The sequence below is a fragment of the Quercus lobata genome, chromosome 4 (genome assembly GCF_001633185.2).
Source record: "Quercus lobata isolate SW786 chromosome 4, ValleyOak3.0 Primary Assembly, whole genome shotgun sequence".
In the NCBI taxonomy this organism is placed as follows: Eukaryota; Viridiplantae; Streptophyta; class Magnoliopsida; order Fagales; family Fagaceae; genus Quercus; species Quercus lobata.
In genome coordinates this window covers 6,498,864-6,570,952 of record NC_044907.1, presented here as the reverse complement: position 1 = coordinate 6,570,952, position 72,089 = coordinate 6,498,864, and the positions used below count along the sequence as shown (strand labels likewise).

The following is a 72,089-nucleotide window of genomic DNA, read 5'->3' as shown; positions in this document are numbered from 1 at the left end:
AGTAGGCGATTGCAAGCTCCACGAATTTTTATAGTCGAGCTACATATATATTTATGTCAATGTTTTTCTATTTTTCTTTTATTCTACTCATGTTATGTAATTTATTCCCAGACAGAATTATTTCTTGCTTTTTTTTCTCTTCTTCTTTGTATCAGCCTTGGACCTACTTGTAATGTTATTAGAATCTTATAATATTGGTACAATATTTTTTGGCTTCTCATCATGAGTAATATAGATTATATTCGTCATTTAATATATCTAAGTTTTTTTTTTTTTTTTTGGGCGGCGTGTGGGGGGGGGGGGGGGGGAGGTTGAAGGGATTTCTCTTTAATCTACATATTAACCAGCCGTTCACCTAAGTGATGCATGTTGGAAGAAGGAATTTTCATATTTCAAAATAGAAAGTAATTATTCAAGGGTTGTTGGTATTCTCAATAACTAGCTATGTATTTAGAATTCTCTCTTACCAAGTGTAAATGTAATTGTTGACAATCTCTTTGAACTTTGTATCAAAAGATTCAAAACAAAAGGCAAAAGGTTTTTTACTTTGTACATGAGCAATATCTCTGCATCAAACAAAATAGAGGCTAGCATTTATTGCTGTTATGTAATTGTGTGTGATAATTGATTGATAAGCGTAAGCATAAAAGAGAGAGCACACAAGCAAGGACAGAGTCAGGACTTGTAGCTAGGGGAGGCGACTTTGGTACTAGTTGTGTATGGTGGCTTAGCCACTAAAGTGTTTTTTTTTTTTTTTTTCCTAACTTTGATGCGTGTTGTTGGGTAAGGACAATTATTTTGTTTGAAATTTTTTAAAAGGTCGCGTTGTTTGTTTTGGATAAAATTGGTTGATTAAAATGCTAGAGCTAAAATTTTTTTTTTTTTTTTTACAAATTGGTGATGAGGTGAGTGGTTATTGGTAAGTAAAAAAGTGATGTAAGTGGTGGACCTAAATGCAAACCAATAAGAATCTGCTACCTCAAGAGTTTGCAAAAATATTGTAGAAAACTTTGTGGCTATAATATAACTTTTAAAAGAACTAGTCGCCAACCCGTGCTATGCACGGGAACCTACCTATTTATGTGGTAAATTAAATTGATTTTATAAAATTTTAAATTGATTAAGAAACTACATTATTGCATGAATTGCTCTTGTATAACTTCAATTTGTGTTACGATTTGATAAAGAAGTCATTGTTTGAATGTGCAATGACTTACGAAAAATATTAAAGAATAGTTCATGACTATAAACTTATAACTATTGAAAAGAATCAAAAGATTAAGAGCTTAAAAATTATAAAAATATATATGTGTGTGTGACTACACAACAGAGAAATATAAAAGAAAAATTTGTTACACTCAAAATAATAATTCATGGTTATAATTATTGAAATTTTGCAGATAGTTTTGGATATTACAAAAATATAACTCAAAAAGTCAGATGTTAAAACTTCCAAAAGGCCAAAAAATATTAAGGAATCATAAGATTTACATCCTATAAATTATTGAAACAATACTATATATATATATATATATATGATTTTATAATAGAGAAATACAAAAGAAAAATTGATTACCTTCAAAAGAATAATACATGGTATAGTTGTTGAAATCTGCTAAACATGTTCAAATATTGCAAAAACTAACACAAAATATATGACTATTCAAAAGAGAAAAATAAGAAGAAGAAAAAAGTACATGAACCTATAAAGTAATAAGTTTTAAATTTTAATGGGTCTAAACTTTAAACAATGAAAAAAAATCACATGTTAGGTTGTGTTCCTAGCAACCTTGAAAGTAAAAGTAAAGGGAAAAAAAAAAACCATGAAATACCATCAGCCAATAAGTTTTAATGGGTTTAAACTACAAACAATGAACAAAAATAATCATAAACAATCATAGGTGCAGGGTTTGGTTACCAAGATCAGATGGTTGTAAAACACAACATTTCAACATTGATTTAGGGTTATGCAGAAGGCAACATAAATGACAGAAAATTGTTTTTACGTTGTCTGCTATGCCAACCATCTAAATATATTAATTCCAAAAAAAAGTTAAATAAAATAATTCCTAGAATTATATGAGATAATTAAGAAGAACATCAAGCCCTTGCGTGGATGTTATTTGTGGACGGCTGTCCATCACTGCAATTCATAGACTTTGTTGTTAATAAGACAATCGAGTTCAAAACTAAAAGCAATTAGGTGGCCTTTGTACTACAGGATTTGTTCTCGTTGAAGAATCAACTTGCTTCCTACTATGGCTTCAATTTGATATGTGTGTTTTCTTTGTGAAAATTTGAGTGAGTATGAAGGGTTTCGACCTTGGCAGAAGTTTATATTTGTGAAAATTTTTGTTATAGAATTTTAGTTGAAATAGAATTTTCAAGCTTTTGAAACATATATCTAATAGAATTTTATTTAAACTAAACTATTGTAATACTTGATAAGATATAAAACCAAAAATAAAAAGAATCTAAAAGAAAAAGAAAAAGAAAAAGAAAATAGTGATGACGTGGAAAATTGTGGGAGCTCCAAAGGCTATTTTCAAGCTTTTGAAACATATATCTAATAGAATTTTATTTAAACTAAACTATTGTAATACTTGATAAGATATAAAACCAAAAATAAAAAGAATCTAAAATAAAAAGAAAAAGAAAAAGAAAATAGTGATGACGTGGAAAATTGAACCAAAAATAAAAAGAATCTAAAATAAAAAGAAAAAGAAAATAGTGATGACGTGGAAAATTGTGGGAGCTCCAAAGGTTTCGGTTTTATATATATATATATATAGATTAGCCACAAACCTGCGCGTTGCGCATGATAATTATTTTTATGGTAGTTTTATTAAATTTTTTTTATACAATTTAAACTAATTTAATAAAGAGTAATGTATTTTGTAATTATATTTTTATTCATTATAAGAATAATCATAAATGTAATATAGAAACAATCATAAATCATAAATTTAATAATTTTTGTCGTACTAAAATGAAAAAAAATACAATTTTTCTCAAAAATTCAAAAGGCAATTTAACGAAAATATTTATTTTTTAATAAAAGTTATTTATAACATTTTGTGAATCATTAAAAAGAAAATAAAATTTAGAAATTATTCTTTTAGTTTTAAACAAACTTTCTCAAACTTATTTTTTCTGCCTACAATCCAAAACACTGAAAAAAGTAACTAAAAAAATTAATAAAACTTAACTATGATTAATTGGACCAATTAGGAAAAAAAATTGTTATTTATAATCTACTAAGGTTATTTTCTTTGCGGAAATTGTAATTTCGTCCACCCAAAACATATTATCAAATAATCAATTATTAGCAAAATCTAAGAATTAAATTTCTATATATGCATTGTTATAAAATAATAATAATAATTATTATCTAAGAATTAAAATATATGCATAAAGCGAAAGATAAAATTTGTCTCTCATCCAATAACTTTTGTTTAGCCAACCTTTGCTTTTCTCTAAATAAATTGCATTATAGAGTACTTTGTCTACCACAAAGGATTAAAAAATAAACAAAAATGATTAAAGTCTCATAGTTTAACATCTAAATTGAGCACTATAAAAATCATGCTATCAAATTACAGTAGCTACCAAATTAAATTATCCAAATCATGCTATGTATTAGAATAATATTATATTTTTATATTTAATCCTTTATAATGCAATAGGATAACATTTAACAATCAGAGAGAGAGAGAGAGAGAGAGAGAGAGAACTGAATCGCATTAACCTAAAGTAGATTAAAGAATATAAAAAATTATCAACCTAAAGCGAAGATGCAAGAAAAATAAAAAATAAAAATCCACTCAAAAATTGTGTGTGTGTGTGTGAGAGAGAGAGAGAGAGAACCTTTTTTTTTGTAAGGGAAAACTATGCATGGAATGAATGAGATAGTGACAAATTTATAGTAAGAAAGTGTGAATAAGAAGAGACAAAAATAGAGGAAGATGAAGGGAAAGATGAAGAATGATATTAATGCAGAGAGTAGTGGGGAGATGAGAAGGTGAGAGAATGAGAGAAGGAGAAAGGTTAAAGAAGTAGTGGGGAGATGAAAAGGTAAGGGAGGAAGAAAGGTTGGAGAAGTGTAAATATGAAATAAAAAAAATTATAAATAATTATAAGAAAATGGAAAAAAAAAAGAAAAAAAAAAAAGATGATGACGTGGACGTTGACGTGGCTCAACGTGAGCGCAGCAGCATTAAACGCTACGCTTCAGCTTTTAGTAATATATTGATTGATTAATGATATTATTAAGAAGGCAAAGTGTAATTTTATAGAAAAAATTGCTAAAATTAATATCTAATATATATTCAAATATTTTTTGAAAAACATTTAAGGGGGCCATTGCCCCCCCCCCCCCCCGCGGTGCAAGCCAAAGGCTACCTCCGTCCCTACACACAAAGGTTTATGTGTTTAGACCTAACAGAGTACATCCATGGTGAAAAAGCCCTCAACAACTATATTAAGCACTTCAATTTATAATGCACCCAATGTAAGGTTCATATACTAGAAAACTCTAGACTAATCAAAGATTAATATACCTTTTCTACAAGAACATGTGCTTACAATTGGTTTGGGTCACTATGGTCATAATATGCCCAACATTAACCATGGAGATTGGTGATAGTTTCAATTGTAGTCCATTGACGTACTCTTCTGTTTACTTCTTATGTGAAATTCCAAAAAAAAAGTCATTGCATGTGTTCTTTCATCCTTATAAATTTTATATTTATTTTCCCACCTTGCTTCTTGCAATTGGCAATTTCTTTTTTGGCGTTAGAGCTTCCTTATCAAATCTTGAAGCCTTTATTATTAAAATATTATATTATTATTTTAATGCTAACGTCAGCCTTTAGTGTGCCAGCGATGCACTCTGTTTGCCACATAAACTATTTCCGTTCGTGAGATGACGGTAGGGACAAAAATGAGATTGCTTTTTAAATTTTAGGGACTAAAACCGGTGCAAAAAAAATTTAGGGACCAAAGTGAAATCGCCTGAAAATGTGGAGACGAAAATGTGGTTTTCGTCTTAACTAGTCAATATTGAAAGCTCCATTCAATATTGAGTGTCATTTTCTCTCCATATATATATATATATATATATATATCGTTACTCAACTATTGAGCCACATCATCCACTTTTTTTCTACCTCTTCTTTTTTCTTTTAAACTTTTCTTCTCACTACTCTCAACAAAAACAAAAAAACAACAACAACAACAAAAACAAAAATCTCTTCTCTCCCTATTAGTCCATACATATGGTTACATTTCCTCCAACATTTCTCTTCCCTATTGCCTCTTTATCTCCCCCCCACTACTCTCTACTTCACCATTACACTTCCTTCATCCTTTTCTATTTCTTATAATTTAACTTTTCTTCTTCCCATTTTATTTTATATAAATTTGAAATCATTTATCCTATTCAATCCATATTTTTCCCACACAAAAACTGTGAGCATTCTCTCTCTCTCTCTCTCTACTTTTTTTTTTTTATATATGTGTTTTGGTTTTTTTTTTTTAACATTTTTTTTTTTATTTCCCATAAACAAGTCTTATCTCTCCCTTTTATAGCTTTGGTTGAATTTTGGTTTGGGTTAATACTTAGTTTTTTTTTTTTTTTGGGGGGGGGGGGGGGGGAATAGAAATTTAAGTTTATATCAAAACACAATCTACATGGCTATAAATTTGAATATGCCCACTAATTGTTTGAATAATAAATATTTGTAGAGATAAAAAGATAAAACAAACTTTCATCCAAGCTACCCAAGATACAAAGTTATGAAATTTTGTTTCAATGGCCATTCAAGGTACACAAGTACTAGTATACATAAACATATTGATTATGTATTTTTCAATTTTAAAAAAATTTTGTTTTTGTTTTTTGTTTTCTTGAAAGCAATAAACAAACAAACAAATAAACAACCAACCAACCTAATGCAATAAAAAGCTAGACTGACTCACTATGTAAAAATAAACACCCAAACATATGCAAGAAAACATTAAGTTTTCTTATTCTAAGGGCGACGTTTGGAAGATGGTAAGTAAGGAGTGAATCCTTGGAAATTAGAGAGAAGAAAAACAGCTTTGAGAAGTTTTCCAAGATGAACAAAGAGTTTTGAAGCTGATTCTACTATAAGATGACACACAATTGTTTTGTTGGCTAGCTAGCCATTTGTAACAACTAGGACAAGTGTGGCTACACCACAATGATAACAAAAGTGAATCTTCTTTGGTTGATTCTTCTTGTTAGTGGAATGATGAGAATCTTTCTTTCCTTCTTTTCTTAACAGGTTTAGGGGGTGCACCTAAGATGGATTTCTGTTTATCATTTTTAACCTTAATTTCAACTTCCATTTAGAAGCATTATTATCAATTTTAGTATCATCACAAGAAGGTACAAAAATAATATCATGGCAAGCAGAATTAGAATTTGCACAAGTAGAGAAAGAACTGACAATCCCTAGTCATGTCTTGCCAAATGAATACTTTTGAATGCTCAACATCTCATCCAGTTTTGCACTTGATGTACGTTCCTGTTGTTCTCACACTTGGAAGAGTTCAACATCTAACTTCTTAGTCTTCTCAGCCAAGAAGTTGTTCTCAAACCGTAAGGCTCCAATGGTTTGATTTCTTTCATCAACTTTGGTAGAAAAATTATCTCTCTCTATCTCCACCTTGCTTAACTTCTTCATAGCCAATCTGTAAAGCTTCTCATATTTTTAAAAAAATTTGTAAATCTTAGAATAGGCTATTTGGATGTCATCATTTTCATCCAACTTCTCAAACTTAGATTCATCTAATTCTTCACCCTCACTTACTGCCTCTCTAGTGTCATTAGCAAGTTCAACAGTGGCAGTGAAAGCCATGATTTTCTCTTCTTGGTCGTTATCATTTGAATCACTCTTGGGTTTAGTATCACTCAAAGTTGCAGTTAGGGCTTTGCTCTTCCCAATTGACATGAGATATGTTGGACATTCTTGCTTCATGTGACCATAGCCTTGACAACCAAAACACTTAGGGCTAGATGGAATATTGGTTTTTTGACCACACTCCTTGTTCTCCTTATTTGGCTTGTCTAGAGATTTCTTTAAAGTGAACCCAAATTTTCTGGGCTCTTTTTTAATTATCTTCACATTGGCATTCTTAATGAATTTTTTGAAATACCTTGTGATGTATGCCTTGAACTTAGTCTATTCATCATCAAAAAAATCTTCATCCTCATTATCTTGACTTTTGCTTTTTCTACCTTTCCCAATTTCAGCTAGACCTAACTCATAAGTTTGAAGGTCCCTAACCAATTCAATCAAAGGAATCTTGTCAATGTCTTTAGACTCTTCAATGGTAGTAGTCTTGGTATGAAACCTTTCCAAAAGAAATCGAAGTATTTTCCTTACAATCTTAGGCTCAGGGATTTCTCTCCTAGATTGAATGAAGAATTCACAATATCCTTAAGTTTTGCGTAAAACTCATCAAAGGTTTCATCTTCTTCCATCCTAATTTCCTTAAAACTACTAGTCAATCTTTGAAGCTTTGAGCCTTTACCTGCTTTGGTTTCCTCATAGGTGGTCTGAAGGATAGTCCATGTTTCCTTTGCATTGTTAGTCAACAAGGCTCTACTGTTGAAGTTTACAGCCTTGATCCATCATCCCAATATGCAGGAGCTTCTATAGGTTTGGTCCATCCAACTTCAAATACAAACTAGACTTTCTCATCAAGGGACTACAAAAAAGCTCACATATGTACTTTCCAATATGCATAGTTATTCCATCAAATAAGTAATAATCAACGATTGACCACGATCCATTACAACAGGGGGTCAATGGACCACACAACAACTTTTTTTGTGATGAGGGAGGGTTCTACTACTTTAGTAATAAGAATCTCTTAGAAGAAAAAAAAAATGGGTTACTTCTAGAATTATTATATTATTACTTGATTAAAGGGACTACAGGAGGGTTTATCTATTACTTAATGTAAAGAAATAGGTTTAGATTCACTCCAATTTCATGGTACATAAATTGTGTATTTCATTTCACATGCCTATTGATAATGTCTAAGGCCACCCTTTGCTTTTTGATCTATAACACTGGCTATCATAGCTGCATTGTGATAGTCTAGACAAACAAGGTTGGGATTACTACTTCGAGTTTGTTTCTTGATAATTAAGTTTACATTTCAATTAATGTCCATTCTTTTTAAGGCATGCACTGTGCTTGGAATGAGATCATTTGGTTTTAAAAACATAATAGTGCACATGGTTGTGTCTTTTGTAATCAATTAACAGGTTCAAATTGTGTTACACCTTGCAGATTATATAGCTGAGTGAGTGGGAAGTGAATTATCAGAGTGACATTGTGTATGCTTAGGAACTGAAACCACTGCTTATCACAGAAACAACAACTTGGAGTTATTATGCATTGTTTGGCATTTGAGATCATGGCTAAGAGTGAAAATTCATGTGCACTGGCAGAGAAAGTGAGAGATTGTCACTACAGAACAAGTCCAATTGGGTATTAGGGTAAGGGTTCAATTGTAAGTTGGTATAAGGTACTGGGGTTTCTTTACTTGTAACCGTTTGTTGTGATAATAGTGGAGATTTTCCTCATTCGTAAACAAATCACCGTGTCAACTTTATTTTCCACTGCATATTAACTTAGTTGGTGATTTGTTTGTGCTACCACGCGTATTGCATGGTAATTGAATTAATTAATTAACTTGACTAATTAATTGGTTAATTCATCACAAAGGGTCAATATATTATTGGCCTATCAAGTGGTATCAGAGTAGGCACACTCTAATTAGGGTTAATCTTTGTTGTGTGATCCATTGAACCCTATTGTCATGGATAGAGGACAATCATTGATTATACCTCCTTTATTTTATGGTACAAAATATACATATTGAAAAGTACGCATGAGAGCTTTCTTGTAGTCATTAAATGAAAAAGTGTGACAAGTTGTGGAGATAGGCTAGACCAAGCCAAGGAAGTACGAGCCAATTGGGATGATGCTAAGATCAAGGCGGCTAACTTCAACAATAGGGCATTGAATGTTTTATTCAGTGCAATCGTAAATGAGGAATTCGAGAAGATATCCTCTACCAAAACTACGAAGGAAGCATGGACCATCCTCCGGATAACCTATGAAAGAACCAAGGCTATCAAGGATTCGAAGCTTTAGAGGCTTACTACAAGCTTTGAAGAGATCAAGATGGAGGAGGATGAGTCGTTTGATGAGTTCTACGCCAAGCTTAAGGACATAGTGAACCTAACCTTTAATCTTGGGGAAACCATTTCTGAACCCAAGATTGTTAGAAAGGTGCTTAGATCTCTACCCGAGAGATTTCATGTCAAGATCATCGCAATTGAGGAATCAAAGGATATTGACAAAATTCCTTTAACAAAAATGGTTGGCAATCTGCAGACCTACGATTTGGGTTTGACAAGGATTGGGAAATCAAGTAAGGGAAAGAGCATGGCACTGAAGGCCAAGAGCAGTGACACAGATAAGTCTTCAAAAGATGAATATTCTAAAATGAAATCCTACATTATAAAGCAATTCAAAAAGTTTGTGAAGAATGTCAATGCTAAAGGATTTGACAAAGATCACAAGCAGTCTAGTTCGTCTTAGTTCAAGAGCCAAGACAAAGGGAAGAAAGATGCTAGGGATGGCGGTCAATACACTGTTTTCTCAGGACCTATGTTGTCTCAATTATAGGATTCTTATTATAGCTATCCAAATTAAACTACATAGAGGACAACTAATTTCAAGAATACATACAAAAACCACATAAAAGATATTTGTTGGGGTAGGAAAAAAAACCAAAACTTTTGAAAAAGTTAAATTGTAGAGTTTTATCAATACCAATCACTGTACTGCCCCATGAAAACTAAAAGATGATGGCACTAAATCAAAGTTACATTTGTGAAATCTCACAAAGAAATCTACAGCCAACTACTCCTTTCCTAAGCCATATACATTTGGTTGATGCTTTTCAGCACAATCCTTTTCCATAAATTTCTTGAAGCATAAGGATATTGACAATTTTTGCATTCTTCTAAACTTCACTAACGCCTTTTCTTATTTGTCTATGGCTCTTTCTTGACTACTCTCCTACTCCTAATGAGGATAGAGAAGATGAAGGGGAAAAAAAGACAACAAACACAAATGTACATGAGGCATTCTAAGGTAGAAGCCACACAATCATATAGCCACGCCATCATCCTAGCAAATTAGTTCTTATTACCTTTCAATTGGGCAGCTTACCCCTATAAACACTACCAAGCATACCTCCTCCAGTAAAATTTTCATGAGAAAAGCTAATTGTATACTACTGAAGCAACACAATAGTGAACTTTTGCAAAACTTGCATTTGGAATTGAAGGATGTATACTTATAGTTACTTTGAAAGGTACCATCGGTTCCACAAAGACCTTCTCGAAAGGATAAAATGGAGGAAGTCATGGTGGCATGAACTCCATATCAATGCGGCTCATCACTGAATCACGATTCTTTTTGGGCAGCGAAACTGCTGGTGTGTTTTTCACATCTACCTCCTGTTCATTCTGAAACTTTGGAAATGCACATGTTCTTCCATTGTCTTCAACATAACTATCTCTTTATTTCAAAACTCCCCCTCTTGGCACAACTAAAGATATTCAAAAAGACAATTTTCATTTAGAACAAAATAAAAGAGATAAGGAAATTTCAACAATTTAGAAAATAAGAATGGACCTTACATTATATTACATCCCTATTATTCTATACATAGCATCTTATAGAAATTTACCAACTTAAAAGCTCTGCAAAGATAATTATGGTTTTGATACAACCAATTAATGGTAACCACCCTTCACACACTATATACATCATTCATAGTAGGTTGACAAATTTCCTTGAGCATTAGAGTGTGTACATGACTAAATCTAAGAAAAGTGCAACAAATATAATGCACCTTAAAGAATATCAGACAATCAGACATATTGTTGTCTTATAAATGTAAATGAGGTTAAAATTCAATTCAATAAACATAAATGATAATAATATAAAGTACGAGTGGAGCCAAGATTTTCTGGACCAAAACAACTAATCCATTCTCTGCCATAGTTTGTAATTCAACCTTTTCTTTGCAACAATTTGCAATTCAAACTTTGTGATACATATTTGTGTTGTAAATGTTATTGATAGATTATTATGATTCTTTATTGTTATCTTTTTGCTAAACTTTCAAGTGTATCGGTAAGAAACGTTGCTTATCATAGGGGGAAATCCAATTCAAAAGTGAAATCCAATTCAGAGATAAAAGGGTCTTGTTTATCATAGGGGGAAGCCAAAGTTGTGCAATATATATATACACCAAGAAACTATCAAATGGTGTTAAGATTGTGAAACAATATCGTTTTTTAATTGTGAACTAACTTGGGTGCAAGTCCCAATTAACTTGGCTGGGATTTCAAATGGTGTTATTTGGTAAGTTTCAATAGTAAGTTTCAATTTTGAATGAGACTTTTTGTCAAACAAGTAGAGTACATATTCTAAATGGGAATGAAAAGAATGTTTACAGCATGTATACACCCAAAAAATGCACCTAAATTAAGCACACTACAATTGAACATCGACAAAAGCAAAGGAAAAAACTTCAAAATAATCCATAATGAAATTTAAGAAACATTAGTTAAAGGCAATCCCTTGTATATTTTCTCTGTATCAACTTTAAAGAAATCAAGAAAGTGGACACATATTTTGTATTGGATTGTAACCCATGACTTAAATGAAAGAAATTTTATGTAACAATGATCATAGAGTTAGGTATGACTGAAGCTAAATTCTTTACAACTTTGATCTTACACAACAATTCACAATAGGGTATCTAATAGTTATAAAAGATGTTGTCTCTATAGAGAATCATCTGGAATGTCATTGTTATACACACACAAACTGCTATTTAGCAATCCCTTTGCTAAAGTTTAAAGGATCAAATCTAGGCAAAGTAGAAAACACACATTGAATCTTTTGCTTGAGAGAAAAACAAAATGGAGAAGATTCTAGGAAGTATGGTAACTTGACAAATTAGTGCCAATTACTAATGCTACAGTCAAAGATTATAAAGATCACAACTCTTGCAACATTAAAAGACTTGTCTTTGTCTCTCTCTCACTCGTTGGTAGTTTTTTTTTTTTTTTTTAACAAACTGTAAGGATTTATTAACTAAGAGCCAGCATCAAACACCTATCAAGCACTATAATTGAAATTTCGAAAACCCTAGCTTTAAACTAAATGGATTTAATTTGGAATGAAAAGAATTTGGAGAATGACCAGAAAGTACCAAATTTCTCAAAACTAATTCATATTTCATACCTATAAATCTAAGAAAGAAAGGAAAAAAAAATTACCAGTGGTAGTTCTCACTCTATCTCTATATGGTCTTACGATGTTAATGGTCCTTAGATTTTTCTTCTATGGCGAGGCTATTGATGGTGTAGGAAGCCAGACTGACGCTGGTGGCAGCAACATTCACGAACACTATCTCTGTATCCCTCTCAATCATTCTGTGTTTTAAAAACCCAAAACAAAAACAAATCAAATCTAAACCTATCCAACAGGAAAACTCAATCAAAAGTAACATTTCATACCCAAATCAATATTTTTAGTGATATTTGTAATCTAAAAAAACAAACATAAAACAAAACAAAGGCAAATATCTAAAATTGAGAAAAAAGTCATTTTGATAGAGATTTCAAAAACCCAAAACAAAAACGAATCAAATCTAAGCCTACCCAACAAAAAAAAAACTCAATTAAAAGTAACATTATATACCCAAACCTACATAATTGAGAAAAAATGTACCGTTATCAATGTTAGTTCCGGCGATCTGGTGGTCTAAATTTGGCAAAGGAACGGGCGGTGCATGGTTCAGACGAACTCTGCTCTCTTTCCTTTTTGATTGTAACGCACAATGGATAGCCTTAGAAACTCTGCCTCTTTCTTTGTTTCTTTCTCCGTGTCCCAAGCCTCATCCTCTCTCTATTTCATCACCTCTCTCTTTCTTTGTGTCCTCATTGCCTCTGTCTATTTCATTACTTCTCTCTATTTTTGTTTCCGTGTACATTCGTTTGTCACATTTCATCTCCTCTCCCTTTCTCTGCTGCTTTCTCCCTGTCCTCGTCGCCTCTCTTTATTTCTATTTCCATGAACACTTAATTTTAAACAGTTTTTTTTTTTTTTTTTTTTTTTTTTTTGTTATTTATAATGGGAGAGTTTTAAACGATGTTGTAGCATTCCCAAAAAACATAATTTATCGCTTTTTAACTCCTAAGCGGTAGAATTTTAAGTGGGCGTTTTCCCTACATGGCAGCACAGCCTTAATCACAGGAAAAGGCTTCTGCTTTTATATATAGTATTAGATTAGCATGCATGCATGCACTCCCACCTGTTAAGTGAGAATCATCCAATGGCACGCGAAATGTAGTTCGGATGACACTTGTTATTGCACATTAATTTCTTATGAGTATACTATGATAGTCTTTTATATATATATATATATATATATATATGTCTCCTTTTTATGTCAAATGCAACAATTAGTTGAAATTATATGTGGAAAAAAATTATTCCCTACTCTAATATATATATATATATATATAACATTGCACCTCCATATTATCAAAAGGTCAAATAACATATAAATATATATATATATATATATATATAAAGAAAATGAAAGGGAAATGAATACCATACATATATATATAGGCCGAAATGGGCATTTGCCCCTTTCGCCAAAACTTTCCAATAAAATGCCCATGTTCTGAAACTGTCTAGCAAAATGCCCATGTTTTAAACTCAATTTTCTAAAAATCGAATTTCAATGAAAAACTCAATTTTTAGAAAATTGAGTTATGTGAAATCAAACTTAAAAAAAAAAAAAAAAAAAAAAAACATGGAACTTGAGTTCCATGTAAAATTTCACACATTACTCGATTTTTATCAAATCGAGATTTTCATTGAAACTCGATTTTCTAAAAATCGAGTTTCAAAACAAGAGCATTTTGCTAGATAGTTTCAAAATATGGGCATTTTGCTACATCTTTTGATTGAAAGGGGCTAATGCCCATTTTAGCCTATATATATATATATAGCAATATTTCTACAATGATCTTTGAAAATCGAATTTCAATAAATTGCAAGTTAACAACCATATGTCATTACATTTACCTTTGGGCATAGGAATATAAATATCCTTAGCATGTACATAAGTAAAAATTTGTTTTACAACTTGGGTCTCAAGTTGACTCTTAAGAAACATAAATTTCATCTCTCTTTCTCTCAAGTGTGACATCTCTGCAATTGAGTAATAACTGATAATTTTTTTTTTTTTTTTTTTTTTTGCTTGTACTTGAACTGTACGTCTCTAAGTTTCTTATTATGTTATGGTTCATGTTCATGGGTATTCTTATAGTAACTGTTAATAAATTATTTTAAGAAAGTTAAGACATCATTTTCATGAGAAATATAAAAATTATTTTTTTCCCTAAAAAAAATCTAAAAATATTTCCTAATAAGCCAATTTTGTTAGGATATTCTATTCGTTAACTTTTCCCTTATGTTAATTATAGTAATCTTAAGTCTTACCGAACGTTATATATGCAACATTTTTGCATGGGTCACGTATCAAAGAAATAGTTAATAGCCAATTATAATCTTTATGATAGTAATTATATCTGACCAACATAGACTTCTACTACTTCTACTCTTCTAGTACCTAATTTTTTCTTAATGTTAAATGATGGTTGACCTTGTATTAATTGGCCAGAGTCCCATAGTCTAGGTGACTTAAATGGTGGCCTTTTTCATGAGTTAGCCTAGACCGATTGCCAAATATAATATCATGTAATTTTTTTTTCTCTGGATTTTAGCCAATAATCTTACTTTCTTCTACTTTCCCATTTCAGCAGCCACACAACTCTTCAGCGTGATTGTGTTTAATAAGCAATATTGGTTTGTTATGGCCTGATCTTCTCTTGAGGTCACTTGATCAGTGGAGAATCTAAATACTCAACATGAATCTACATGAAGATCAGCAAAAAAAAAAAAAAAAAGACCTACATGAAGATAAGTGACACTCAATGTGCATAGATAATTGATGGAAGCTGAAATATTCTTTAGATTATTGGTGATAGAATTTGTGAATAAAACTTCTAGTTTTAAGGAAGGAGTAGAGAACTAGGGATGTCATCAATTTGTTTACAATTTCGAATTTTTACATGATGGTTGAACTTTGTTGTTAGACTTGGTTAATTGGCTTAGTGATGAAGTTTTCGTTTCCTATTGGAGAAACCCTATAAACACATAAAAATTTGACACCTGCAGATATGGCAAATTGTCAATTGTAAATGATAATGCCAAGAATCGTCAGTGAGCTGTATAGTCCTCACGTGCTCTAGACAAAACCTGCGAAGTAGAAATAAAAAAGACCTTGCAAAAAGTACCGGTGTGGTACCGGCCAAATACCATCTGAAGGTTAAGTTAGAAAGAATTTCTACAACTCTAGAATACCAGAGCTGGGAAAATTATGTGTACCTTGATTTGTGAGGGTTTTGGGTTTTTTATAGTAGTGTAGAGCCGACCTTAATTTCTTGGTGGAGAGGGTATTTCTTTGTAAGGAAGATCTTTATCAAAATTCGCTATTTACGGGACTATTTCCTTACAGGGATACCTATAATTATGGTGGGGCATGGAGCACAAGATATTTCCATACTAGAATTCTTGGAGACTACCCATGCCACATGGGTGCCATGTAGATGTCATAAGGGTGACACGTGGCTTCAACAAACCATCTCCTTATTATCCGTTCACTTAAAGTTGCCTATCCGTCTCCTTATCTCTCTGTTCGTGTCGTGGATCCATCTACCAACTTTGTTATATCAACTGTACTGTCTCCTCTGGTTAACTTGTCTCTAAAGTTTGACCTCATCAATTCAACCCGTCTACCCTAGGATTTACCCCTATCAGTAAAAAAAATAAATAAATAAAGAAAAAAGAAAAGATGTTAAATACACTAGCCAACTAATTACTAGAAGTAACAAGAGGAAGAGGAAGAGAAAGATGGAGCATTCCCTATTGCAAATGATGACACACACAAAATGACAATTAATCTTAATATGTTTAGTGTAAATGGATCTTTGGTTGTGACTTTGAAAAAAGAAGGCACAGTACCTTTTAGATCTTAAAATAGCACCTCCAAAAGTCTCTTCAAAATGTATCTTAGAATTTCCTTTAAATACTAGGAGAATTAGATCTAAAACCTTAGTCACTTAATGAGCTTAATCAGTTGTTGGGCTGAAATTAAAATCTGCAGAAAGCATCTCAATCGGTCAAACCTGGCATGTTTCGAATTTCTGAACCTGCAGCTTCCTTTTTCTTGTATTCTCACTTGCAGCACATTGAGCATTGTCTAATCAAACCTATAGGATTAGGAATATATATCTAGATAAATTTGTGTTCACGGTTTGCCAATTGTTCTAAATTTTTAGAACCTAACAAAAAATTATAAATATTTTTTTCTAAAAAATGTGCTAATTTAATATAGTGTATAAATTACAAATAATAATTTAATATATTAGAACTTATTTACAAACTAAAACAATTCAATTTGACATCTACATAAGTATATTATTATACATATAAACATGTAATATTATATATATATATATATATATATATACACACAAACACACACATAAATGGAACATCACACTCACAAACTTGTTTACAAACATATTATTATATTTGAGTTTAGTTAGTTTAATCGAACTACAACTTGGACTTGAGTTTGACTCATTTACTAAATAAACAAATACAAACAAGTTTTTTTCTCAAGACGAACCCAAGTTGTTAATAATCAAACTAGTTTCTTTATAGGAGTAACACATTATCTCTAACGAATAGAATATTGATAAGACTCATTCGGTGATGTTTTTTACATGAACAATTAAAATACACCAAATAAATTAATTAGAAAAAGTATAAAATTTTAAATAATTTAAATTCTTTATCTTTCTATCGTTCTCTTGGCACCAAAAGAAAGAGTTACGCTCTGTTTGTTTTGATGTAAAATATTTTCAGGTGTAAAATATTTTACATTAAAAATATTTTCCGTGTTTGGTAGCATTTGTGAGAATGTTCAGGAAATCATTTTGTAAAAATTTTCTAATCACACAACCCATTGGATCATTGCAAAGTCCAACTAGAATAGAGCAAATCAAAGAAAAATTTTGTCTAGTTGGAGCTATCGAAGCATCACCAGCAAATCCAAAGTCACAACCCAGTACAAAAACTGCGACAATCATTAGATCCTACCAAGCTACATAGTATACATGAAACCCATCAAACAACCTAAGTCATCTGTGAAGCCACCGTCAACCCAACCGTGACAAATGAAACCCATACCTGAAACCCATCAAACAACCCATGCTGTCCGTCAAGGCACCATCATTCCACCTCCTCCACTGCCGATAAACACAAACCATACCCAAAATCCATCAACACAAAAACCATCCACTCACCAAATCCACCGTAATCCGACCCACCAAAAGCAGCTCCACCACAATTTGACCTCCAAAAACTCAACTTAACAATCTTAGATGAATGGTTTTAATCTCTTCAATCTGGGTCTTGAAGGGTGATTTTCGAAGCTAAAGAACTGGGTCGGATTTAGTAGGGAATGGCGCCACTAGTGGTTTGTCATTGGTGGGTGTTGTCGCTGGTCTCACTAGTTTGGCTGTGGAGAGAGTTTGAGAGAAGGAGAGAAGAACTGAGAAGAAGAGGGAGATAGGATCGTGTGAGAGGGAGTGAGCGTTTTGTAAAATATTTTACCATTGATTTTTTGGTAAAATATTTTACAAGTTTTTATGCACAAACTTTGGTCAAACTGAAAATATTTTACAACTTTGACTGTGTTTTACATGTAAACAAACACTTGAAAATAAGAAAATATATTACGGAAAATATTTTACTTCGAAACAAACGGAGCATTAATAACCTACCATCACCTTACCACCCTCCACCACTGTGTTAGAACATATGTGAATCATGTTAGGAACATATGTCAATGTAGAATTGGCTAATCCTTTGACAAAACACACTTTACTTGTAATTTGGTAGATCTAGGATGTGTTTAATACTTCAAGGAACAAGAGTTCAAGTCCAAATGTTAAAGCCATGCAAGTCTGTCCAAGAAACATGTGAAGAAGTGCTGGATTTTAAAACTCGACGGATAACATCTATCGAGGTTTAAAAGACAGCTTTTGCCTAATGCTCGACAGTTGCTCAATAGATACCCTATCTATCGAGATTTAAGAAAATCAGATTTTCAATTCTGATTTCACACCAATCCGTGTATACATGTTTAGGCTTTCTTTTCTCACAACCCTAAATATATATAAGGATTATTTAAGGACCGTCACAGCTGGTGCAAGTAAGTGCAACTTGATGCAAAGGTTTTTCACAAGCATATTGTGACCGGAGACAATTTGCCCTAGTTCATCTTTCTCTTCAAGAACCTGCTGCGTTTGTACGTCGTAGGGTTTTGTAGCCAAGGTGCTTTATGATCTTCATTGCGTTGATGAACTGAAGAACTTTACAGCCAACATCTTTCTCAAGTTGGTAGTTAGTTACGTACTTGGATCCATGCATCGATTGGTTAGTCACATACTGAAAACCGTGCATTAAAAGGAGAGATTGTCACTATAAAACAAGTCCAATTAGGTATTGGGGTAAGGATTCAACTGTAGGTTAGTAGAAGGTACTGGAATTCCTTTACTTGTAACCGCTTGTTGTGATAATAGTGGATTTTCGGGAGTGGTGACCTTAAAATCATCCGGTGGGGTTTTTGCCTTGGAGGTTTTTCCCATTGTAAACAAATCACCGTGTCAACTTCATTTTCTGCTGCGTGTTAATTTAGTTGGTGATTTGTTTGTACTACCACGCGTATTGCATGTTAATCGAATTAATTAATTAGTTAATTCATCACAAGGGGTCAATATATTCTTGGCCTATCACACTACAACACGTCCTTACTAACGTGAAAATCAAAACACATTCAACTAATACGAAACAAAATACTTAAGCACAACACCAAGCAGAGACCCAACCCCCATAACTAGGCAAACATATAACTATTGAAGATCTTTAAGGATGTGGAGCTATAAAAATAAGAGCTGGTCCTCTTAAACAAAAATTTTTGGTTCCGCCCCTGACACTCAACCAAACCCATCCTTCTACACCTGTAGAAACGCAAGACTTTCGCGTGTAAGATGAAGCGATTTAGAAAGATGTATATAAGAATATAAGCAACTATATATATTGTGCCAGATGCAGAGTTTCAATTATTGTTTCATCCTTATTAACTTTTTTCACAATGTTATTCGGGAATTATGGAACTAAGGATAACTCCATGCAAAACATGTACGTGTCATGCATGTTTTTTTATCGTGTATTTTCATATTAGTTGGTTAATTCCTCCCCAAAGTTTTAGTAAATTCATATTTATTCTTACAATCTTTCAAGTCATTTTCCTTTCACACCATTGCTTATAGCATGCCACATTTAATTTCTCATTAGAGACAAATTGTTTGCAGTGATCAATTGCATGCTACATTTCTTCTCAAAAATAAAAAAATAAAATTGCATGCTACATAGGTTGGTATAGACAAGTCATTTTCTGGTACAAATTGCTCTTTGGTTTTATTCATTTGTTTATTTATTAAAATATACATGGTTCCCAATTCCCCAGATTTTCTTGTTTTTTTTAATCCTGGTGACAACATGGGACTAGTTGTGTTAATTGAATATTTTGCTTAGGCAATTCGATCCCAACTTGATATGACTTTAAATTGAAGAAAATTGACTCTTTCCAATGTACAAGTATAGATGACTTCACCTTCTTTTTGTTATAATCACATTTGCTTAATTTTTTAGTTAGTTAGTCTTATAGGATCTGCATGCTATGGAACTCTATATATGTGCCAAGTCATGCATCTTTGACGACATGATGATTACCACCTTAAGTTGTCTTATTAACAAAAATTTCATTGCAAATTCTCTAGTATATTCCAAGGATGTTGAGACATAATATATATAAACTTTATGCTAAAATGGAGATTGCATGCACATCGCTAAGTTTGACTGAAATTAATTTTAATTCTCTAACCTTATTTTCATTCAGTTGAATTCATAAAATTTCAAATTTATTCAATTCAAGTCTTTGGACGATAGACCTTAACTTTATTGAACGAAAATAAAATTAGAAAACTGAAGAATTTTAGTTAAATTTAGAGAGTACAATTTACATTTGAATCTAAACTTTACTAACCAATTTGGTTTTTTTATCATATACATCTTAAATGGGGGAGGGCGATTCGAAACTTAGACTCTCAATTGAAAATATCATAAACTACTGAATACAATGTGCATTATTTATCAATTACACATTTCACACATCACATTTATAGACTAGAGTCCATGTCACGCGCATATAATTTAAAATTTCAATAACAGTCAAGTTAAGACATTTTTATAATACAATTTTTTATACTTCTTTAAGTATTTTTTTTCAATCATAATAGTCATTCGTTTATAGAATATGATGGGTAGCAATAATTATTATCGTAGCTACTAAAGAAATGTATCATTGAATTTTTTTTTTTTTTTTGTCTCTTTTTTTAATATTTATAGCTATAAAGGAGATGAGTAAGATGAGACTTCTTATACAATTAAAATTGTACTATTTTAAGTGTTTTTCGATTTTAATATTCATTAGTATGTATAACATGACAAGTTCAAGTTGTTACGTGTTAAACGATGGGTATCAATGATAATAATTCTACAAAATAAATGTATCATGAAAATTTTTATCCTTTTTGCACTATTGGTGCATGTTATATAACAAGGTGTTTATATGGTACACCATATGGTTATCAATGAAAAAAAAAATTCTTTGAGATAGTTACAATATAAATACTGCTACTTTGTGTATGAGAAAGTGTCAATTAAGATATAAAACTCTTGGTAGATTTCAATGATAATAATCCTACAAACATATATGAGAGGTTGGTTATATAGTACACCGTGAGCATCAAATATCAATGATAATTGTTATTTGTTAGTTGTTACTAATTAATTAAGTGAATAAAATGTCTTTTTTTTTTTTTTTTTTTACAAGATAGAATTTCTACTCTAACCTAATCTAAGCATATATGTGTATGAAACTCTCTTCTGGAGACTTGAACTCCGGCCCTTGTCTCCCACACCCCACAAGCACTTATACAAAGAGATATTTAACTTTTGATGTTTTAACTTTTACGAAGAGATCAACCACGTTGCTGTCAGGGATCTAACGGTGAAATTATAACTTACAACCTAGAATTAATGGAGATATTTTAAGAATGAACATTTATCTTGACGCCCCCAAATATGTTCCATTAAGCAAAATTGATCAGAGACTTATAAAATTCAGACATATTGTCCTTTTTTTATTTTTATATATAAAAAGAATTTGAGTTCAAACTTACCGCTTCCTCACTTGGTAGCAAAAATAATTAATTAATTAATATTACTCCACTAGGCAAAATGATAAACCCATCTCTCATCTCTTTCTCTGTGATACACTAATACTTCACTAGCTTGGAAATTGGGAGGGAGATGGGGCTAGGGGAGCAATGACCTCAAAAATCCCTCCACCCTTTTATATAATTGGTTAAAAATGCAATTTTAAATATAAATTTAAATAATAATCCTCCTAAATTTTTATTAAAAACATGTAATACGTTTATTTAGATGATTGATGTATCGTTATTGTTTCCTCTAATTACTTTTATACCATAAATAGCTCATTAATTCAAAATGTATTTAATGTAGGAAAATGCTAAAAGTACTATAAATTTTACAAAGTTAAGCTTAATTACAAACTGATATGGTAATGAATGTGATTGAAGGCCTTTAATTACCTCATAAATGAATATTTGAATTATCTCTTTATAATTTATGACATATCATACATTTCATAAATATAGAAAAGTATATGGAAAATGTTCTGAGAGCTACAAACTTTTTTACAAACTACTAATGCAGTGAGTAGTTATTGGAGGAAAATTTTGAAGTACTTTTGAAGTATAGTGAAATAGTGCTCCCTCTTCTCACATTTATGGTGGACCCTACCATGAATTTGATGAGTGAATCCCACCATGAATATGAGAGGATAGAGCATCATTCACCGTACTTTAATAGTACATATATAAGAATTACTCTTTTTTATATAAATGAAAAAATTACCATACTCTATAAGTATCTAAAAATATGAGAGGAGAGAGCATCATTACCATACTCTAGAAGTATCTAAAAATAACTCATTTTTTATAAATGAAAAATGATGTCAATGGTAAGCTCAAATAAAAACCAATAAAAATTTGTCACAATTTATAATAATTTGTAACTCTAGTCTCTGGTGGGCCCAGATAGCATTAATCAAAGTATATATATTATTAATGCACTATTTCTTTCATATAATTAGTCTTATAGCATAATAGTATATCCTGGAAATATACTATAAGTAAATCTTTTTAATAAAAGCATTCTTTTAAATAAAATGAAAAAACTCATTTAGAAAATTAAAGATATGAACATTTTTATTTTCCTTTTAGAAGAAACAATAAATGTTGATTTTATAGTTAGGAGTTAAAATTCTTTTAGTTTTTATTAATGCAATATATATATATATATATATACTTTTATTATATGTACAAAAATTAGCATTTTTAAATCATGTTACAAACATATTTTGTGTGTATGTGTATAGGTTATTCATTAGATTAATTTATGCATATATTTAACTTGGTCCCTTGAAGAAATTTTCTAACTTTGCTATTGGGTGTGTATATATTTATTTTATTTCATATATATAAAAAAATCACATTTATTTGTTTGAGCAAGAAGTTGCGTACCTACTTTCTTCTCCATATCATTGCTTATGCATTAGGGGAATATGAAACTAAGGCAATGTTCAAGCCTAATACGTGCATGGGATACGTACCTTTCATGAAAAGGTTGAATCATGACTGCATCTTCCCAGCAAAAACATCTAATATTTAAAATTTTCTTATATTTCATGCTGTTTATTGACTATGGCACTACTTTTTTCAAAATTCAGGTTACTTCTGTTAATACTTAATTTTTTTTCCTTGATCTTACATGATCAAGAATTTGACCATGGCATTATTTTATTTCATAATTTGGCCTATAAATTCATGACTTCACTTCATTATTCTGCAATCAGCTTCCACTTTCCTATTTCTGCAGCCATTGATATCTTCACTTTGATAATCTTAATAAAGAAGGTTGGTTTATACAATGATTTGAACATTAATTGTTCTTAAAGTACAGCCAGTACACTAGCTGGTTGATTATGTTTTCATTTGCTTAGCCATTTTTGTAACTTCCTTAATGGATACATATATATATACTCAAACTTTCATCTTAGTTTTTCAATTGTTAAGAAGCACAGTTAGCTTCATTGGATTTATTGCATTGTTTCAAAAGACTTCAACCATGGAGTAAATAATTTTAGTTTTGTTTGAAACTTTTTCCACTAGATATCATGGCTCAGAATGGTGATGCACAGCCAAATGAAAACCAGAATGGTGGTGATTCACAACCAAATGAAAATCAGAAAGCCGCTTCACTGGAACAAGAGACTGAAGTTGATGAATTGCTACGATACCGGAGGACATCAAAGACACCGTTTGTCATTTTCTTGAAAGACGGTGCAATTTAATTCAATTCCTGGCCTGTAGTTAAATTACTTTGTTGTGAATTCTTACTTCAAAAATAAAATTAGAGAAATATTTAATTAACAGATAGTGTTGCATGCATTTGTGAATGTAATTGCAGCCTTGTTTGCAAGCTAGATTCAGTTCGCAAGGAGATTTTAGGACTTGCTGTTCCTGCAGTCCTTGCTTTAGCTGCTGACCCTGTGGCTTCTCTTGTGGACACAATGTTCATTGGTCGTCTTGGTATGCTTCTTTATTCTACGTTAATTTCTTATAGAGAGTCTATGGCAGTGACTCAAAGATGAGAAGATATCTTATGCATCAAATATATATATATAGTATGTGAATTTCATGCAGTTGTGAAGTTCACATACTATAACAAGAGAGATGCTACATATGCTCAATGTATAAGATAATTATTACCATAAAACATGGAGGTGTTTAATTGATGAAAAAAACAGTTCTTGATACATTTACATACCCCAAAGTGCACAAACTATCAAGTGTTTTTTTTTTTTTTTTTTTCGCTTTGAAAAAAAAAGATTAAAAGAATATAGAACTTAATGCAATAATATCTAACTGCTTCTGGTTCTAAATCTAATCAAGAATATGGCTTATGAATATTCAACATCACTAAAATTATGAATAATTTTCTGATCATGTGGAATACACTTGGTAATACAGAGGATTATGCAAATTAAATTGCCTTTATTTCCATTTTTGTGTAGGTGCAAATGATATTGGTGCTGTTGGAGTTGCAATTGCCATATTTAACCAACTTTCAAGGATTACCATGTACCCCATTGTGAGCATTACCACTTCCTATGTTTCTGAGGAAGACACTATGGAAAGATTGGGTATTGAAGCAAAAGAGGCAGAGGCCTTCAAGCTTCAGAACTTGGAAGAAGGTGCTGCAAGAAACGCTGAAACAAAAGTGGCTACGCCAGAAAATGGTGAAACAAAAGTGGCTACACCAAGTAATGGTGAAACAAAAGTGGCTACGCCAAAAAATGGTGCTCTCTCTCTCTCTCTCTCTCTCTCTCTCTCTCTCTCTCTCTCTCTCTCTCTCTCTCTCTCTCTCTCTCTCTCTCTCTCTCGTGTAATAAGTGTTGAAAACAACAACCAAGTCTTAGTTCCAAAACTTTGAGATCGATTATAAATTCTCAACAAATTAAATCATGGTTAGCCGAATGTATTCAATAATTGTCCAAAAAAATAAGAACTAAAACAAAAGGCTAGATAAACCTTAACTTATGATCTTGAATTTACTAGTGCATATATGCACACTTGTTTTAGAAAACTGTCATTGTCAGAGCTATTAATGTTCAATAGTCATTCTAATCTTAATTATTTTAATTTTATCATTTGTACCAAAAAAGGTTCAGAATTTTTTTTTTTTTTTTAATTTCTACAAAACTTTGGGATAATGCATGCAACTTCTATAGTAATAACAACTTCCATTTTATTATTCTTCTTTTTTCTTAAAACAAATGAGGAAAGAGGACTAGAACTCAAATTCTTTCCATTAGGAAATTAGATAATACCACTAAACTACAAAACTATTAACAACTTCCATTTCATTCCTGTTACATATCCTTCTTGAAATTTTAATTCAAAGCGAACATTTTTTTTATAAAAAGAAAGAGCTGTAAATTGTCATTGTTGTAACATATTTCTTGTTGATTGTTATCAGATTCTATTGCAGTATCAATCAAGTCTCCCTCTGTCACTAGTCCCAAGGCTGCACCTCGCAAAAGGGGGAAGCGAAACGTTCCTTCAGCAACAACAGCACTTACCATGGGCACACTTCTTGGTGTGGCACAAGCTTTGCTACTTATGTTTCGGTCAAAAGTTCTCTTGAGGATCATGGGTGTGAAGACTGTAAGTATATATCTTCTATACAAAAAATAGATGTAAAATTAAGGGACATGTTAACACCCCCAAATGCTTCAAGCCCAAAAGGCTTGTCTAAAGGAAAAAAGGTTGTTCATGGTTATGCTAGCCTTTGGGTTTGAAGGACTTGGGGTGTTACAAGAAATTTACTTACTTATAAATTTCATGTCCTTTATTATATAATTTTTTTTCTAATTTTATGCATTTTCATTCTCTCATAACAACCACATAATGGTAGTCTCTCTTCTATTGAATAGGATTCCCCTATGTATGTACCAGCAACCCAGTACTTGACACTAAGAGCACTTGGTGCTCCTGCAGTTCTTCTCTCCTTAGCTATGCAAGGGGTCTTCCGAGGCTTTAAGGATACCAGAACTCCTCTATATGCCACAGGTAAGGAGTGCCCCCAAGTCACATCTTATATCATTTGTGATGATTCAAAGAAATGCTAACCACATCTACGAGAGAGAGAGAGAGAGAGAGAGAGAGAGAGAGAGAGATATACGTATATGTATATCCTATATTGGATCTGGATGTATACGTACTAGGTTGATCTAAACTATGTAAACTCTATCCGTGACTATTTTTTTATTATATATATATATATATATATATATCATTTGTGATGATTCGAAGAAACACTAACTACATCTACGAGATATATATCCTATATTGGATCTGGATGTGTATGTACTATGTTGATCTAGACTATGTAAACTTTAATCGTGACTACTTTTTTATTATATATATCATTTGTGATGATTCAAAGAAACACTAACCACATCTACAAGATATATATATATATTGGATGCGTACGTACTAAATCGATCTAAACTATGTAAACTCTAACCATGACTTTTTTTTTATTATATATATCATTTGTGATGATTCAAAGAAACACAAACCACATCTACGAGAGAGAGATATATATATATCCTATATTGGATGTGTTCGTACTAGGTCGATCTAGACTATGTAAACTCTAATCGTGACTATTTTTTTAGCGTGTGTGTATATATATAGGACTCTGTACACTTGTACAACAGCTTTTCAATCCATTTTTATATATAATTCCATACAATCTGGGATATTATAATATTGTTGGACAATTCCTCTAACTCAGGTTCTTTTTTTCTTTTTTGGGCTTATTCTATGTAGCTATTGGAGATGGAATGAATGTGGTTTTGGACCCCACATTCATCTTTGTTTTGCATATGGGAGTCAGGGGTGCAGCCATTGCACATGCTCTTTCACGGTGAGTTGTATCAAAAAGTCAATATTATCCTTTTTGATCATGCAGTCACTGCACATTCTCACATAATTGATGTTCCTTGTAGGTACCTAATTGCTCATATTCTTTTCTTGAGATTGATTCAAGAAGTAAATATCTTTGCTCCAAAATGGAGGGAGTTACAATTTGGTCGGTTTCTTAAAAATGGTACGAGGCTTCATCTCCTTTTCCAGTGTCTGCTCTATTTGGAATTTTAATTTCAAAAGTGAAACATATATATACATATATATGAGCATTCCTATTCATTATGATTTCAAAGTTGTAAAGTTGTGATTTACAACTATGTTTTATATTAGTTTTATTCCATGACAAAAAGTATTGTAATTGCATAATTTATTTTCTTGTATTTTGTGGGATTTTATTGTATTAGGTTTAGTATTAAGTTGGTGAAGAATCAAGCATGCAATGAAGATCAGTGCAATTTCGCGACTAACTCGCAGGTAAAGCAACCCACGAAAAAGTCATATGAGAAGCACATGCTGAAAGCTGAAGAGTCAAATGTCAGGTTGCATTTCGCGAGTGCTTCGCAAGACATGCCATCTCACGAGGTACCCGCGAAACATTCTGCCTGAAAGATTTTAAATGTAACTTTCTTACCCTTCATTCATACTATATATACTCTCATTACCCACAAAAGTAAAAAGGATGCTATTTAGAGAGAAAAACCCTAGATAAGTTTTTTACAGCACAACACACCCACCTTTAGAGAGAGAGATACTCATCCTTAGTGAGAAATCATTGTAGCCTCTTCTCCTTCCCTCTCCCATTGTCATACCTTGAGAGGAGATTTGTACCCAAACACAACCTACACCTATTCAGAGTGTAGTGAGTGTTTTGGAGCTTGGGAAGTTTTGGGGATTTGCCAAAAGAAGTCGGTGAGGCTTGACAGATCCAATCGGACGTATTGCGAGATCCGAAAAACTAGTGAAGACAAAACTCTGAGAAGTCCGTTGGTAGCAGGAATTTGGACTGATCAAGTACATTGGGTAGACTAGGCTTGGAGGGTCTTTTATTATTCGTGTACTCCAACTTATTCACTAGTAGATCGATTTCGACTTTGAGGGTCGCGGAAAGGTTTTTCGCCGAGTTCTTCGGTTTTCTCTTTGATAACACATCTTGGTGTTATCTTGTGTTTGCATCTCTCTTCTCTTACTCTTGTGCTTTACTTTTATTGTTTGTTGTTCATGTGTATGCACTAGAGTAGATCTAGTAATTGCGATTCATTTACTCTTGTTCTGCACTTAAATAAGTAAAAGCAATTAAGCCATAATTTTTAATTGGGGGTCTAAACAAACTCTTGAGTTTTCACACAAATCTAAGCCCTTTCAAAAGTGATGATTAAATTTACTACTTTCTAATAGCTTAAACTTTTGGGATAAATGTTAATTTATCACAAAGCATTATTACTTGCTCTTGGGTGCTTCCAATAGCTCATTTTAACTTATGTTTTTGGATTGATCATGCAGGTTTTCTGATGCTGTCAAGAGTTATAGCTGTGACATCTTGTGTGACCTTTGCCGCATCATTGGCTGCAAGGCTTCGCCCTACTCCAATGGCTGCATTCCAGATTTGTTTGCAGGTCTGGTTAACATCCTCACTTCTTGCTGATGGTTTGGCTATTGCTGGACAGGTAGGAAATGCCTTTTTTTTCCCCATCAAGCTAGTTAATTTTTATATTAGACAAGAATTATATTTGGTAGTAGAAACTGCCATCCGGGTATCACAGGTATTTATATTTCTATACATGCAAGTACATTCACTCCGTCAGAATAATGGCTAAATGATTATATTCAACATTTCCACAAGTGGTAGTTTAGCACACCATGCTTCATTGACTTCATTTAGCATTGAAGTGTTTAGATGAGACTCAATTTGACAATCACTTTTGACCTTGCAGATGGGTCTTGTTGCTGGTTTTGGGCTCCTTGTTCTGGTTGGATCTGGTTTATACTTTGGAGCTGGAGTATTTACCACTGATAAAAATGTTCTGCACCTTATGTATTTAGGCATTCCGGTATATTCTCGCTAACATTAAAATAATTACATGTTAATAATTTCTTTCAACCATTATAACTGACATATTCCCTTTTGGTTGATCAGTTTATTGCTGGAACACAACCAATAAACACCTTTGCTTTTGTTCTTGATGGTGTGAACTTTGGAGCAGCTGACTTTGCATACACTGCATATTCAATGGCAAGTTTACTTGCTAGCCCTCTTTTGTTTACACTATAAACAAGTCCTCAATATTTTTTTTTTTTTATCTTTCTGAACTTTTCCTTCATTAATAGTTCTTGATAAGTTTCTTCTTCTTCTCCAGATTATGATGGCTATTGCAAGTATTACCTCAGAATACCTCCTTGCTAAATACAGAGGTTATCTTGGAATCTGGTATGCCTTAGTTATCTACATGGGATTGCGTACAATTGCTGGTGTTTGGAGGTGATTCTCCTTCTTATATTCAATTTATTGTTCACTTATGAAATCTATAATCAAACAATCAGTCTATAGACACAACTTTTTTCAAAAAAAAATTCTCATCTGCTTAGTCAACCAGTTTTCATTGATGGAAAATAAAGTAGGGTCAGTGATAAGCCTATATGAAAATCAATAAGTACTTGTCACCTCAGCAAGTTTGAATATTTGAGGAAAAAATTGTGTCTTAAACATTACTCATAAACAAAATATTTCCACATTTTAATTTACACCATTCCTTGAATGCTTAGTTTCACTACTTTTACGTACGCACAAAAGTATTTGGAATCATGGAAATTGAAAGATTCTGAAGCTTTTTTCTTCTTTTTTTCTCTCTCTTGTGCAACTACAACTGCAGGGTGGGCGCAGCAACTGGTCCTTGGCGCTCCCTCAGGGCGAAAACCGTGTAGATTTGCCACTCTCACGAACATTATATGCCACCTCCTCCAATAAGATACATAGAGAGACACATTGGAACCATCTAATTTTCGTCCTAAAATATTTTAAGGAAGCAACAATTACAGTGAACAGCAACAAAGAAGTGTTTTCTCAAGAGAATGAATCCTACGGATTACATGTAGCCTACAAATTTATTATGTCTCTATTGTAATGAATTTTTATATATTGGATTCAGCTACTAGTTAATATTTTTAACATCTCTGCCTCTTGGCATGATGGCTATAATATATATGCTCAAGTGTTGTTATATGAATCATATTGATGTTTACACAATTACACCTGAGTCTTTGCATTGAGATTGGGAAGTGCAAACTATTTCAAAAGCTTAACCTGTGCCACCTCCAAAGACACTTTTATGGATCATAACATGCACCATAAACTTTGAAATTTTACAATCAACACTCTTATTTGAGAATAATTAGTAATATTAACTTACCAGCCAAATTAAAATCTAAATTAATAATTTAATAGTACATATTACAAATGCTTTAGACATTGCCACTTATCAACTAAGTGTTGATTCTGAAATTTTAAGTTAAAAAGTGTTGATTACCAAATTTCGAAGTTTGGTAATCAACACTTTGCAAATACACCTTAATAGTGGGTATGGTTTAGGCTAGATGATTGTAATAAAAACAAACTTAACAGTTCTGGAATATTATTTAAGCTTCCAATTCTTACCTGTAGAAGTAGAACTGAAGATCCAAAGCAAATTGGATATGAATACAATCTTGCGGAGGCAAAAATGGCCCATTAGCATTAATTTTTGAAATATTTAGCAACAGAGCACTGTTTCGGAAATAATTAGGGAAATACCACTTTTCCGAAAACGCCGCTATAGGGCCCGAAAACGTCACTATAGGGCTTAAAAAACGCCACTATAGGGCCTCTTGAACCTGTTATGGGGACTTATAAAAAAAATTTTGCAGGAAAACGCCGCTATAGGGCCCAAAAACGTCACTATAGGGCTTAAAAACGCCACTATAGGGCCCCTTGAAACTGTTATGGGACTTACAAAAAAAATTTTGCAGGAAAACGCCGCTATAGGGCCCAAAAACGTCACTATAGGGCTTAAAAACGCCACTATAGGGCCCCTTGAACCTGTTATGGGACTTATAAAATTTTTTTTCAGGAAAACGCCGCTATAAGCCCGAAAAAGTGGTAGATTGCTATATAGTTCAGAAACAGTGTTTCTGAGCAAATTATTTCCAAAATTGATGGTAATGGGCCATTTTTGCCATCTTGCGGAACTACACTTCTATAACTTCATTGCCTTGTAAGTTTACACTTACTTTAGGCCATACACTCTGACAAGGTTGTTTAGATCCCTTAATTGATTATACAACGGATTTATCAATTAAGTTAAGAATAAAAATAAACAATTACGTGGTCATAGTTATTGCAATTTAAGCACTACAAACCAACAAGTCACCAAATCAAACATATAGATATGGTTACGTAGTGGAAAACCAATGGAGAACAACTCTAAAGGAAAAACTACTCTAAGAGTGCCTCTAACCCAATAAGCCAATTCACGATAGAAGAAAAGTTTTATAATATAGTTAAAACCCCTTACCCTAGACACTACTCGATAGCTGGGAAGCACGGACACAGCAAAATTGCCAACGTACTAGTGTCGGACACGTATCCAACACAGACACAAAAGTGTCAAATACGCACTCAGAAAGAAAAATCATTTTTTTTAATTCAGTTGTTCTATTTTTTTATGTTGAATGTTGTTTATTTGAACTCTTTTATAGGTGTCTAGTTTATTTGAACTCTTTTGTTTGTATCTTAAACAATATTTTATTGTCTTTAAATTAATTTTAGATATATTTCCAAACATTTCATCGTTGTTACATACTTTTTAAATTCAAAATAAACATAACTTATTCCAAATATAAAATATATATATATACTTCAAAATAAATATTAATTAATTAACCGTCGTATTCTCGACATATTGTAGCCTAATTTTTCAAAAAATGTCATGTCACCGTATTATATATCATGTCATACTACATATCGTATCTGTATCCATGCTACATAGCTCGATAGTTTAACTTGCTAATGCAAACCTGAACCAGCTTCAAAACTTCTGAATTCTTGGTACAAGAATTCCTTTTAAGACCAAGAATTCCTTTTAAGGAACCTTATGAATGATTACTCTCAGACCTTTTAACCGACTCCGACCCTCCTTGAAAATTTTGAATACCAGAGTGCGCCACACTTGGTTGGTTGGTTATGTTGTTTCAAGCTTTGATGACACCAACTAATACGCACACTGTACTCATGGGTTCACCAAAATGGACTCTTATTTTTTTCTTTATTGCATAGGGCTCATCGAGATGGACTGTTTTTTATTTCTCTTTGCTTAGCATAAAGTTCGCACCTCTCTTCACCTCTGAAAAGTCATGTTTAGGAGGCTTTATACAAGTGTTATAAGGTTTCAATATAACACCTAAAACTGATCGATGAGAGTTGAGAGTGATGGTAGGAATTTACCTCTTCTCAAAAACTACCATTTCTCACTCGTTTCAAATCCAAATTAAGTCGAATTTGTGTTTGTTTTGAAACCCCAATGTCCTCTTTCCAATAAAATATAACTTTCGTCAAAATTTCATTTTGATGCAAGATAATAGGCAAAAGATCAACTCCTATTGAGCAAATAGAAACTTTATCATCTTCTTTGAGCAGCAAATTCTGACCCGAGACTCCAGCCACATTTTCAATGAGTAAATTACACCAACAACTCGATAAGCTTGAAATTTACACCAATAGTACTTATTTTTGGTTGTGTTAAATTGCAAATTTAGCCATCAACCTTTGATCTTTGTTTCACTTTAGTCCCTATACTTTCTAAATTATTTCAATGATACCCTTACCATCATCTAAGGAATGAAACTTGCTAACATGACAAATAGATTTCATGTCACATCATAGATCTTGGTTTCATGAATCTTGTTTGTTACATTAGAATTTTCAATCAAATAACAGTAGGGACCATTTTGAAACACTCAAATATAAAGACAATTTTAAAACAAAAAGTCCAAAAGTTTTGAGAACCATTTATACCATTTAAGATTTTAACCATTATGTTTGAAAAGCATAAAAGATGCTTAAAGCATCGCTAAAATTATAAAAACTAAGCGTGTTGGTAACCATTAATGATAATGAAGCTTTGGACAGGGCAGCACCAAGCTGTAATGATGATGACTGATCAGTATATTTTGATAATGTTGCGACTCGTGAGACATAACCTAACCACACCAAAGACTTGGAAACTAAGCATCCAAAATGCCCAACCGACCATTAAAAGAAAAGCCATGGAAACCCTACCAACACATGATGCCCCCACATATCACTACCAAAAAATTCCAAGCATGAACACAACCATTATTCATCTCATTCTTGATAATGACCCACCCACCCACTTTATGAGATAAAAATGGTGAGTGGTGAGCATCAAAAACAAGGTACACGTTACCCTACCACACTCTAAATCAAAAACCCCTCATTATAGTTAAGAAAGAAGGATCATCCATTTGCTGATCTTCTCAAGAAAGATTGAAAGAATCCAAATATATATCCACTTGTAGGACCAGGATCCTCATACTTTTCTCAAATAATAAACCCCACATTCTAAACAATCAAGTAAAGAGTATAACAAAGTGAATGTAGGAAAAGATAAAGATAAGAACAGGATAGGCACTCTTAAGGAACAAAAAATAAAGGTATTGATATAATAACAACTTTAATTGAGTTTTACAACATCGAATAAAACATATTTCCTTCCCCCCACTTTTCTCTCACTAACCTTACAAAATATTGAATTCTCGAATGGAAACACATCCCCGAAAACCATTTTGAACCCCATCTTGAGACCTAACCTCCCCCACAATCTTTTTCTTTGTTCAACCAATAATGGCTCAACCCAAGAGAATATTGAAGAAAAAAGATACATTTTTAAGAAGTTACAAAGCTAATGATTTTGTTGCAATTTAACATTCGGCTTCCTCTAAGAAGGAAATGAAAGTTCAAGGAAGAAAAAATTACCCTAAGAACAGATATCTTTAAAGAGAGATACCTAACCTGGACTGGTTTTCTTTAATATTAGCCCAGAGAGAGGTTTCCTTCTCTCCATACTTCTGCTGTAAACAATAAATGGTAAAAAAAATATTGAATCATTTCCAGAACTTTATCCCGTCATTCTTCACCCTTCACCACCAATCTCAAACTTCCCTGCCGTTACCTTCCCGAACAGAAAACAGTAACCCACAAAAAATTGTATGTACCTTTCCAATTTTTTTCCCCTATCTCATCGAGTAAAAAAAAGAATTCAATTTCGTTAAACTACGAGCTGATCAAGCTGCATCTGTTCAAGCCAAGCTCCTAAAACTGAATGATCAACGGATTCAATTTGAGAATTAGAATTCAAACCCTCACCGGATGCTGCAGCACCCGAGACCGGAACTGCCAACTTCTCTTTCATCATCTCAGGTGGTGATTCCTTAACTAGAGATTGGACCCAAGACAAGTCAGGCTCCTCCCCATTGTTATCAAGCTCAAAAGAAGATGATCTTCGTAGTTGCCCCACTTCATCTCCATTAGCCAACCAATCCAATTTTCCATTTGGGGAGCCCCATTTTCCCCAAGAATTCACAGGAGAGCCAACAATTGAGGCTGGGTTATTGGTTCCAAGATCCCGCGAGCTGAGGCTGCGCAGCTGTTGGTGCTGCTTCTCGCGCTGAGCAAATGCAGAGAGTCGGGAGCCCATTGGGGAGATTGGCTCTACATTCCTTGGAGACATCCTTCCTGGGGATGGAACACCAAACGAAGCCTGCAATAAATGGTGCTCAACACTTTTGGGGGAGAAAACATTTGTGTTAATGGGCGATAGCATGCTCTGCTGCTGTTGGTATTGATTGAGAAGAGCAGATTTGTGAGTAGGGGAGAACACGGCAGAAGCTGCTGCATCAGAATATCGGGGAGACATTGAAACCTCAGAAGAGAATAGCTCTTCAAGGTTTGAAGGTGTTAGTGTCTTGGACCGACCAGAACGATTCACAGAGATAGAATTCGACCGGGAATGTGAAAAACAATTCAAGTCACTTAAAAGCTGTTGCTGGGCATCAAAATCAGACAGCATATTATAATCCTCAGGGGGGATATCTCGGGCACTAAGAGAAGATCTCAAGCGACTAGATTGAAGGTTGCTTCCAGGAAGATTAAGGGTTGGTACATTTGGCTGGGGCCAGCCCATAGATGAGTGTGAAATGCCATTATTTGCAGATGGAGACATGGGTTGAGCAAATGGCGAAGGCGACATAGCAGAGATTGATGACGGAGAACCAGGTAAAAGGTTCATTGCAGCAGCCATGTCCATGACACTAGCAGCGGAGGCAGATGAGCGAGGTGATGGGACAGCAGATCCAGTAGATACATACAAGGGGCGGAGCTCCTCAGCTGTGTGCGCAAAGAAACAGACCCGTCTATTGCAGCTGGTACCATCCTTGCAGAGCCGAGTCCGGTATTGTGCCGGGTGGAGCCAGCACTCAAAAACTCCATGAGCATATTCACACATATCCCCACGTCTACAAGCCCCCTTTCGAAAATCAGGGCAAGGCACACAGCTGTAGTGGTACTTCCTCGGGTCTCTTCTACGAGCATTTTCTCCAGGGTGCACAAATGGGCACTCAGTCCAATCGTGGGAGTAGGCTCGTGAACAAGGACGAACCTTGAACGAGAACATGCGGAACTCATCCGTAGCATAAATAATGTTCTTAATGTCAGGGAGCGATGGATCAACAGGGTACTCTTTCTTCTCCAATGCAAAATGAATAGGTGCATCATTATACTTCAAAGGAGAAGATACAAACTCTGAAGGAGATGGCAACCCATGTTCTGGTGATGAAGATAGAGTTGGTGAGTCAGAACCAGAGGAACTAATAGACACTCGTAGATGGCGCTCACCACTGGAGCCATCAGAAGCATTGTGAGAGAGAAGCTCTCCAAGAGCCACTCTCATGCCCTGCAACTTTGGTGGAACAACATCAACAACAACATCAATGGGGCGAAGACCATTGGCATCTGTACAATTTGGATCAGCACCGGCTAATAAAAGCAGCTTTACAACATCAACTGCATTAAGAGATCCACCAGAAGCAGCACAGTGAAGGGCAGTGGTTTTATCTTGGCCACATGAAAAGTTCACGTCAGCCTCAGAATGCACGAGTATGAATTCAAGAACGTCAACACTGCCGAAGGTTGCAGCAACCATTAATGGAGTTCTATTCTCTGGAACAACTTGTTTTGAGCCTCTTTGGCGGACATACCAGAGTCCCACCTCATCAATCGAAGCATCCCTCTCGATGCATTGCTTAAAGCCTTCAACATCATTGTTAGCAGCAAGGTCGAGCAAGTTGGAAAAAGAATCTTCAGTTTGAACAGTTAGGTTATTCATGTCTTTGTTGTTAGATGTGGTTTCTACAGTTGACACAGATGGAGACGTAGATGATGCTGATGATGGTGATGATTTTGATCGCTCTGGACCACTGCACATTCTTCAATTAGCTGAAACTCAAAATCCAAAAAACAAAACACATCTCCATTAAAATTTAGATATATAAGAACCCATTAAAATCTTTTATTCATATTCTAATGGACCAAATGAATGGACAAAGACCAATCTAGAGAAAAACACACAGCAAATCGATGCATGTCCATGTCATATAAGAATCATATAGGTCCTAACATATAGCATTCACAAAACATCAGCTATTAATTCATCCAGATCCTAAAGTTGCTCCATCTGCTTGGGGAAACAAACGGGCAAAAAAATGGAATTTTATGCTTTTAAGAATCTTTCCCAACATTTCACAGTAACAAAAAGAGATGAATCACTTCTGAGAGAGTTCACAAATAATATCCACACTAATACAAAAACCATGCATCGTCGCTTATTTAAAAGACAATTCCTCACACAGGGCCGTTTGGTAACGTTGTTTGTATTTTTTGGAAATACAAGTGAGTGAAAAAGTGTGTGAAAATACATGTAATGCTGTTTAAAAACTCTTAAACCACCCTACCAAACGCCCCTTTAGCAAAGCAACAATAATTCATAAAATCACATTCTCTAACTCAAAGAATCAAGAAATTAAGAGACTTCAAATCACCCCCTACACCAAAAAGTAACCCCAAACACCACAAAAGTTTCAGATCCTATAGCATCTACCAGAAAGAGAATATAGAAAATCAGTCATACCCAAAAAGCTTAAATCCTAGCCAATGATCAACAAAGAGAATCTTAGCTATAAGGTCATACAACACATCACCTAGGATCGTCTAAAGTAAATCTATTCCATCTATACATTCCTTTACGAAATACCCATTTACAAAAAACAAAATATAATCTAGAATCACCTAAAGCTAAATCTCAAATTGTTGTTCCTTTACAAAAATAGCCATGTATATAAAACAACATTATCTAGAATCATCTAGAGCTAATCTATCACATTTTTTGCTCCTTTACAAAAACACCCACGTATAAAAACAAAAGGGAATCGTATTAATTCCTCTCAAAGTTAAAGTCTTCTTTATATCAAGAATCTATAAGCATCATCGAATATTATCACCTAAATTAGAGGCTGAAATTTTTATATAAAAAATAAAGAAATATAAGCCTTAAATTTATGACCCAAAAAAATATATCTACTATTTTGACCAATAGAAAAAAAGGAACAAAATTTAACTTCCAGATTTCTCGGGTTGTACGAACCAATTAAAAAACAGAGACTTTTAAAAAGAAAAATTCCACACCTATATTTTCCGTCCTTTTCCTTCATTTTCAAGGCAACCAAACAGGACCTAGGCAATCGAATATTTTATACTATAACACACCCGCACAGTAATCAAAGCCTAATTTTTTTTTTTTAAATCCAACAACTTTTGTACTCCTTCGTTTTTCTCCACTTTCTTGGAAACCAAACAATAAGAAAATTAGTTCAAGATCGGATCAAAACGCAATCGCACTAGCCAAAACCAGCTAAAAAATCTCTCTCAAAACAACAAAGAGAGAGAGAAAGAGAGAGAATCAAAACAATTTTCTTCTCGAGAAACAAGCAGTTCAAAATCAGCTAAAAATTCACTCTCAAAACAAATTCAGAAGAGAGAGAGAAAGAGAGAGAAATTCCAAACAAATTTCTTCTCGAGAAACAAACAGGTCAAAATCAGCTATAAAAAAAAAAATCACTCAAAACAAATTCAGGAGAGAGATTCCAAATAATTTTCCGTTTCCTTTCCTTTTTCCTTCGTATTCCTCCACTTTCTCAGCAACCAAAACCACGAAACCAGTTCAAACCCAGATCAAAAACACACTCTTTTAAACAATAAAGCAAAAACCAAAGCATATAACCATCAGACTCAGAATCGATAAAAACCAGAAGCTCAAAACTTTACACACAGATCACTCTAAAGCAAAATCACTGTTCACTCGCAAAAAAATCACAGTATAAACAAAACAAACACAAACACAAACTAAAGAGTGAAAAACTCACCGATTATATGAGAATCTGAGATATACGAAAGATCAGGGAAGTAGAGATCTGTTACAGTTGGTCTTCATTGATCTGAAGCGAAGAGAAGAAACTCGGAGAGAGTCAGAGAGACTGAAGAATTTGAGTGAAGAAAGCTTGAGAAAGCTTCTTCTTCCATTTTGCTGTGTGTGTGTGTGTCAACAATCGCACCGATGATTCCGAGGAAAATAGAGAGCGAGAGAGAGAGAGAGAGTAAACGTATTGGAATTGGAATTGGTAAATGGGAATTTGTTTTACGGAGAGAGAGAGAGAGAGAGGGAGAGAGAGTGATTAGAGAGTGGGGGGGATTTTAAATTTAATTCCCGGTGGGGTTGTGAGTTGTGACGAAGGAAAATGAAATGGAAATGGAAATGGAAATGAAATGGCATTGAAATGCGTGAGAGATGAAAGTCCAAATGACATACAGGACTTCTTAAGTGGGGGAAAAGGAGTTTACCGGTTTCACCTGTTGGATGTTGAAAAAAAAAAAAAAAAAAACCAAAAATTTTTTCTTACTAAACTAATTTCGGTTAAAATATTTAATGTGGCTATATATTTTAAAATTTTAATCGTTAAATATAACCTTAACATATATGTTATATTTTATTAAAAACGGATGTTAATTGGTATTTAATTTATAAATGTATTTTTTTATGCATAATTTGAAATTACAAAAATTTAAAAATTTAAGTTAATGGTATAATTATTGATATTTTATCTTTTTAAAATTTTTTTAACACGAGAGATATAATAAGAAAATGTAATTTTATTATCGATTTGTCAAAAAAAATTTAGTAGATAAAAGTGGAATTTGAACTTAAAACTCTAAAGGGTTCCTCTAAAAACAATGTTATATCCATAACATTTTCATAACACTTTTATAACAAATTTTACGTAATAAGTTATTACTAATGGGTAGGAAAGTGATGTTAATAATATGCTCACATTAAAACTAGTTACAACTTGTAACTTATAATTTTTTGTAAAATTTTTAGGAAAATATTGTAGATATAACATTTCTAAAAATATATATATATATATTCTTTTTCTTTTTCTTTTTTTTTTTTTTGAGAAGGCAATATTTTTTTTCAAAAATTATAAACCTAATGCTATTTTTTTTTATATAAAGTATGAGCCTAATATTAAGAATTGCTAATTGAGTAATAAAAGTATGTCTTATAAACAAATAGTTTCAAAATTTTAAAATATCAATCTCTAAGGTAATTTCATCATAAGTTAGTTATCATTCACATCTTTCATCCTTATCTCTTTATTTATTCTTAATATTACAAAGTAGATAAGATTAAATTATATCTCATTATTTCATTTATAATCTTTATTTCATTGTTAAAAATGAATAATTTAAAGCAAAGCTTAAAACTCTTAAAGTGAGAACACAAATGAATGTCTAAATTATAAATTAAGCATCCAATTTTAACATGTTCTCATTTCTTTCCTTTTCATTTTAATATGTTTTCAATTAAGCATTCATGTCTAACTTCCTCTATTAGTTTTAGTCTTTTTTTCAATTTCCAATATGACATCATTTTGGTGGACTTAATGGTACAAATTGGAAAAATATTAACAAAAGGGCTGTATAATAGAAGTTTAAAAAAATTTTGAATAAAAAAATAAAACTTAAAGTACCGAACTAAAAATATGTCAAAATTATAATGCATAATTTTTAATTTTTCCTAAGTTAAAAAATATAATTAACATCTATAGCTATTACATTTTTAAAATTTAGACATCTTATCAAATGTTGTCAAGGGTTTAGTAAAGATTGTAATGATTAGATAAGTTACTTTAAATCAAAACTTTAAACAGTTACAAGAGTACTTGTGATAAGGTTAAGGAATGTTAAGGATAAGTTCTTTTTTTATGATATTTTCTTTAACTTATGAAAATGCTAAGTTGTGAATGAAACGAATATCACTTTAACATTGATCTACTATTTACACAACTTTGATTTATGCATAATTATGAAGAAAAAAAAATACTATGTCATTAAACCTTTTAATTCTTTATCTAATATTTTACAATTTTTTAATTTTTTTTAAAAATATAATTAAATTTTTAGTTCTTTACAATAAAATAAACCCTTGAGCAAATGGAAAATACTTAGGACAAGTAGCTCGATGGGTTAATGTGGGGAAGGTATTGGGAGTGGGTGACCGGTTGGGCAGGTGGATAGTGGAGTGGACGTGAAAAGGGTGGGAGTAAAGTGGATTGGAATTGGGAAGGTTTGGAATCCGCCAATGAAGAGCTGCGAAGTGTATGAAAAAATATAAATAAAGAGGAAGGGTCAATTTGTGTGTGGTTAAATGTGGATTGTGGCGTCAAATCCAAGGGAAAAAGGCATGGGGCACCAAGGCCGGGTGAGACTTGATCATATGATGAGAAAATCAAAAGAGGGTTTGATTTCTTCATGTGAAGGTATAGCTTTTGATCTTCTTTTTTTCATTTTGTTTTGTTTTTTTGTAGGTGTGACTTTGTAAACTTAGATATGCCTTCTTTATGGGTACAAATGGATACCATTGCAATGCCAACTAACTTATATAATGTAAGAAATATGTTAACGGGTGTTTAAATGCACTCGTTAAAGAAGAATCAAGCAAATTTTACTGTATTGAAAAATAGTAAAAATAAATAAATAAATATTTCTTTAATTTAATATTACGTGACTCCTTAAAAAAACTTATTAGTTGCAATAAAAACTAAATCTTAAATAATGCATCATGTCATTTTTGAACCCATAACATAATTTGTAATTTTTTTTTTTTTGAATATAATGTAATTCGTAATATGAATGTTATGCTCATCTCTCTAATGAAAGTAATCTTTTGATGATGTTAAGAAATATTTATTGGTACATAATGTTCGATTCAAACCTCAATCTTAAGTTCACTTTAACTTATTCTAACCTCCAGAAATATAAAAATAAAAATAAAAATAAACATTTATAAGAATTCTTATTCATAGTATGTTGAATTATACTTTTTTCGTCCCAAATTGTTAAACTAGTCTTTATTTTATTTTTGAATGTTCCAAAACCAAGGCTTCTTTGACAAGTTGATAAATAAATTTCCTTATATATCCTTCATTTTATTTAAAAATTCAATACCCCTCTTTCACTAAATTTTAAATTAATAAGGATAATTTTGGAAACTTTTACATTTTTATATGAAAAACAATATATTAAATTATATTCCCTTAAAAAAAATAGATTTTATAAACATACATAACATAATAATAATATGAGATAGAGAGAGTACTCTCTCTTTAAGTATTTACTATTTGGTAGAATTTATTTTTCTAAAAAAATAAGTTTTTTTTTTTTTTTGGTAAACCTAAAAAAATAAGTTGGTATAGAGTTTTAGGGCTCAAACCGCGATATTAAGGTCTCTTAATGTAATAAAAGAAATGCATTTATAAGAATTCTTATTTATAGTAGATTAAAGTCTACATTTGTTTTCATTTAAAAAAAAAAAAAGTATACATTTGTTTTAAGTGTATACCTAATATCGCTTATTTTTACTTGTTTATTTTGCTTAAAATATAAATTACGCAAAAGTAAACATGTCTCATAAAAAAAATGTGAAGTTTTATATGCCGTTTAAAATGGACTACACAACCTCTTAAAATATCACACTTTTCAAGGATCAACCATATTTTTATACTATACAAAATAAATATATGAGAATAAGCTCATTTAAATCTATACTAAGTAGTTAAAAAGCTTTGTAATTCAATAAACACATTTTCCTATTTTCAACTAAGACTTTCAAGGTCCAAATTCCAAAGTCCAAACCCCCCCCCCCCTCTCTTCCTCCTAAAAAGTATTGGATTATTAAAAAATATACACTAAATAAAAGATAAACAAATTAAACTAAACCCACTATAAGAGAAAGAGAAACGACTCTTTATAATTACAAAGTTGATGTATAACAAGGCTAAGAGATTTAAAATGTATAAATTTTTCATTCGTTGAGATATATGAACATATTTTGATATGAGTAAATTAATGGATGGTTTTTTGAAGTAATTAAATTATAATAGATAATTATGTGGCTATTTTCATTGAAAATTTAAAGAAATTTGGATGTGAGAGGACTATCTACTCTACTCTTATGATCTTACCTAATTTACAAAACCAATAGATCTTAGATAATAGTAAATTCAAAATTTATTTGAAAATTTGTAAAATGATTTCATAAAAGAAGTCTATAAATTTTTAAATAAATTAATGTTTAGGGAAATCATAATCATGGAGAAAGTTAGGGTACATTTGATACGCTGAATAGGAATTACGATATGAATCGTAATCTTTATTACTATGAATAAAATGTGTTGTAATGTAATAACTAAACCTATTTATAAAATCTCTGATAGTTGAATAAGAGATCTGTGGTTCAATTCCTGCCTATACCAAAAATTGATTGGTGTCTTGGTCTGACGATAAAGAGGTATTATCAAGAGCGGACGCCATAGGTTGAAATTCTTTAAAAAAAAAAAAAAAGTTTGATTGTAAATTATAACATTAGAATAAAACTTAAATTTTATTTTAGAAAATATCTTACTCATACAATTATATTTCCCTAAAAATTGTTATTTTTTTAAATTTAAGAGAGATATATGTTATTTTTTATTTTTATAATTGTTAGATGTATATGGAAAGTTTGTTTATTTGAAAATATATTAAGTTTTGAAACTATTGCACTTACTAAGGAATAGCTAATACATTCATTTTAAAGATGAATAGTTATTCCTCATTTTGAAGAATAACTATTCATGAGGAATGATTATTCTTTGTAATAAAAACATAGTTAAATCACAAGAATAACTATTATATTACAGTGTCTATTACAGTCTATCAAAGATTTCTTTATTGTTGTGGGAGATAAGCTTCCCAAGTAATAGTGATGTGGCCAACTTACTGTTTATTTTGTACTATTCTTTTTCAAACTATAGAAGCATTAAAGGAGTACCAATTACTCCCTCCAAAAAAATAAAAAATAAAAGTACCAATTAGTTAAGGGTCATTTGGTACGTGATTTTAAGCAACACTTTTTAGTTTTTAAATAATATTATTCGTATTTTTACACATTTTTTTCACTCACACGTATTTTCACAAAATATAAATAACGTTACTAGAATAATGTTACCAAACGGCCCCTCAATTACAACACCAGCAATGTTGGAATCCAATATATAATTTAGGTTTTTTGGGTGAGGATTTAACATGCAAAAGATATGCATAATATAACTTCTTCTTTTTATTAAAAAAATTAGAATAAGATAAGTAATTTTTTAGAGTAAGGCTTAGGTCACGTGTCCTGTTACACCAAACCCATCAAGATGATAACATGTGTCCACCCGTGATGGGTCTAGTACAACTAGATACTAAATCCAAGCCAATTCCTCTTTTCTAATGGCATTGCAATTTTGTTCATTCCCAAAATCATGTAAAAATGATTTGAATGAGATTGTTTTGTTCTTTTTAGTTTGATCCGTGTGTTTATTTAAAAATGAAATGTTTCAAATTTTTGTCTTGATCGTGTTTGTCTTGAGAAAGAAAATAAAAACCCACCAACTCAATTCATTTTTTTTTTCATTAATGACATTTTAAATTTGAAAATATTTATGATACTATAAATTTTATTAAAAATGAATTATTAATTGATATAACATTCTTAAATCAGTAAGCAATATACATAACACATCAAGAACCTTATAGTTCAACCAAACACTTCTAAGTGTCTTACCATCATCATAAATAATTTGATTACATTCTTCTCAAATAATAATAATAATTTGATTACATATCACATCAATATATAATCACTATATAAGAAGAACACATTGACATGATTCACGAACTTCAAACATATATATATATAGAGAGAGATGATTAATTTGATGACAACCATATTTTTTTTATGGGAAACACCTTAGTTAAATAAGAAGAAGAGTCGTTTTGTGGTGTATTTTTGAAATGATTTTTATATACATTCAATGTGCTATACTTCCCTTTTATATTAGGATATTCTATGTGAGATCTATAAATAAGATTTATCACTATATAAAATGTTTTTAAAAATGCCGCACCAAGTATACTAAATAATTTCACATATATTAGTGTCATTTTTATTTAGTCACATTTCCACCATTTTTTTTATACAAGATAGAATTTCTACTCTAGTCTAATCTAAGTATATATGTGTGTGAAGCTCCCTCCTGGAGGCTTAAACCTCGGCCCTTGTCCCACACCCCACAAGCACTTATACTTGTGAAGTGACCATTATACCAAGAATATGCGGTAGTATTTCCACCATATTCAACAATTCATTAAATGATTCTAAAAAAAAAAAATCATTAAATGTGTTCTTTACTCACATACTCACGCTCAACCAAACATGTCAACATAATTGACAATGGCCCTCATTCCCTTTCCTTTTTCTCATTTTTCACTCCTAAGATCTTTTTCCAATCTCACTTTTGACTCTAAGAAACTTTGATGATCAAAGTTCAAACTAGTGCATAAGCAATTCCAAAGTCGTGAGTTTTATTGTAAATATATAAGCAGAATTAATAGTCTCCTTCAGTTGGTTGCTCCTAACCTTTTATCTTTTTCTTTTTCTTTTTTTTTTTAATTCCCAAACTTTTTCTTTCATTCTTTCCCAATATGAACCCACAAATAGACAAATGGTTAGTGACCAATCAACTCTAACATCAAGTTCTCTATTGAACTTGCAATATGAAATATGATTTGCTGACATTAGTTTTGTTCCCAACAAGTTCTCTAACATCAAAGTTTTGTTGGAACATGATGGGTTGGACCAAAAGAGTAAGTAAAGGAATAAAGATTAAAAAAAAATTGATAGGAAAATGTAAGTACAATGCATGAAAAATGTGCTTTTTTTTAATGAAAAATGTGCTATAATTATCATGGGACAAGAAGAGCATAAAATGTCTTGTTTTATCCATGAAAAACAAAAAGTTTTGGTCACTTAAGGTGGTCCTGGGTATATTAATATACTCCTTTTTAAGGCCAATAAGCCAGTGCATTTTTTCTGTTACCTTTGAAGTCACTGTCTACGAGAGTGCAACTATCTTTACTTTGTGATTGGCTATGAGTGTAATTGACAAGGGCTATGAGCCTATAATCCCCCAAAACAATACAAATGTCTAATTCACATTCTTTTTATCTTTTTAATGAAAGTTTAGTTTTTGAAATATTCAAAATTGTATAATTGGTATATAATTTCGTATGAAAGGAAGATGTCTAATAGAACTTATAATATTAAACAGGTAAAACAGAAATTGAATCAAAAATATTTTTTTTTTACACTTTTCAAGAGAGTGCATGCACACATATGCAGATGCTTATATGTACAAATATATGTATATGTATAAATGTTTGTGTGTGCACATACATTCGTGCATATATAAAAATCATTTATGTTTTTCATACTAAAATCTAACCCCAAACATAGTTCTTGGTCTTTGGACCTTGCAAAATGAGTTAAAATTAGCCCATACTTGAATTTTGAAATTTTGGGGGTGCAATTAGGTGCCAAAGTTCTTGTTCATAGCATTTAATCAAAATCTATTGACTATCTTTTTGTCACCATAGATTAAATCAAAAATATTTTTCTTACACTTTTCAAAAGAGTGCGTGCACATACACACAGATGCTTATGTATGTATACGTATAAATGTTCGTGTATGTGTGCACATGTGTGCATATATAAAAATCAATTATATTTTTCATACTAAAACCTAACCTCAAACATGGTTCTTGGTTTTAGGCTTTTAGCCTTAATTCTCGCCGAACTTTGGACCTTGCCAAATGAGTTATAATTAACCCCATTCTTGAATTTTGAAAGTTGGAGGTGCAATTAGATGTGAAAGTACTTGTTCATAGCTTTTAATCAGAATCTATTGATTATCTTTTTGTCACCATTGTCAAGCGACTAGAGGTGGCTGATGAGTAATTTAAGGTACAAACATTGAAATTTGTTAACTGTGAAGCTTATCTAGATGTGCAAATGCCAAACAACATTAATGTACTCAAGATTTGTCAAAAGAGCACGTGCACACACACACAGATGCTTATGTATTTATACGTATAAATGTTCGTGTATGTGTGCACATGTGTGCATATATAAAAATCAATTATATTTTTCATACTAAAACCTAACCTCAAACATGGTTCTTGGTTTTAGGCTTTTAGCCCTAATTCTCGCCGAACTTTAGACCTTGCCAAATGAGTTATAATTAACCCCATTCTTGAATTTTGAAAATTTGGAGGTGCAATTAGATGTGAAAGTACTTGTTCATATCTTTTAATCAGAATCTATTGACTATCTTTTTGTCACCATTGTCAAGCGACTAGAGGTGACTGATGAGTAATTTAAGGTACAAACATTGAAATTTGTTAACTGTGAAGCTTATCTAGATGTGCAAATGCCAAACAACATTAATGTACTCAAGATTTGTCAAATTTTTAGTCCATGACTCCATATGCAGGCACTGTACTTTGTTGAGGTCCTTTTGTCTTTAGATTGTACTATTACTAACAAGACTACAAGATTATTATGCCTGTATTTGCTCTTTACTTGGTTTTACCGATCCTTTTTGCCCAAAAAAGTTTACTGTAACCACCGACTTTAACAGTCTAATTAAATACAAAAATACAGGATTTGGCTGTTTGAAATCTCAGTTCAGAATAGATATATAGGACAAGCAGGTAGACAATCTGTGCACTTAGGATTAATAAATATGTCATTTCATAATTGAAGATAAATCCTGTTTGGTTGAGAGGATCCAAAATACCATGAATGAGTTAATGATCAATCAGTCACATGTTTGATTGAACACATCGATACTTGAAATTCAAATTTGAGTAGAATTTGTACACCTTTTTTTTTTTGTGTGTTTGTGTAAAATCTCAAGAAGAGAGAATCCAATAAGATATGCTCATATTTTTTTAATCCAATATGTTAAAAAAGATAACACAATGTGTGACAAGCAATATTTTATCTCCTTATTTATTTATTTATTTTCTCAATTTGACTCCCACTGTTGAATATATATATTCAAAACAGTTATTATTTTTTACATCAACTTGATACTTTAGAGCAATTGATTAATTAATATGATAGATAAGTAAAATTATCTTTGGGTCAGAGTTTAGACTCCATATATGCACTCACAATTATTTAATTAAAATTGTTCTCTTTTCTATCATTTTTTTTATTGGGACCTAGAGGAATTACTCATGTAATGCTTTTTTTGATTGCAAACTCCAACAAATAATGACCCCTTGGAGGTACATAATGTGTGTGAAGTATAGACATCACTTCAGAATTATGATTCATTTATAAAGTGTGACTGAGAATTGGGTTTAGAACTGTTTGGTTAGATGTTTTGGGAGCTTAAAAATGCATTTTTAAAACTCAAAATTTTGTTTCGCAACGACAACTCTTCATAGTTTTTTTTTTTTTTGAGAAACAAACACACACACAAGGGAGAGGAAAGGAGTTCAACTCTTCATAGTTTTTTATTATTATTAAAAATGTTCATTTTAAACCAAAAACACAATTTTGCAACAACTAATCCAAACGCACCCTAAAGCTAAATAAAAATGGAGTTTCTTGATTGAACAATTCGAAAAGATTCAAGGCTCACTAGAGAAGATGAAACTACATATAGTCACATCTATAAATAATTCAAACACAAATGTAATTTATTGGAAAAAGTCACTTGAGAAAAAAAGAAAGAGAGTGAGGAAATCATGCATTTGTTCTTGCAGACAGATTCCAGGGTGAGAAAATCATGAATTATTATCTCTAAATTATTGCATGCACCGTCCATCCATGCAGTTTGTTTAAACTGCATTATTGTTTTTGGTAACAAAGTGACAAAAAAGTTTTCAAGTAAATTAAAGGAAAGAGTCCCTTACGCATAGATGTATAACTAGATCATCACACATTCACACTCTCTATATATATATACACCAAAAGAGGACACGTTTATTAATTCATGTGGCCTACTCATTTTTGAAGTCAATCATAAAAGGATCTCTTGGTCTCTTCTCCCTATCAATCAAAGAATAACATTATTTAGTATACTATTTTAGTCCAATGATAGAAAAAATTTATAAAAATTATTTCACACAAATGAAATATTTTAGACACTTTCTATGCACATAAATATAATCAGTTTCATGTGTGAGATACATATGTAGAATTCACATTTATGCGAGCGGATGTAATTCTCCTAATACACCGAGTAATTACACTATAAAAACTCCATATATTCTTCACTTATCTAAGAGCCTAATCTAAAAACTCAACCCTAGAGAAGTATTGATATTAGAATATTTAAGTAAATGCCTATATATGGTCCATTTCGTTAAACGTTTTGGGTACATAAAAGCCTGTTTATAAAACCTAAAATTCTGTTTCGCAACAATAATTTTTCATAACTTTTTATAAAAAGCTAATTTAAAACCCAAAATGTCATTTTGTAACAACTTATCCAAATACACCCATAGTATATCTCTAAAGAGAATAAAAAACTATAAATGCCATAACATTATGTAGTGATGGAATTGTTTATCATGGTGCTCTAGTACATTCATTTTTTAAGGTTTTTGTAGTGTTTAATTTGCATTCTGACGTGGCTGTGCCAATAAATGAGCTATTGCCAAAAATGTATATTTTTTTCTTCCCACTTCTTTCGACAGTTCACATGAATGTGCCAATTGTTGAACATTAATACAACCTAACAAATTAATTAAAGCTAACAGTCTAACTAATTGATTTCATTGCTGAGCACTTAAAATGTATTAAGAATAATTAAGAGCTTATCTTGACAATTGAAAAGTATTATGTAATGCAATTATGGGTATTGCTCCTTTATGCCGTCTTCTTCTTATCTTGTTCAATTGTAATTTGCATTAAAAACTAAATTAAATTATGGGTTACCACTTTGTTGATAGCAAAGGCTCCCCCACCAATAATTTTTTTTATTTTATTTTTAATATGAACCCCACCAATAATTAATTAATAAAACATCAAAATCATATGATGATAAAATAAAAGCATTAAGTCACTTTAAGCACGAGATTAAAAATAGTTGGGTTATGAAGAAGATTGATTAAGGCAGCTATGGTCTATTTCATTGTGATGTGTTGCTCATTGCATGCTGCCCCATGATCTAGGGCATGGTGGATCAATCACTAAAAAGCCAAAAATTACACTGTTTTTGGCACCATGGGAGTGGAATCTTGTATAAAATGGGGTTATACTTATGCACAATATTCTTTTCACATTTATGTGACTATGGAAAGAAAAAGGAAAAATAAACAAGGGAAAGGAAAGGAAGGAAAACGTATTTTCCTTGTATGTGCGGCTAATTGAGGGAAATTGGTGAAAAAAGAGAGGCCAAGTTGTACCATACTCCAATGAAAAAAATTGCAAAATTTTTTTACATGTTTTATCAATTATGTGATTATGGAATAGGCTAAGAACCTTGTAGAATAGTTAATTGATACATACCATGCACAAAGTGAATGAAAAAGAAAATTCTAGAACTACAACTTTTGTCAGAACTTACTCACGTAGTAAGTTGTGAGTGGTAGAGTTGTGGACCCACCACTCATAACTTGCCACGTGAGCAAGTTGTGACAAAAATTGTGATCCTAACATTACTCGATTGGAAATTTAGAGAGGAAATGTTTTGAATGATAGAGTTATCAGTATATTGTAATTATGTATAATATCTATATATATATATATATATATATAACAATAGAATAGAAAAAGAAAATTTAGGAAAATTGGAGAAAAAAGAAGAAGCTACATCTTAGAGCATTAGCATTGGGGAATGCTAATGCCAAATGTAAGAGATATTTGGCATTTCAAACCCCAAAACGTATTGCATCAGGAAATGTTATTACTAAGTATTGCAAATTTTTTTGCAATAGTGCTACAGTGCAATTCTAAAGAGAATTGCATTGTATCACAATTCTAAAAAAAAACTAATATTTTATTGTGATGGTGATTGGGAGAAAGAAAGAATAAATGATGGTGACTGGAGGAAATATTATTTTATTGTGTAGATATATTATTTTAATGAGTAGAATAGGAAAATAAAAGTTTGGGATGTTGGAAGTATTGTAAAATGGGATGGTATAATTGATAAAGTAACTTTTTTGGGGTGGTAAAATAGAATAGAGTAATATTTCCTGATGCTAATACTCTTACTCCAATAAAAAAAAAAAATGCAAAAAGCAGTTTCACTTTTTTTAGGTATAGTTTTTTCTAACAATCTCATTTTGAAGGAGTTGAAAAATAAGTTACACAAAATAGGTACGAAATCAAAGTGTTTCTTCCTCTTTGTTTCCGCACTCTTCATTCCAATCCCAATTAGTGAAAAAAGTAGGCCAAGAGAAAAATGGAATTTCTCTATTTGTCTTAGCTCTCCTCACTCTCCATCTAACAAAACAAAGAGAAACACTTGCTTTCAAGAAAAGAAAAAGAATTTTTTTTTTCACTCATTTTCTTCCCACCAAACATGGATTTTACTTTTTACCGTAAAAACAGATTTTGAAGATAAAGGCACGAGACAAAACTTTTTTTTTTCCTATTGTTAAGTAAAGATAAAAACAAAACTTGTTGAGTAATTTTTTTTTAGCTCATTTGTCATTTGTTGTTTGCGTTATCAAGGTCGCATTCAAGTTAAATCATTCTTTCACATTCAAAATCCGACAAAAGTTTAACCAAACTTGCGTCAGGGTTTTTTAATTACCAAGTACTTTCACTTTCACACTTGTGTAAAATGGACCAGAAACCCTTTTTTTGGTTGAGAATCAATGGTCCTGGAACTTGAAAGCAGCACTAGGCTACTAGTCAAGACTATATAAAAATAAATACACTTTTTTTTGTGGGGTTGTATAGAAAAGACAGATACTTTTCATATATGCATGAATACAGTCGTAGATAGAGAGATCTAAATGCAGGTCCACCTTAATAAATATACCAGATCACCAGTATTGAAGCTAGGGATTTTGATAATGCCTCCTCAACAACCTTCGAAAACAGCAAACTGATTGAGATTAACGAACAAAACCCAATTGGGTCCCCTTCTTGAAAAGTATCTTTTGGTGCTATAAGCCATAGAATATGTGGCACCGTGTTATCAAGCATCTCATCTAGCTAAGTATGTGACAATGACACGAATTTTGGCCAATTCAAGTAGCTCCCTCTGTTGGAAACCAATCTAGTGTGGACCCAAATTTTGATTTTATGATCAAATTTTGCCTACAACCTCATCACTGCCAACAATCCATCTACAATTTTCAATATGCAATAAATTTAGGGATACAATCTTTTTCACAATTATTTGTGTGAACTATTACTACTATATTTTTTATGAGATGAAATGGAACCTTAGGCCTTACATTCGTAGAGTAAATCATAAACACACAATTCACCAACTAGAAATCGTGTATCGAGTAATTTAGAAAAACTGCGAATGAAAATCGAACTCAAGATATCTAAAACTTCAACTCATCTCAAGCCTCCAATTATTATAATTTATCATGATGGGTATGATCTATTATTATTAATACAGAATAAAAATAATATCAACGATAGACAAGTATCGTTACTTCGATATTATTACTAACAAATAAGTAATAGTGAAATATATATATATATATATATATATATATGAAAGAAATTGGGATCTCTAGCTTTGTATGATAGTAGGTTTCTAGTTCCTTCCTTCCTTTTCCCATCAAATTTTTTGGGCTAAAGGAAAATGATGCCTCTTTAGAATAATTTCTCTGACCCTCTTTTCTTGAAGAAGATCAAAAATCGGTGGTTTATAGAGGATACTATACACTGTGGGGTCCCAACTAAAAGGAAAGAAAATTCTGGATTTGATGCTGACTAAACACAGCAATCTAAGCCGTTAGATTTGCCGAAAGTATTTAAAACCCTTTGTACTATCAGACATGGCCTGTCTAAAATGGGTCCCATCAGTCTATAACTTTATCTGAATGCCACGTGTACGGCAGCAATTTTTTAATAAAAATAATAAAACTGCGTAATTTTACACAATTTTAATTACAACTCACAGATCATGTAAAATATAAATACAGTGGTGAGTTTATATAAGTCTATACATCCATCCCTCACAACTCAAAACACAGGCGATTTGTGGTTAAAATGGTGTAAAATTATGTGATCATTAGTTATGTTTTTCCTTATGAGATATTCTAGGCAAAGGATTGTGTTTTGATGAACATCCTATAAGGCTGTAACTATTTTTTAAGGCAATGATTTTAAGTCGCATCAAACGGTTTGTCTTGATTATCTTCTTGTCAATCACATGGTCATGTGTGGTCGATAACATTTAACAAAAATATTGCAAGTGCAAGACAATGACTATGAGAGCATTTCTAATAACTTAACAAATAATTATCCTCCCTATAAAATAATAATAATAATAATTATTATTATTATCCTAAATTTTAGTTAATTTTTAAAAAATAATCTTCTAATATGGTTCGTTTGGATACAACTGAAAATACTGTAGCAAAATAATTTTTAAATATATGAATAATACCGTGAGATCTATTTTTAATGAAAAAGTTGTTGAAAATTAAAGTTTATAGGTCCTATGAACAGCACATGGGTGCACTGTTAATGGGAGAAAAGTCAACAATTACGGCTTAAAAAAGAAAACGTAGAAAACACAAATGCAAAATCATCCGTATCCAAACCACACCTATATCTCTATCATGAGTTTTTATCTTATTATTAATTACCCAAAAGAAAATTATATTTGCATTTATTTTAATAGTATTTTTTTCTACTCCATATACATATGTCCTCCACCTTTGTCTTGGTTTATACTATTGATTTATTGAAGATGCCATGAGGCATGAGCCCCATGACTATATTCCATTTCACTGTTATGATAAAATTATATGGTCATGATTCATTATATAGTGTTAATTTATTTAACTTTTTGTTGAAATTTTTTTGCTAAAAGTATGTTAAAGTATTCTTATTCTTTTTAAAAAGTAAGAAAAAAATAATAAAAATTGAGATTTTAAAAAGTTGTATATAAAAATTAAAAACTGAGTTTATAAGCTCTAGCTAGTCACACTATTTATAGTAAATATAAATATATAATACTTCATTTAATGGCAATTTTTAACATTATTTGTGTTTGTGTGTGTGTGTGTATGTGTATAATGTATAGGTAGAAGATCTATTGTTTGAGTTGGATGCTGTATTCCAAGCTGATTTAGTTCATTTATAAAAATTTTCTTACTGGTTGCTCCAATATATATATATATAAAGAGAGAAAGAGAGAAGGGTTAAGGGTTAATAACAAAATTAAAAAGAAAAAAAAAATGAAAGATTCAAATCTAGCTAGACACTATTTATAGCGAATATAAATATATAATACTTCATTTAATGTCAATTTTTAACATCATTTGTGTGTGTGTGTAAAATGTATAAGTAGAAGATCTATTGTTTGAGCTGGATGCTATATTTCAAGTTGATTTCGTTCATTTATAAAATTTTTCTTACTAGTTACTCCAAAATATATATATATATATATCTATATATATATATATATATATATATATATAAAAAGAGAGGGGTTGTTCCTCCAAAAAAAAAAAAAAAAAAGAGAGAGGGGTTAAGGGTTAGGCTGCGTTTGAATCGGCTTCAAACCAATTCCAGAAATCAATTTCCGGAAAATGCGTGCGTTTGGCTGTCACGGAAAACATTATTTTCCGGAAAATGATTTCCTGTTGACCGAAATTTTCAGTTTGACCACGGAAATGAATTTCTGCCTTCATTTTCACTTCAATGGATTTCCGGAAAAAGAGAGAGAGCGCGCGCGCGAGAGGAGAAAACCAGTCCGAGCTCCAGTCCGCGCCGAGCTCCAGTCCGAGCTCCAGTCCACGCGCGCGGACCAGTCCGACGACGGCGATCGACGCTTCGTGAGATCGCGCTGTCGATCGCGATCTCGCGAAGCGTCGATCGCGATCTCGCGAAGCGTCGATCGCGATCTCGCCTTCGCGAGATCACGATCGACGGCGCGATCTCGCGAAGCGTTGTTCGCGAGATCGCGCCGGATCGAGATCGCGATCGACGGCGCGATCTCGGGAAGCGTCGACCGCGAGATCGCAAACGCAAGATCGCGACGGCGAGACCGCGACGTTGATCGCGATCTCACGACGGCGAGACCGCGATTTTTCTGGGTTGTGGCTTGTGTGTTTTCTGGTTTGTGTTTTCCTCCTTCTTTTCCAAACACTAGAAAATATTTTCCGGAAAATTTTTTGAAATACAACCAAACACACAAAAATATTTTCCTTTTCCGGAAATTAGCATTTCCGAAAAATATGTATTTTCCGGAAAACGTTTTACGGCAACCAAACACAGCCTTAATAACAAAATTAAAAAGAAAAAAAAAAATGAAAGATTCAAATCTAAATTCTCTTTTGTAGGAGAATTAGACAACACTAAGATACTATTAAAATATGTACATATAAATAGAAGTTAATATATATTGATAGATCTACATAATAAAATATTTTTTTACAACCGTATAGACCTTTCTTGAAGGTCCATGAAGAGGTAGATAATAGATATATTATGTAATGGGCAAAACCTAACCCATAAAACACCTAAAAATCCAACCCATACACAAGTCAAAAGATTAAACAAAAATGAAAGCAGAAAGCCAAAAAGTTTAAAGCCATTTGTCATCTGATTAGGAAGACTTTTATCAAACATGTCGTCTTCTGCAGGCATATAAATATAGGTATCAATATCATGTAATGTGATGTGACAACCTTTTTTTATATACCTATATTGAATATATATAATAAAAAAGCTACCATGATCCATGAGGTTTCTTTGCCATGGGTTTCTCTTTTTTTTATTTATTGAAAAGATTGAACTGATTGCCTCATCCATCAGATGGAGATTTTGTCAAACAAAGATTATACCTACTCTCTCTGTTTTTTTTTAACCTGGTCCAAATTCAAAAAAGATAGTTTATGATATACAATTATGTTTGTAATTTTTGCAAAATTTCTTCACATATAACATCATTGTCGCTTTTATAATTTCAACCTGTAACATCCTCGTATGTGGACAAATAAGTTCTGTGTGAAATACTTCTATTGTAAATAACCTCAAGGTCATAATAATAACATCATCATTGCTACCTGTTGATCTTCATGCATTAAATTATACAAACATCTGTCTACAAATGTGAAAAAAACTTATATCAGATTGATGCTACTCAATCACAATTTTAGCCCATTATTCAAAGTCAGTTTAATAGGAGAGATACTGAACTTGGTAAAACTTATTGACTTAACATGATTAACATGGAGTGTGATATTTCTTAAATTGGGTATTCTCAAGCTAATGGACTATAAATTTGTTCTCTTTTTATGTTTTTTTTTTTTCCCCTTCTTGATGTATATAAAATTTTATTTTTGTGTAATGAGAAGAAATTAAAGAATGTAAATGTAGAGATTAATGAAGATCATTATATTTTCAAGAATTAGGTGACATGGCAAGTAATATCCTTTTAAATAGGTTTTATTTATTTATTTTACCATTAGATGTAATTAATAATTTAACAAAAAAAATGTATATAAAATTTGTCAAGCCCATCAAGTGAAATAATAATTTCTCATATTAGGGGAAGTCCACATAACTAAAAATTTCTCCAAAAGCCAAGAAAATTGGGCCATATTTTGGACCCAAAGCCAATAAAGACAAGCATTAGGCAAAGCTAGATGTTGCTGGCCTAGTCCTTATGAGAATGGACCTAAAATTGGGAAGTCACCAGCCTATATATATGTACCCTAAAGTCTCATTTGCTTGTTCTATCCTAGGAGTATGGACCATTTTCACTTTCATTAATGATTTAGATTCATACCAATCACAAAACTGAAGGAGAAGTTAGAAAAGAAACAAACATAACTTGAGTTAGGAAAATTTCACCTTTTAACTCCCTCTTATTAAGAAGCTTTCTTTACTCAAAAAAAGAAAAAAAAAGTAGCTTTCAAGTTTTTAAAGTAATATTTGTTTCCCTTGAATTTATCTTTAAAGCCTATTTTGTTGTGTATGTGTGTGAAGATAAAGTGAGGCAAAAATAAATATTATGAGATGATTATGTCATTGGCATTTAATCGAACTACTAAGAATATGCTAACCAATTATTGTTTTATGCTTTTTCAAAAAAAATTTTAATAAAGAGCTTAAGTTGGGTTCAAAAAAAATATATTAACACATCCTCTTATTTTATATGTTTGGATAAATTTGACTAAGACAAGTCAAGTTCAGATCCAAGAGGGAAAATGGGGGAAAAAAAATATAAGCATAAAAACTCACCCCATATGTAAAATATAGTCAAACATATCTACATAAACACCAACATTAATTGTTTTACAAGTTATCACCTTATTTTACTTAAAGAGGAAGAGGAAAAAAACATAAACATAACTATAAAACTAAATATAAACATACAAGTAGTTTACATAAACAATGTTATTTTTTCACAACTTATCACCTCAAATTACCTAGATTAGTTTTAAATAAAGCAATGTTATTTTTTCACAACTTCTTGGCTCAAATTACCTAAGAGATGCAATATTTTATATATTTTTTCAATTACAACCTTGTTTCATTTTACATAAAAGGTAACATTATGACCACACATTTTTTCTAATAATATTTTTTATGACTTCTAAATGAATTTAAATATGAGCAAAAAAATTTAAAAGGAAAATGGTTTTCTTTTAGAGAACAAAAACCTTTTATGCAAAGTGACGTCATGTCGAAGTTGCAAAAATATTGGGGAATATTAGTGTTGTTGCATTTTAATATTATCTAATTAAAATAGATAAGTATGACAATATAAATATAAAGATATAAAGATATGGGAGTTAATAAATAATATTCAGAAGTATTTTATTCAATTTCTCTTTATGTTATTTCCATTATTATTGTGTTTGCACCAACAATAAGCATTTCTTTATTTGAAAAGTTTATGCTCTACTAGTAAGCTATAAGCTATATGTATATATGATGGAACACTCTTATTTAAGAGAAATAGAGTGTCATTCGTATTTACTCACTATCGCTTTCATACGGTATACTTTTAATAACCGCATTCTTATAAATATAGTGATAAGGGAGATAGGCACACTTATTTAAGAAAATAGAGTGCATATTCATACTTATTTTGAAGTAATTCATTTTTGGCTATATTGACTATGTTTTTATCTATGATGTATGATAGCACAATATATATATATATATATATATATATATTTTGGGTAATCTTCCTATTAAATTCATTGCAAAGACTGAAGAATTATCACCAGTATTTTTTTTATGATGCACTAAATTTTGTAAGTAACTATTAGATAAAAATGAAAAATGCATTTTCAACTCTTAAAAGAAAAATTGTTTTATTTTTCACTTTGATAAATAAAATCATTTTATTTATAATTATGCCTATTATTTTTCACTTACTGCAAAAGTCAAAATGACAAACATGAGTTATAACTTAGTTTTACATAAGATGAAGAAGGAGAAAAAAAAAAAAAAAACATAAACATTAACATACAAATAATTTTACATAACACAATATTATTTTTCCACAACTTATCACCTCAAATTACCTAAGAGGGACAATATTTTTGTCAATCCACCAAATTATCTCATTTAAGATAAGAGGTAGTGTTATGATCGCACATTTTTTTCATAATACTTTTCATAACATCTGAATGAATTTAGATATGAGAGAATTTGTTTACGACATTTTTTCACAATTTACCACACAAAAGTTTACATAATTGGAGCAATTATTAACACAATTTTCTTTCAGCATTTTTATAGCTTGTTAAAAACAATATGTTGTAAACTAAGAAACTTCACATTTATGAGTCACACAACTAGTACAATGTTTACTATATATTATCAAATAAAAAAAGTCATATTATCATCAGGAAAATTTTATTAGATGAATTTAATTTAATTTTATTATTTTTCACTTATAGTTTTATCAAAAAAACATGGCACATAATTTTCATCCATATATACAAAACACTCAACCAAAAGTGAGAGATATTCAAGGGGGAAAAAAACCCCATCAATTTACTTAGTGAGTTTTGTCTTTATGATATCCTTGTTTCTTCACATATTGTTGGACAAATTGCTTTATTCCCTTCTTCTTGTGGGTTTTCTTCTCATTTTTCTCCTTTATTTTTCTCTTAGCCCCTAGTTGCTCCTCTAACTACAAACACAGTTGATCCAATACATTGTGTTCATCAGATTAACATACATCTTACCCCTTATATCATTGATCAAATGGTCAGAATTGGTTCATCTAATATATATACACACACATAAGATCTTTTACCTTTACTACACATTCTTCTACATGATTAAGCCTCTCAATGAGTATTCTTTTGACTTCAACCTCAATCTTCCACTTGATGTGGTGGATGCACAAGAGCTTTTTGAAGATTTGTTACACCCTTTAATTTCCTCCAAATGCCTCAACTAATAGCATGTATTAAACAAGTGACAAGTGCATATCAAAAGTTGTACATAAAATTTTCAATTTTTTCCCTCCAATTAAAAAAAAGAAGAAGTCTAATTCAATTTAAAAAAATAGAATAATTTGGTCCATTCATCTATTTTCTATTATTTGTTTTATTACATATCCAACAAGGTATTTTTATTCAAGACAGTTGTATTGTTGGGCTGAAGATTCAAAATACTTAGGTTATGTTTGGTAACAGTTTTTTTTTTTTTTTCTCTAATTTTTAATTTTCAAAAACTTGTTTTTGGAAATATAAAGAAAAAACAATTTTCTTGTATATTTGAAATCATAAATATGTTTGATTAGTTGAAATTAAAAAAATCATTTTTTGAAGAAGAAAATAGAAAATATTAAAATATGTTGTTATTAGGATTTGTACTCTAATGCTAACTTATTAAATGAGACAGATTCATTAAATTAAATGCATGTTTTCATTGAGTTTTGAAAATTAGAAATGAAAACAACCTCTCTTTCAAAAAAAAAAAAAAGAAAAAAAGAAGAAGAAACTGAAAACAACTTTTGGCATGTTTTCAGTTTTCTTCACAAATTGAATTTTGAAAACAGTTTTTGTTTTTTGTCCATTTTGGGTTGCCAAACAAGTTTTTTAGTCTTAAAAATAGAAAATTGTTTTTGAAAACATAAAATAAAGAGAAAAAACAATTACCAAACATACTCTTATATTTTTTGGTATCTTATTGATATTTGAGACATTATGTTGTATAATATAACTAAAATGAAAATAAGTACCCTATATATGATGTAATCAAAATTAGGTAAAATAAAAACTAATTATTATTTATTAGAGAAACAATAGGGGTGATTACAACATGATTACTGATATAATGACCAAAGTTGACCCTAATTAAGGAGTAAGGTGAGGCTTTGGACCAAGTCAGTAATTATTTAGGACAGTCACTCATATCATTAACTTATTGAAGTGTAATTTTCATATTTTTGAATAGGAGATAAAGTTTCTTAGTTTCTTAGTTTCTTAGGTTTATATAGCTATATAAACCTCAATGTTATTTGGGGCAGCATTTGACAAATTTTAAAGCTATTGTCATTCGTCTATCTATAATGTAATTCTCACCACCGTAAGTACTGCCTAGACTTTATCTAGGCATATATATCTCTAGGTAAAATGTCTTTATCAAGCTTTTCAAATCGAGAAAATGATTTCCTACTCAATGATATATATCAAGCTTTCAGAAACAAAATGATGATTATGACTCTGTGGCTCTTTGTCCAAAATAAGAAAACATTTCTAATCAATGAATCCTATCATCAAGCTTTTCTAAACACAAGCAAAGTATCTCCAATTCCCAAAATCAAGAAAGCTTAGTAGATTGATCAAGCTTTCTATCATAGAATTGAATTCAATATATACCATATACATTCCAAAAGAAAGACTAGAATCCTCTCAGTTAAAATGGAGAAAAAAATTTATTAGTTAATTATTTTCAGCTATGTTTTTAATTTTCTTTTTCTTTTTAATAGTGTACATTGAATGATATGATATTAAATATTAGGCTAAAATGCAAATCATATCCTCCATGTTTCCCCAAAGTTCATTTAATCTTTCAATTTTGCTTTCGTTCATTTTAATTCTCTAATTTTTAAGTTTAGTCAATTAAGGCTTTTTCATCAACATTTGTTATATGTTGTGATTAGTTTTCTAATTTTTAAATTTTTCTTCAAATTCTTTTAATTAAAAAAATTCAATTAATGATTGAAAAGTATTTTCCTTTTTTTTTTTTTTTCAAAAAAATTTAACAAAAGTTGATAGATAGGTCTTAATTGAATAAATTTGAAACTTAGAATACTGAAATGAACGAAAGTAAAATTAAAGGACTAAAATAATTTTGAATAAACTTAAAAGGTGAATTTTGTATTTTAACCTAAATATTATATTTGATTTGAAATATTTTATTTCTTTCTATTTAAAATTTTGTTAGATTTATGCCGAAAAGCTTGTAATTCAATTGACGCGGTCTAATATTTTTAATAGAAACCTAGTGTTTCTCGTAGATTAAAAGCTGATATCAGATTGATGTTACTCTATCACAATTTTAGCCCATTATTGAGAGCTGGGTTAATAGGAGATACTAAACTTGGTTAAACTCAATGCAGCCAAATGATAACTCAGGCAATGACTCAAAAAAAAGAAAAAAAAAAAACCACTCTAGTGATATTATGATTAAATTGGATAGTGATAGTTCTTAAATTGGGCATTTTCAACTCAAGTTAATGGACTATAAATTTGTTCCTTTTTTTTTATTTTTTTATTTTTTTACCTTCTTGATGTAAATAAAATTTTATTTTTTGTAATGAGAAGAAATTAAAGAATGTAAATGTAGAGATTGATGAAGATCATATATCTAGAATTAGGTGACGTGGCAAGTAATATCCTTTTTAATAGGTTCTTTTTTTACCATTTGATGTAATTAAAACCTCAAAAGAAAAAAAAAAAAAATGGAATATCACATTTGTCAAGCCCATCAAGTAAAATAAACGTGATTGAGAGTTTGAGATCCTTGAGTAGGATCCATCCCTCATATTTGGGAGTCTACCAGGCTAATAATTTCTCCAAGAATATTCCCAAAGCCAAGAAAATTGGGCCATATTTGGACCCTAAGCCAATAAAGACAAGCATTAGGCAAAGCTAGATGTTGCTGGCATAGTCCTTATGAGAATGGACCTAAAATTGGGAAGTCACTGGCCTATATATATATATATATCCCTAAAGCCTCGTTTGCCTGTTCTATCCTAGGAGTATGGACCATTTTCACTTTTATTGATGATTTAGATTCATCAATCACAAAAGTGAAGGAGAAGTTAAAAAAGAAACAAACATAACTTTAGCTAGGAGAATTTAACCTTTAACTCTCTCTTATTCAGAAACTTTCAAGTTTTTAAAGTAATACTTATTTCCCTTTAATTTACCTTTAATGCCTATTTCTGCTGTGTGTGTGAAGATAAAATGAGGTAAAAATAAATATTAGGAGATGATTAAATCATTGGCATTTAATCAAACTACTAAGAATGTGCTAAACGATTATTGTTTTATGCTTTTTCAAATTTTTTTTTAAAAAAAAAAAAAAAAGCTTAAGTTGGTTTAAATAAATATATTAACACATTCTTTTATTTTATCTGGTTTGGATAAATTTGACTAAGATGAGTCAAATTTAGATCCAAGAGGAAAAATGGGGAAAAAAAGTTAGAATATCTATAAGCATAAAAACTCACCCCATATGTAAAATATAGTCAAACATATCTACATAAACACCAACATTAATTTTTTCACAACTTATCACCTTATTTTACTTAAGAGAAAACATTGGGTCTGGAACTGGCGTAAAACCAGTGTTTTATGCCAGCCAATGAGACCACGCTATGTTAGAGTTCACACGCTCACAGCTTACAGAAACAATATAACCTCAAAAAAAAAAACATTTCAATATCAAACCAAGTTACCAAACATATCAAACACAAATCAATAGAAAATCAGCCCAGCAAAGCCAAGCCATAGCCACCACCCACAACCCATTAGTCAAACAAACCCACGACCCAGCTTGCCACCACCAAAAATCAACCCAAAATAAAGAAATTTTGGTTTAATCAATGGGAAAATGAATTTACTTGAGGTGTTTGGCTAAAAAATGCAGAGAGGGTGAGCTCGAAATAGAATAAAAATGGAGGATTTACGGACCCAACCACTGCGATCCATCGCCACAACAGCTAGCACCATCACGATCTGCCACCACCATCTGAATCCTCAGGAATCACAACCACCACCATCGAAGATAGAGGGACAAAAAAATGGAGAGATGCCTCAGAGAGGGAGGAGAGTGACGAGAGTTGTTTGAGAAGAGAGAAGAGTGCAAAGAGAAAAGAGGAAAAAACAAAAAGGAAAAGGGAGAAGGACAACAATCATATGAGAGCGAAAAGGGAAAAAGAGAATAAAATAATATTAAATATTATAGCATACTTGGCCGTGAGGTTATATTGTTTCTTTAAGCTGTTAGTGTGTGAACTCTGACATGGCGTGGTTTCATTGGCTGGCGTAAAATAGTGGTTTTAAGCCAGTTCCGAACCCAATGTTTTCTCTTTACTTAAAGAGGAAGAGGAAAAAACATAAACATAACTCTAGGGATATTGGGCCCAGGAGCTCATTATCTATGTATATATTGGGCCTGGAGCCCAATCCGAGGACGTAAAGTTGTCCAAGCAGGAGTAAGCATTGTCAGAGGAGTCCGTGTTAGTAAATAAAGAAGTTAGTTTTGGTCATAAGGGCTCAGAAGGGTGGGCCGATGATGAATACCTCATCGACTAATCAAAGTTGAGGTCAGAAAAGTTGGTCTGCCGTCCAGGGGAGCACTCCAGGAAAATTATGTTGATACGAATAAGCATTACAGGAACATAGGACTAGGAGGAGTCCTAAAATATTTAGGAGAAAGCTACTACCACCACATTGAATGCTTTGCAACTAACTTTCTGGTTGCATTAATATGGAGAAGACCCTTGAACAGTGCTACATTGGCTATCCCAACGCACAGAGGGCCTAAAAGGGTGTCTGATGGGACAAACACTCAAGTAGTGGCTTGGATGGTTAACAAGTAGAGGGCCAAGATTGTCTAAAGAGAACTATATAATGGAAGAGACCCTCCATGGATGAGGGGTTAAGAAATCAAGAGAGAAACATTGTAGCAATCATGAACCAAATTTGTAATCAAACTTAAAAGCAATATATAAGAACTGATCTTCTCGGATCATATCGAGGACGATTTTCTCTAGTTTAAACTTGTCCATCTTCATTTTCTTGTCATTCGAACTCACTTTATTTGTTGTCTAACTCATTTTAGCCAAGTTTTCTAACCCACGCTTTACAAATTCATTATTTTGGGTTTTTTGAGCCTGAGTCCATCCATCTCTTAGGCTAAGGATCCAAATTCGGTCCTTAAAATAACTATAAAACTAAATATAAACATACAAGCAGTTTTCCATTAAAAAAATGTTTTTTTTTTCACAATTTATCACCTCAAATTACCTAGAGTGGTTTTACATAAAGCAATGCTATTTTTTCACAACTTCTTGGCTCAAATTACCTAAGAGAGACAATATTTTATATTTTTTTCAATCTACCACCTCATCTTATTTTACATAAAAGGTAATGTTATGACCGCACATTATTTTTAATAATATTTTTCATGACTTATGAGTGAATTTAAATATGAGAAAAAAAATTTAAGAGAAAAATAGTTTTCTTTTAGAGAACAAAAACTTTTATGCAAAGTGATGTCATTTTGAAGTTGCAATAAATAGTGTAATATAAGTGTTGTAGCACTTTAATATTATCTAATTAAAATGAATAAATATGACAATATAAATATAAAGATATAAAGATATGGAAGTTAATAAATAATATTCAAAAGTATTTTATTCAATTTCTCTTTATTTCAAAAGTTTATGCTCTAATAATAAGCTATGAGTTATATGTATAAATGAAGGATTGGCACTCTTATTTACGAGGGAGAGTGTTAATATGTATTTACTCAATTCTGCATACATAAGGTAATTATGCAATTGTATGTAAATCTTTCCTTATGGATATAGTGACAAGAGAGATATGCACTCTTATTTGAGAAAATAGAGTGCCTGTTCATACTTATTTTGAAGTAATTCATTTTTGTTATAAAGTCATGCCATTTGGTTTGAAAATGCAGGAGTTACCTATCAAAGACTAGTCAGATACATGTTTCGTCCACAAATTAAGCGAAATGTTGAAGTCTACGTGGATGACATGCTAGTCAAAAGCGCAAAGGAGACACAACATTTGGACGACCTCCAGGAGACTTTCGATACACTCAGACAATACAAGATGAAACTGAATCCAAGCAAATGTGCCTTTGGATCCTATTAAATTCATTGTAAAGATTGAAGAATTATTACCACTTCATACTGTATTTTTTATGATGTACTAAATTTTGTAAGTAACTATTAGATAAGAATTAAAAGTGCATTTTCAACTCTTAAAAAAAATGTGTTATTTTTCACTTTGATAAATAAAAATATATTATCTATAATTATGCCTATTATTTTTCACTTACAGCAAAAGTCAAAATGACAAACAAGAGTTATAATTTAGTTTTACATAAGAGGAAGAAGGAGAAAAATAAAAATAAAATAAACATACAAATAATTTTACATAATACAATGTTATTTTTCCACACTTATCACCTCAAATTACCTAAGAGGGACAAAATTTTTGTCAATCTATCACCTTATCTCATTTAAGATAAGAGGTAATGTTATGATCACACCTTTTTTTCATAATACTTTTCATAACATCCGAATGAATTTAGATATGAAAGACTTTGTTTACAACATTTTTCACAATTTACCACACCAAATTTTACATATTGGAGCAATGATGAACACAATTTTTTTTCAACATGTTTATTGCTTGTTAAAAATAATAAGTTTTAAACTAAGAAACTTCACCTTTATGAGTCACACAACTAGTACAATGTTTACTATTATCAAATAAATAAATAAAATTCATATTAACATGAGGAAATTTTATTAGATGAATTTTTTTTTTTTCACTTATAGTTTTACCAAAAACACATGGTACAAAATTTTCATCCATATATACAAAACACTCAACCAAAAGTGAGAGATATTCAAGGGGGAAAAAAAAAACCCATCAATTTACTGAGTTCTAGCTTTATGGTATCCTTGTTTCTTCACATATTGTTGGACAAATTGCTTTAGTCCCTTCTTCTTGTGGGTTTTCTTCTCAATTTTCTCCTTTATTTTTCTCTTTGCCCCTAATTGCTCCTCTAACTACAAACACAGCTGATCCAATACATTGGGCTCATCAGATTAACATACACCTTACCCCCTATATCATTAATCAAACTGTCATAATTGGTTCATCTAATATATATATATATATATATATATATATATATGATAAGGCCTCTCTATAAGTGTTCCTTTGACTTCAGCCTCAATCTTCACATAGTTGATCAGACGACAGTGCTTCCTTGGGGAAAATCAAGGGATGACATGTGTCCATCACTTGTGATGGCCCCACTTGATGTAGTGCATGCACAAGAGCTCCTTGAAGACCTGTTACACCCTCTAATTTCCTCCAAATGCCTCAACTAATAGCACGTATTAAACAAGTGACAAGTGCATATCAAAAGTTGTACGTAAAATTTTCAATTTTTTTCCCTTCAATTAAAAAAGAAGAAGTCTAATTCAATTTTAAAAATAGAATAATTTCGTCCATTCGTCTATTTTCCATTATTTGTTTTATTACATATCCAACAGGGTATTTTTATTCAAGACACAATTGTATTGTTGGGTTGAAGATTCAAGATACTTATATTTTTTAATATCTTATTGATATTTGAGACATTATGTTGCATTATATGACTAAAATGAAATTAGTACCCTATGTATGATGTGATCAAAATTAGGTAAAATAAAAACTAATTATTAGAGAAATAATAGGGGTGATTACAACTTGACTACTGATAATGACCAAAGTTGACCCTAATTAAGGAATAAGGTGTGGCTTTGAACCAAGTCAGTAATTATTTAGGACAGTCACTGACATCATTAATTTATTGAAGTGTAATTTTCATATATTTGAATAGGACATAAAAGTTTCTTAGTTTACTTGGACCAGGCTATATAAACAGAGAAGTGATTTGGGGGCAGAATTTGACAATTTTAATGCTATCTATAATGTAATTCTCACCACCATAAGTACTGCCTAGACTTTATCTAGGTATATCTCTAGGTATAATGTCTTTATCAAGATTTTCAAAACGAGAAAATGATTTCCTACACAATGATATCAAGTTTTCAGAAAAGAAAATGATGATTATGACTTTGTGGCTCTTTGTCAAAAAGAAGAAAACATTTCTAATCAATGAAGCCTATCACCAAGCTTTTCTAAACACAAGCAAAGTATCTCCAATTCCCAAAATCAATAAAGCTTAGATAGATCAAGCTTTCTATCATAGAAGTGAATTCAATATATACCAACAAATTCCAAAAGAAGGAATAGAATCCTCTCAGTTAAAATGGAGAAAAAAGAAATTATTAGTTAATCATTTTCAGATATGTTTTTAATTGTTTTTTTTAATAGTGTACATTGGATGATGTGATATTAAATATTATATTTGATTTGTAAGATTTTTTTTTTTAATTTTTTAATTTTTTTTATTTAAAAGTATATTAGTTTTTTGCCAAAAAGTTTGTGTTTCTCGTAGATTAAAAGCTGATATGAGATTGATGCTACTATATCACAATTTTAGCCATTATTAAAAGCTAGTTTAATAAGAGATACTAAGCTTGGTTAAACTCAATGCAGCCAAATGATAATTCAGTCAATAACAAAAAAAATAAACCACTCCAGTGATATTATGATTAAAATAGATAGTGATAGTTCTTAAATTGGGAATTTTCAACTCAAGTTAATGGACTATAGATTTGTTCTCTTTTTTATTTTTATTTTTTTCCTTCTTGATGCATATAAAATTTTATTTTTTGTAATGACAAGAAATTAAAGAATGTAAATGTAGAGATTGATGAAGATATTATATCTAGAATTAGGTGACGTGGCAAGTAATATCCTTTTAAATAGGTTCTTTTTTTACCATGTAATTAAAACTTCAAAAAAAAAAAAAAATTGGAATATCACATTTGTCAAGCCCATCAAATAAAATAAAAGTGATTGAGAGTTTGAGACCCTTGAGTAGGATCCATCTCTCTTTTTCCATTTTTTTTTTTTTTTTTTTTTGTACTAGGTAATTACGGAAAATAGAACCTCCAAGCTTATAGATATATATGGTGCCGGATACCACCAGGCTACAAGGCCTGGTGGTAAGTAGGATCCATCCTTCATATTAGGGAGAGTCTACCAGGCTAATAATTTCTTCAAGAATATTCCCCAAAGCCAAGAAAATTGGGCCATATTTGGACCCGAAGCCAATAAAGGCAAGTATTAAGCAAAGCTAGATGTTGCCGGCCTAGTCCTTGTGAGCATGGACCCAAAATTGGGAAGTCACTGGCCTATATATATTCCCTACAACTATGTACCTAAAGGTTAAGGTCTTATTTGCTTGTCCTATCCTAGGAGTATGGGCCATTTTGACTTCATTCATGATTTAGATTCATACCAATCACAAAACTGAAGGAGAAGTTAAAAAAAAAAGAAAAAAAAAAAAGAAACAAATATAACTTCAGTTAGGGAATTTAACCTTTAACTCCCTCTTATTCAAAAGCTTTCAACTTTTTAAAGTAATATTTATTTCCCTTGAATTTACCTTTAATGCCTATTTTTGTTGTCTATGTGTGTGTGAAGATAAAATGAGGCAAAAACAAATACTACCAAATGATCACATCAAACTCTAAGAATGCTCTAACCAATTATTGCTTTATGCTTTTCCAAAATTAAAATAAATAAATAAATCGGGTTTTAAGAAAATATTAACACATCCTCTTATTTTATCTGGTTTGTATAAATTTGACTAGGATGAGTCAAATTCATATTCAATAAGAAAAATGGGGGAAGAAAATAGATTATAGGATAAATTGCAAATTGCACACTCAAAGTTTGAGAGTGTTTGGATTTTACACCCTGAAGTTTTAAAATTTGAATTTTACCCCCTAAAATTTGGGAGGTTGGATTTTATACCTAACATTTCAGAATTTAGATTTTACCTCCTAAAGTTTGGGGCTTGACTTTTACACTTCCAAATTAATCTAAAACTTTAGGGTATAAAATTTAAATAGCTCCAAATTTTAGGGAGTAAAATCCAAACACCCCTAAAATTTATGGGATAAAATCAAAATTCTAAAACTTTGGGTTGTAAAATTCAAATACCCCCAAACTTTAGGGGTTAAAATCCAAATTCTAAAACTTTAGTATGTAAAATCCAAACTTTAGGGGTATAATTTGCCATTTACCCTAGATTATATGTAAAACATAAAAACTCAACCCCATATGTAAAATATAGTCAAACATATCTACATAACATAGGTAGACCTATACGGTATGTGTTTAATTCGGTAAATATACACACGGGAATAGGTATGTGTTTAATTCAATAAATATACATATGGGAATAGTTTGGTATATTTCAAAAAAGTTCATTTCAAATTATCGGCTTAAAAATACGAAAACGGAGAAAGAACCTTACATGATTAGTACCGGTACATTATGTCTATATTTTAAAAAATTCGTAACAAAAATAGGGTACATTCGCCATATATTTTTTTCTCACATAAATATAATAATCTTTGTATCATGAACTTTAAATCCACTCAAGTGTCATTTGGTCCTTGGACTATGTTCAAAACACTTTTTTTTTAGTGATATTAGAAGTACTACAAATTTTACTATGAAAAAATGCTAAAGTCACAAACAATATTACAAACTGTTGATGTGGTGAATAATTATTAATAAGTAAAAAAATGATTTTAATGGTGGGCCAAAATAAGAACCAATAAGAATTTGCTACATCAATAATTAGTTAAAATATTGTAAAATAATGTGTGGGTATAGCATTACTCTTTTACTATATAGCTTTTACTATGATGTGTCTCAAATAAGAAAAATTAATTCAAATACTCATTTATTGTCTTTGTTTAAAACTTAAAATGGGACCGATCACTTTGTAAATTTTTTATTTATTTTAAAATTTATAGTAATTTTAGTGTTTTATATGAACTAACAATGATTATTTTGATATATATATAAACAAAACAATGATTATTTTTAGGAGCTTTTGTTTTTATTACTAAACAATAAACATGTTTGATAAGCATATGTTTCTTTTTTTCTTTAATACCTTCTCTTTTATATGTGTTTGACGCCAATAGTCAACTGCTTTTCATCAAGTTTTATTTTTCAATAAGCTGTAATTTACAAACCTTTTAACTCTTCCACAATAAATGCATATTTTACTAATAAACACGTATAGTTTCAAACAATTGACAACAATTCAGGAAATGCAAGTTTATTTGAATACCATGATATACGGTGAATCATATGCATATGCTACGTTTATTTACCAATACTGAGCTACTTAAAAGCCAGCATTAGTTTTTTCACAAGTTATCACCTTATTTTATATAAAGAGAAGGAGGAAGAAAACACATGAATATAAACATAACACTACGTATAAACATAACAGTAGTTTTACATAAAATAATAATATATTTTATAAATTATCACATCAAATTACCTAATAAGAGAGACAATATTTTTACAGTCATATCTAAATTACCTAAGAGAGACAATGTTATGACATTGTTTCTTAATACATTTCATAACTTCTGAATGAATATGAGAGAATAGGTTCCTAATGAATTTAGATATGACTGTAAAAATTTTAGATATGATCATAGGATTTGTTTACAACTTACCACCACATTTTACATAATTGAAGCAATTAATGATGAACACAACTTTTTCCAACATTTTTATAGCTTGTTAAAAATAATAAACGATAAACTAAGGAACTTCACCTTTATGTTTATTATTAACATGTGGAAAATTTTATCAGGTGTATTTTATTATTTTATTTTTTGTTAGGAGTTTTAATTAGGAGGGTTGCTAAATGTAATGACCATTGCTATTTTAATTGGTTAAGTGCTTGGCTGCCTGCTAAGGTACCTAATTAGCTAAAATAGCAAAGGTAAGTATGTAGGAACTACAATAAGGCTATAGGAATGCTTGTACCCGAATCAGGTGTAAAGGTTAGTGAAGTTAGTTGTGACAGCTAGGACAGCTGGAGTGTGAGTTAGTTACACAGCTGTAAGCACAGCTATGTGCAGTCACTTACCAAAGAGAATTGGGGTATAAGGATGAGAGGATGTAACCATAAGAGGCATCAATGTAGTAAAGCTCAATATTCTTTCTGTTATTCTATTCTTCTTTCTGTTATTCTATTCTTCTTCTCCATTCTTTCATTCATCCCAGGAGGCCTAGCTAACCTCGAATTTAGCTATTATCACCTCATCAATTCAGCACTTACCAATTGGTATCAGAGCAGAGATTCTGTGACTAATGGCTGAGACACGATCAACAGCTGCCATGGCAGCCACTAATGAAGCTATTTCTTCTCTTCGAGCTACTTTTGATCATCATGGCAAAAGCATCCAGGAAATTCAAAAGATTCAGGAGATTCATACCAGAACAATGAATGAGATGAACCAACATCTTATTTCAATTCTTCAGAAGTTGAACACGGATGACAATAGATCACAGGAACCTTCATCTACAATTCCTAATTCCTTAACAATGACCCTTGGCAAACCTGTTAGGCTTGATTTTCCTCGCTTCTTAGGTGATGATCCTACTAGCTGGGTTTACAAAGCTAATCAGTATTTTGCCTATTACCAAACTCCAGCTATGGAGAAACTTTTGGTGGCTTCCTTTCACATGGACCAAGAAGCTCTGGTGTGGTTCCAGGACACAGAGGATGCTGGAATTTTCTGTAACTGGGAGGGTATGGTACAAGCCTTGTATGTCAGATTTGGATCAACACCATATGATGATCCAATGGAGGCCCTTACCAGGTTGAAACAGACCTCAATAGTAGCTATTTAGAAAGCTGAATTTGAGGCCTTATCCAATCGAATCAAAGGCTTATCATCAACACACAAGATGAGTTGCTTCTTAAGTGGTTTGAGAGATGAAATCCGTTTGCCTGTGAGAATGTTAAATCCACCATCATTGAATGCAGCCTTTGGTTTGGCCAAGATTCAAGAGGAGTATTGGAGCAGTTGCAAAAGGAGTTCTAGAATCCAACAAGAATCGGGTAAGCCATCTATTTTGGGTCCTCCTAGAGTCAACACATTT

General features: G+C 31.4%; 3 protein-coding genes across 3 annotated transcripts in view; 2 read left to right on the top strand and 1 right to left on the bottom strand.

Annotated features, from left to right (window-relative positions):
- The window catches only part of LOC115984475 (protein DETOXIFICATION 42-like), a 5,128-nt gene extending 5,023 nt beyond the window's left edge, over positions 1 to 105 (top strand). The window contains exon 13 of the mRNA XM_031107499.1: positions 1 to 105. This exon is cut by the window's left edge and continues 50 nt beyond it. Coding sequence (XP_030963359.1) covers positions 1 to 5 — 5 coding nt within the window. The 3' untranslated portion in view covers positions 6 to 105.
- Positions 106 to 23,667: 23,562 nt separating this feature from the next.
- LOC115984474 (protein DETOXIFICATION 43-like) lies at positions 23,668 to 38,320 on the top strand. The gene is made up of 13 exons (XM_031107498.1): positions 23,668 to 23,810; positions 23,961 to 24,082; positions 24,568 to 24,822; positions 25,533 to 25,720; positions 25,990 to 26,125; positions 26,891 to 26,987; positions 27,070 to 27,170; positions 28,490 to 28,749; positions 28,921 to 29,037; positions 29,124 to 29,219; positions 29,344 to 29,465; positions 29,857 to 29,893; positions 36,944 to 38,320. The coding sequence occupies exons 1-13, from the start codon at positions 23,668 to 23,670 to the stop codon at positions 36,989 to 36,991; spliced, it is 1,722 nt and encodes a 573-aa protein (XP_030963358.1). The 3' UTR covers positions 36,992 to 38,320.
- LOC115984082 (zinc finger CCCH domain-containing protein 30-like) lies at positions 33,683 to 38,895 on the bottom strand. The gene is made up of 2 exons (XM_031106976.1): positions 38,513 to 38,895; positions 33,683 to 36,530 (listed from the first exon to the last, which is right to left on the bottom strand). The coding sequence occupies exon 2, from the start codon at positions 36,517 to 36,519 to the stop codon at positions 34,306 to 34,308; it is 2,214 nt and encodes a 737-aa protein (XP_030962836.1). The 5' UTR covers positions 36,520 to 36,530; positions 38,513 to 38,895; the 3' UTR covers positions 33,683 to 34,305.
- Between the last annotated feature and the right edge of the window lie 33,194 nt (positions 38,896 to 72,089).

Excerpts from the sequence above, each read along its gene's own strand:
- LOC115984474 (XM_031107498.1), top strand. The coding sequence starts at position 23,668 with ATGGCTCAGAATGGTGATGCACAGCCAAATGAAAACCAGAATGGTGGT. Across the intron at positions 23,811-23,960 it reads CGGAGGACATCAAAGACACC|CCTTGTTTGCAAGCTAGATT; the intron begins GTTTGTCATTTT and ends ATGTAATTGCAG. Across the intron at positions 29,038-29,123 it reads TTATGTATTTAGGCATTCCG|TTTATTGCTGGAACACAACC; the intron begins GTATATTCTCGC and ends TTGGTTGATCAG.
- LOC115984082 (XM_031106976.1), bottom strand. The coding sequence starts at position 36,519 with ATGTGCAGTGGTCCAGAGCGATCAAAATCATCACCATCATCAGCATCA.